The 62,541-nt window shown below is 40.2% G+C and overlaps 1 protein-coding gene across 1 annotated transcript; it reads right to left on the reverse strand.

The window, feature by feature from the left end:
* Window positions 1-7,263: 7,263 nt before the first annotated feature.
* LOC122540706 (syndecan-1-like) lies at window positions 7,264-58,785 on the reverse strand. Its single transcript, XM_043676825.1, has 5 exons — window positions 58,557-58,785; window positions 18,565-18,670; window positions 14,926-15,383; window positions 12,083-12,293; window positions 7,264-10,289 (listed from the first exon to the last, which is right to left on the reverse strand). The coding sequence occupies exons 1-5, from the start codon at window positions 58,617-58,619 to the stop codon at window positions 10,120-10,122; spliced, it is 1,008 nt and encodes a 335-aa protein (XP_043532760.1). The 5' UTR covers window positions 58,620-58,785; the 3' UTR covers window positions 7,264-10,119.
* Window positions 58,786-62,541: the final 3,756 nt, after the last annotated feature.

A 62,541-nucleotide genomic window follows, 5' to 3' on the forward strand; every position in this document is an offset into this window, starting at 1 on the left:
CCAGGCTGCACTTGATCACAACAAAACACCAGGAAGTGGTATCATCAGGCACAAATCGCATCAGTCACAGTCTTAATGCATTTGTTGAGGGACAATCGAGAGATTACGGTGGGCACTAGGGATAGAGTAACCTCAAATTAGAGAGCCAAAAGATGGGATGTGACTAAGGACTGGTGAGTTGTGTGACTTGGCCCAGTTCAGTGTAGCAGTCACCTGATGGACACTGGGATAGAATGACTACCAACTCCTTCAGGACACAGGTCCTGCTCCAATAGTTGATACAGTTCAGCCACACTTGTCCTGAGACATCCTCAGCCTGAACTGACACACCAAAAAAATGGCATCAAGGTTGAAAGATTTGGACTCTCCTGTATATCCTGAAGGGACCCACAACTGCAAACTCTTCATGTGATGGAATGTGTTTGCCTTCGATGGCAGGTTGGCATTTGCCTAGAGCTGGTTGGCACGTTGGTTCAGCCTCCATATCCCTGCAACAACAGTAACAATAACCCTGTTGTGGCTGGATCCATCAGTCTCATTCACACTAAATCCATGCTGGAAACATTAGGAGCACAACAGGTTCATAGCATTGAGGACAAATAGGACCATAGGAATAGGAGCAGGCCATTCATCCCCTTGAGCCTGGTCCACCATTCTGAGATCATGGCTGATAGATGGCTGTACTGCCTTTGGCCCAACTCCCTTCATACCTTTGATGAACAAGACTATCTATTTTAAGTTTAGAATTAACAAGTGATCCAGTATCCTGTCATTTCTGGAAGAGAGTTTCAAACATCTATCAACCTTTGTGTGTAGCATTGCTTCCTAATATCTTTCCGGAATGATCTGACCCTAATTTTCAGACTCTGCCTCTTAGTTCTGGAATCCCCCATCAGTGGAAATAGTTTTATCTTTACCTGTCTTTTCCTGTTAATATTTTGAAGACTTTAATCAGATCACCACTTAATCTTCTAAAGAATGGACAAAACCAACCTAATTGGTGTAATCTCTCCATGTAACTTATGCCAATTGAGCATATTCCTCCATAGACTGAGAGATGGAGCATTTGGGAAGGAAGGCTATGTGTTGACTCATCTTGGCACTTTGACATTGGACCTCAATGAATGCGCCATCAGTCATGTGACAAATAGATAGCAATACCACAAACTGTTCTCCCTCTGCCCCACCAGGTCCTCGGACGCTGCCTGACCTGCTGTGCTTTTCCAGTGCCACACTTTTCCACTCTGATCTCCAGCATCTGTAGTCCTCACTTTCTCCCACAGCACCCATGTAAGACGCCTTTGTGACTTGTGTGGTATTTACATTTCAGGCAGAGAGGGAACCAGTTTCATCCCCCAGTGCACCCGAGATGGCTTTGTGTTAGCTGTGTGCATTGTGGCCTGGTGGTGCCTCTGTGATTCCTTCAGAGAAGTCTAACTGCATTACCAAAGGCGCACATTGACATTGCCCATGTCTGATACTTACACACTGTATGCCTTTCATGATGACATGATTGCAAATGATGTGAACATGCAATCTGCACATGCATGATGCATGGGCAGCACAGTGGCACAGCTGTCCCACAGCACCAGAGACCTGGGTACAACTCCCGCCTTGGGCGACTGTCTGTGTGGAGTTTGCACATTCTCCCCGTGTCTGCGTGGGTTTCCTCCAGTTTCCTCCCACAGTCCAAAGATGTGCAGGTTAGGTGAATTGGCCATGCTAAATTGCCCATGGTGTAGGGGAATGGGTTTAGGTGGATTGCTCTTCGGAGGGTCGGTGTGGACTTGTTGGGCCGAAGGACCTGTTTCCACATTGTAAGTAATCTAATCTAATTGCCCCATGAAGAATCCCCATTAATGGACTGTGCCTGTTTGACACTGCCCCAGTCCAGATGCGGCCCCAGGTATTTTCGATTTGCAGGCGATGTTTAGCTATTGGCAGGCCATTGAGAGAAATGCTGGACACAGCAAGCAACAGGCTAGGCCTGACTGTGATATTCTCAGCACTGTCCGCCCCCCCCCAATTGCCTTTAAACTCAGTGCTCATGAGTTAAGGGTGGACATGTGCTGTCTAGCATTGTGCAAGTCAACTCAACTGCCAGCAGTTTACACGACCACATTTCAAATGCCAAGGTGGAGTCAGCCTCCATCAAAACAAGGGGGAGTTGCTGCCAGTTAGAGTCCCAGTACAATCAGAGAAGGTTAACGTCAGCTAACAGCCCTGGGGCCTGTGTATGGCCAGTCATCCTGCTTGAGCTGGTCACGGTGTGGAATATATCTCAGTACGGTTTGGACATGAGCCTTGGTCAGCATTGGAGGTCAGTGGAATGCACATCTTGGGATGTATTGGGGGGGTTGCTATGGGGTAGATAGATGGAGGGAATCAATGTGGAACTAATTGACAGCAGAGGGTAAAGGATGGTAAAGAAGGGAAAGGTGATACATCAGGAGCAGGGTTGTAGGGCCTGGGAGAACATGGGACTCTCTGGGGGATAAGCATTCACCACTAACATTGGCCTTGGAAGTGGATCTGTGCAGATCCACTGCACAGTGAAAAAGCAAAACTGATGAGAGCTGAGTTTAAAGATGACATATTGAGAAAACTGAAAATCGGAAATAAAAACAGGAAGTGCAAGAGAAATTCAGCAGTTTTGGCAACATTTTGGAGAGAGTTGATGTGTTAAAGTTTAGAATCTGATATGACTCTCCTTCAGAACTGAAAGGTGCTGGACATTATTTTTAGACTTGGAAAATCAACGTTTCGGGCAAAAGCCCTTCATCAGGCTTTTGCCCGAAATGTCAATTTTCCTGCTCCTCGGATGCTGCCTGACCTGCTATGCTTTTCCAGCACCACTCTGATCTTGACTCTGATCTCCAGCATCTGCAGTCCTCACTTTCCCCTTATTTTTAGACTTATCATTGAAACAGAAGCCCAGTGTAAAAGACAAAAGGGACTGTTACTAGTGGAGGATATAAGATTCAAATGGGTGTATATTAAAGTGTGAAAGGGCAGGAATTGACCTTCCCTACTGAGTAAGGTGGCACGGTGGCTCAGTGGCTAGCGTTGCTGCCTCACAGTGCCAGGGACCCGAGTTTGATTCCAGCCTCGGGCTACAGTCTATGTAGAGTTTGCACATTCTCCCCGTGTCTGCGTGGGTTTCCTTCAGGTGTTCCGGTTTCCTCCCACATTCCAAAGATGTGCAGGTTAGGTGAATTGGCCATGCCAAATACCCCATAGTCTCCAGGGATGTGTGGGTTAGGTACATTAGTCAGGGGAAATGTAGAGTATTTAGGATAGGGTAATGGTCTGGGCGGGATACTCTTCAAAGGGTCAGTGTGGATTTGTTGGACCAAATAGCCTATTTCACACTGTATGGATTCTAGGAGTGCAAAGTAAAGAAGACAAGGCTGGATGGGTTGTGGTGGGTGGAGCGGGAGAGAATGTAAGAGAAATAGAGGACAGACATCATGCAGTTGAGTTCTGAAGTTATTAGATTCAATATCGAGGCTGTATGTTCTTCAGCAGATTACAATTTTGACCTGATTTCATATGTTTATGTCAGAAATTTTAAAAAGCTATTATCAATCATTTGTACCAGGCTTTTCAGTCGAGCACCTGTTCCTGAATTCCAACATTCTGGCGGCTAGAGATCTGATAAATAGAATTCTGATAAATAATTAAAATGAACATACAAACAAGGAACACATTAGGCCACTCAGACCTTCCATTCGAATAGATCGCGGCTAATGGTGATTTAACCTCGACTCTACATTCCTGCATCTCCTTTGGCATCAAGAATCTGCCTACACCCCCAGGATGATGACAAGCTGCCCACTCCAGTTTACTTGTTGAACATATCATATGGTGACAGTTCCAACTGCAATGGGATGAATACCAGCCACAGTAAAAGGAGGCCTGGTAATTGTCACTGAAGACCCTCCATTGTAGATGGGCCAAAAAAAAGTCAACCTAGTTCCTTCCTGCCCCAGACTTAATCTAATCTGCACTCATCCTGCCAAGCTCAATCCCCTCCCTGCCTGCCAACACATGCCTAGAGCAGGAAAAAGAAAACCCATTCAATGTAAGAACAACTTTGTGTGGAGCCGCAGGACATGGGGAGATACTAAATGAGTATTTTGCATCAGTGTTTACTGTGGAGAAAGACATGGAAGATATAGAACATGGGGAAATAGATGGTGACATCTTGAAAAATATCCATATTACAGAGGAGGAAAGGTTGGATGTCTTGAAACACATAAAGGTGCCTGAACATTCACACCAGTCAGTTTCATATCAGTTTCTATCCTACTGTTTTTAGAATACTGAATGAACTCACAAACTCTTAACATTTGCCTGTAACTGAATTTTCACCTTTGCCGCTGTTTGTCTATTATTTACTATCTATGCTACTTAACTCTGTGATCTGCCTGTATTGCTCGCAAGACAAAGCTTTTCACTGTGCCTCAGTACACGTGACAATAAATTCAATTCAATTCCATTCAATTCAATTCAATTCAGCTGGATAAGTCCCTTGGACCTGATCAAGTGTATCCTAAAATTCTTGGGAAGCTAGGGAAGTGATTACTAAACCCCTTGCTGAGATATTTGCATCAGCAATACTCACAGGTGAGGGCCCAGAAGACTGGAGGTTGGCTAACGTGGAACCATTACTTAAGTAAGGTAGTAAGGGCAAACTATAAACTGGTGAGCCTGATGTCAGTGGTGGGCAAGTTGTTGGAGGGAATCCTGATGGATAGGATTTACATGTATTTGGAAATGCAAGGACTGATTAGGGATAGTCAACATGGCTTTGTGTGTGGGAAATCATGTGTCACAAACTTGATTGAGATCTTTGAAGAAGTAACAAAGAGGATTGATGAGGGTAGAGGGTGGATGTGATCTATATGGACTTCACTAAGGTGTTGAACTAGGGAGATTGGTTAGCAAGGTTAGATCTCATGGAATACAAGGAGAGCTAGCCATTTGGATACAGAACTGGCTCAAAGGTAGAAGACAGAGGGTGGTGGTGAGAGTTGTTTTTCAGACTGGAGGCCTGTGACCAGTGGAGTGCCATAAGGATTGGAGCTGGGTCCTCTACTTTTTTCCATTTATATAAATGGTTTGAATGTGAGCATAGGAGGTATAGTTAGCAGGTTTGCAGATGACACCAAAATTGGAGGTGTAGTGGGCAGCGAAGAAGGTTACCTCAGATTACAACAGGATCTTGATCAGATGGGCCAATGAGCTGAGGCATGGCAGATGGAGTTTAATTTAGATAATTAATCTTAGTAGAATTTATACACTTAATGGTAAGGTCCTAGGGAGTGTTGCTGAACAAAGAGACCTTGAAGTGCAGGCTCGTAGCTCCTTGAAAGTAGAGTCGCAGGTAGATAGGATAGTGAAGAAGGTGTTTGGTACACTTTCCTTTATTAGTCAGAGCATTGACTTTGGAATTGGGAGGTCATGTTGTGGGTGTACAGGCGCTGTAGGCCACTGTTGGAATATTGTGTACAAAATTATGAGAGGTGTGAATAGAATGGATAGTTGGAGTCTTTTTCCGAGAGCAGAAATGTTAACTACTAGGGCATTGAAATGCCTGATCTAAAAAGATATAAACTCCAATTCGTCAACTGATACAATGGGTTCACCTATCGCATCTTTAGACCCAACAATTTTAGCAGGACTATGCTCTTCTGTTTCTACCACATCTACTTAAGTTGCAATTTTTATAAGACTTTGGAGTGCAGATTCATAGCTCCTTGAAAGTGGAGTCGCAGGTAGATAAGATAATGAAGAAGGTGTTTGGTATGCTTTCCTTTATTGGTCAGAGTATTGAGTACAGGAGTTGGGAGGTCATGTTGTGGCTGTACAGGTCATTGGTTAGGCCACTGTTGGAATTTTGTGTACAATTCTGGTCCCCTTCCTATCGGAAAGATGTTGTGAAATTTGAAAGGGTTCAGAAAAGATTTCCAAGGATGTTGTCAGGGTTGGAGGATTTGAGCTATAGGAAGAGGTTGAATAGGCTAGGGCTATTTTCCCTGGAGCATCAGAGGCTGAGGGGTGACCTTATAGAGGTTTATAAAATCATGAGGAGCGTGGATAGGATAAATAGACAAAGTCTTTTCCCTGGGGTCGAGGAGTCCAGAACTAGAGGGCATAGGTTTAGGGTGAGAGGGGAATGATATAAAAGAGACCAAAGGGGCAGGTTTTTCACTCAGAGGGTGGTACATGTCTGGAATGAGCTGTCAGAGAAAGTGGTGGAGACTGGTGTAATTGCAACATTTAAGAGGCATTTGGATGGGTATGTGAATAGGAAGGGATTGGAAGGATATGGGCCTGGAGCTGGCAGGTTGGGTTGGGATATCTGGTCGATATGGATAAATTGGACCAAAGGGTATGTTTCCGTGCTGTATATCTCTATGACTCTATAAATAGGGAGTGTGTGTGTGTATATTTGCATCAATGAAAGGAACAGCTTCAAACAGGATTGCTGAGAGTTCAAGATATGATCCCACTTTTAGTTGAGCTTTCATGTGGTAAGCAAATTATTCAGATATTCAGCTACATGCAGCTTGACCTAGTTATCACATTGTGTTGCAAGTGTGTTTGAAAATTAAACTCTTCGTGTTTTGAGTGCTTTGTTGAGAAACTAAAGTCAACAATTACTTGAGAATTAGAATGACTTGTTTGATATGTTATACAGATTGTCAGAAAAAAATGGAATAAATCATTGCAATCGCTCAATGTGAGGCGTTAGGTAAAATATGCGGGACGAACAACCATGTCAAGGATATTAATACTTCACTGCACAATCTCTAAAGCTTAATTAAAAGATGGGCAACAGCAGGAAAAACAGTTCACAGTTTATATCATGTGCCTGATGGCTCTGATATTGCACAAAGGATTTTTTGGATTGCAGTTTTGCACATACTGCATTTTAATGTGGAAGTCTCCAAGACAGTATGGGTCTGATTGCTTCACTTAAACTCTTGCTGTATCTCAGATTACAGGAAACAACTGTACAGATATATACTTCTGTATTTGGTTAAGTCACTTGTTGTGTCTTACCTCTGTGCATTTAACCAGTAAAATAAATCTTGCTAAGCAATCTAAACCTACTTAGTCTGATAGTTTATTTTGCACTTTTTTGGAAACTACAACTGAAAATCCTGAAATATATGTACCCAACCTTAAAGGAGCTCTCAAATAACTTAATTTTCAGGTTTAAGTTAAATGTTTTCATAAATTATTGACAATGAATTGTTTCTGTGTTCTTTTATTGTCTGATACATATCGAAACAACACAGTTAATAAATAGAAAGCATGAACGAAAGGTCAGAATAAAGTTCAACAGTCATGATAAGAGTCACAAAGTCACAAACACCATTTAACCAAATCCTTTGACATCTAGCCAGTTTGCTAGTCATAAATGATTCTAAACAAAGATTAATGACTAGTTCTATCATACAAAAATAATTATATTTGGTTTATTCTTTGTTAACTTTAGAAAATGCAGATCTTCAACTGCTGAGTCATGAAATTGCAATTACAGTTCAACTTTACAAAATTCCATTTACCCAACTCTTCTAAATGGCAGTGATTCAAAAACAGTGAGAGGCATATACAGTTGTCTCCTTTATACACCCATTTGTTCGTAAGTTTAAAACAGCGTTAAGTTGTTACATTGTTAGAAATATAAATCAGGAATGCAGAAATGTACAGGAGGAACTGCGCAGCAGCTGAGAAAGAACCATATCACCGACTGCTAGTTCAAATCCCAGCTCTTTTTCTTTTACACAATTTGTATAAAAGGTGCAAGACATTTCACTTGGCTGTATTTGACTGTATAGCTGGTGACTGTATTTCATATGTGGACCTTATAGTGTCTCAACATAGTGTTTTGGATAGATTAAATGGAGTAATTGCGTTATGCTTGCAGGGGAAAAACAGAGGTATGCCTGAAAATGATCAATTTCAATTATTTAAATTAAATGATCAACACCACTGAATACTCGTCTGTGCAAAAAAAAGAATTGGTGTGGATGAACACTGAACATTACTGAGGGCAGGATGGTTGAGATGGTGAGATTTCCTGCCACATCACCTGTCATTTCATGGAGCTTGTATTCCCACCAATACTGGCTGCCCCAAAGCATCATGGTAATTGGGTAAAGGTGAGATGTCATTAACCTAGGGAACAAGGCCCACCCCGAGAAAGCTGACGGCCCAATCCAATTGCCCAAACAGTCTCGGCACTGCCAGTTCCAAATAGTGGCCACTTTTGGGACTACAGGCAGTCCCTGAGGAAGATGAGCTAATGGAAGAGACCTCAAGTACATCCAGGGCTTGGTTGGCAGAATCCACTTGGGATGGGGGAGAGAGGTGACAGTAGGAGGGTGGGGGTGAGGATTGTAAAACCAATGAAGATGATTCAGGGCAATGATCTTGAGGATTGTTTATCCAATAGACATTGGACCCCCAAAGAAGTTTTCCCCATCCTTACCCTACAACAGCTGCCTTGCCATCCACTTGGCAAGGACCTCCTCTGCTGTCGGTGGGATAGCAGCAAAGACAAGATGAGCCACTTAACCAGCCATTCATCAGGTCCGGGTGCAGGCGGGTTGCCTGGCAACTCCTTTGCCGCCTGGGAAATGGGAGCCAGGTCAGGACAGACAAGTAGGCAGCAGCCAAATCACACTTTACTTTGTTTGAGCCCCCAACAACCATATATAAACCCTGTCAGTGTAAGACCATTATACTCCCAACCTCTCTCCCCAACACACCACCCGCACACCCCACCCCCTCATTTAATTTCAGAGGCCCAGCTCTTTAAAAGAAGGATTTAGACACTCCAATGACTTGCTACAGTATAAAAGCATATCGACTGCAGGAATTAACTGAAAGTTTCAGGACCAAAAGTATATTTAACTCACAAAGCAACATTCAACTACTACTTCCAGCCTCCGCTGCCCCCACACTTTGATCAATTAAACAACAGTAAAATGCGGGTTATCTGGCACCCTAGGGGAATGGTTGGTGCCATTTCATATAAAATGTTAGTTAATGGGGTGCAACGTTATTCCAGGTTCAGGGCAAAGTGCTGAGTTGTCTTTGAAGAGTTGAGAGGAGACAGCAGATGAAGGGTGGCTGTTACGGGACTGCCACAGCAGTACCTCATAGTGGAATCACTACAACTGACAGCATGACTTTCAGACCAGCTATTATAAAGAAATCAGTTTCACCATCGGTTACTCCAAATGGTGAATAACTAAAACAGACGCAAAACATTAATCATTTCAATGTAAAGATGAAGAACGATTTTTTCAGGTTTACAATCCATTGTTGTTGTTAATATGTATAAACTGGACATTGGTTAGCTTTTAAAACATGGAGCTGTCAGAAATTATGGTGAATGGAAGGGAAGAGTGCCAGATAACACAAAGTTTACTGCATTTAGAATGGACTACATTTTACCAATTAGCCCTTCAATTCCAATTGAACTGAAGGAATGCCTGAACTTAGTTAACCTCTTTAAAAATTTAAATGCATCTTTTTCTATGAACTGCAACACACAACTAAAAACAATGCATGACCAAGTTCACTAGGAATCTCTAATGTAAACCTATCTCAATAGGTACATAGGGTCAACTTCCATACAACTTGAAATCACAATAGTACAAGAACCCATGTCATTTTTACCCCTCTCATTTGGCTGATACTTTTACAATAATGACATTTACAAGATTTAGGCAGTTTGTGGCTTTACAATATTGTACTGTGCATTCCCAGCTGGGTTTCTTTTCTTAAGTGTTTTTTTTAAAGCCAAGCTATTTTACCCCACCATTTCAAAAGGCAGCTGTATTCTACAACTTAAAAATTGCAGTGAAAATTTAACCAAGTCTCCTCACCCATTAAGCCAAATGGCAAGACATCTCATTGCAGGACAAACGTGCTACCTCTGTCTGTATCAGAACTGTCAAAAATACAATCATTGTGGCATGGCAATAGAGGCTAGACTGGCGTTTTTTTTTCAGATTCACTTTCTAATCCAGGCAAGAGAAAAAAAAGTGTTCATTTTGCATAAAAGATTGATAGATAACATTTTTAGAAATACATTTATGCATAGAACTCCTCTTGCTTTTGTGGTTTCTGGTAGCCTCCATTTGGTAGTTGCTTGGATTCATCCAACGTATAACTTCCTTCATCCTTTTTCTTCATTCGATACACGAGCACCGCAACAAGTAGAACAGCGAGTACAAGTCCCACAAATCCTGAAGCAACAGTTGCTGGAATATGAAATGAAACAAAATCAAATGTTAGAAAAAAACATAAAATATGCACACCTGAGAGGTTTCTATCGGAAGAAGATAGTTTGCAAATCCCAAATCCCTCCGAACTTGCAAAGACACAATCACTTCCCCCAAAAGGAAACACAATGAGATCATGTTTCAACAACTATACATGTATTTTAGTGCATACTAAATACCAATAGATGTACCACTGGACAGTCAATGTTCCCAATGTTTCTTATTTGACTGGTCCTCAGAATCTGTTTCATCAGGAAGAAACCAGGCAGGCAGAAAACCAATAACCACACAAACAATTTAGTGTGGGAATTGGGATTAGAATGCTTGAAAGTACTGATAACAGGACGGTTCATCTTAATGCAAATGGGGAGTCCATCTGAAAAAGCAAATAAAAAGGGACCACATGCCAACATGTTCTTGTCCCTTTAAATATTTCCACGTGTTTTAACATATCAATTTTCTTTAAAGGCTGCATAAGACTAGAAGGAGGCACAAATTACCCATGAAAGGAAAAGGAAATTCAGCCTGATCAAAGAAACCTGGACAGATATAGCAGTAGAAATCAGCCATGTTGGGATTTACCGATATGCATAGGTGTCATCTTATGAAAAGGTCAACTGAAAGCTCTGGAGTTGCAATGTGCCCTCTCCTGGTACTCACTCCTGCTGCTATTTCCTTTGGCATCCTTTTCTTTCACACAGTCCTGAGGGCTAAATCATCATTTAATGCCCACCCCTAATTGCTGCTGCATCTCCATCGTTGGTGCCCCCAGTAGCTGATCCATTCTCCCTCTGCATCTCTCGTCTTGGGCTTTGCTGTCCAGGAGAACTGAATGAATGAATCTCAGGAATAATTTAATCCCACTCTCCACTTTACCGGTTGCTGTCTTTGTAGGAGATATTACCCAACGTGACCCAGGCCTTCCTGATCCCACCTATGTCAGTTTGTCCCTTCCTCTTTCACTGTGAGGTAAGCACCACTATTGGCTGACCCACCCCTACAATTTTTTTAAGCTGTCCATCAGATCATTTGATCTGCCCCTCATCTCAGTGATGGCCTTCCCTCCTCTTTTGGAAACATTTCCACACCAATGGAAGACAGCTCCTGAATAGCTGACTTCCCTCTTTGGATGGGAAGCTTCATCAGAATGCCACCATCTTTTGAATTTTTGGGAAACTGACAGTACACCTGACATTCAATTCTCAAGAAAACCAGCAAACTCGGTTGAATGAGACAATAATTGCCTCTTTAAACGTTTATCTGCCACTCTTTGTCCCTCTCGCCATCTCACTGCCTTCCTGCCCCCAACATAAAGCGGCCCATAGTTCCCAGCACAATCAAAATAGGGCCTCCCATTTCACTCCTTGCTGCAGTGAATTCCCTCCAGTGATACATATTGCATTTTTGGTACTATCACTCCTTTAAAAAGGGTCTGCTTAATTTACTTAATTGTTAGTTTCATAGAATGCAGTCTTTGGCAGAAATGCTTGCTAAACTAAGATTTGTGTTATACAGAAATGTTAGACATTCAATCAGCACACAAAATATATTGTGAAATCTGTGATTAAATGACAGGAACTAAGTAGGTTTGTCAGCAAAAGTTTGATGTTTGTCATGTGGAGTACTTGGCAGATTTGCTCAGATCAATACGTTACATCTGAAAATGCAAAAATATCTTTTCCCTTTACACGTACTAATGTATTTGCAGCAGTTTCTGTATGCGTGCATTGTGTGAGAAACAATGGCTGCACAAAAAAATGTAACATGCGTACCTGCCAATAATTCCCTTCGTTCCAGAAAGCTCCCAGATGCACTGGCTTCATGAGAGTATCTCTCCTGCGGTGGCTCAATAGATGTTTTTGAATCTGGAATGTGGTTTTGATTCAGAGCAGTTCTACTTTCTATTATATCTGTGAAGTATATATCACTCTCATTGATTGCATTGTTCAGTTGTAAATCATCAACCATCTCGTTCTTCACTTCCTAAAAGGAACCAGTCAAAAAGTTTAGGAATGATCAAAGTTTTATTAAATTCAAGTTATTGCAAATAGTACAGATACTTCAAAATAAAATATTCCACAAGGGCTTTTTAGTACGGTATTTATAATGTGTATCAATATTTACTGAAAGTGAAAATTATCTTCCTGATCTGCAATTTTTGGGTATAGGTAACGGTGTTTTTCAATGCATGTACCCCTATATCAACAAACAAAGAATCCCTTTATGTGAAAATTGTAAAACATTAAGTTTCAGCATAATTGTGTTTATTTATGATACAATTCAATCAAGATCTATGTAACTGATGCTAAAGTAAAGTGTCTGTGTTCTTTTGAGTTAGTTTTAAACACATCACACTCAAAACAGACACTTCCCATAAAATGGACCGTTACTCCAGGATGAATTTATCACTGCTAGGAATTTCCATTTACTGTTTGTTCACATGTTCGTGAAGATTTTAAAAATTAAACAGGATCTTTTGGGCACCAAATCACAAAGGTAAACAGTTTTAAAAAAAATTTAACTCAGGTATAGACGACTGGTTTCCAATTTAGCTAGAAACTAAATTTTATAAGAACAAAAGCGCAAGAGAATCTCAGCAGGTCTGGCAACATCTGCAGGGAGGAAAAATAGAGTTAATGTTTTGAGACCAGAATCAATCTTTTTCAGGGAAAATAATGGACTTTATGCTGTTGACAAAGGAGAAGGAGGACCAAGTGCAGCAGATGGTGAGGGTCAGCAGCAAAAAAGCCCATAACTTTCCAACCAGCGGCAGTTCTGAAGAAGTCATTCCAGACTCAAAATGTTAACTCTGCTTCTCTCTCCAAAGAAGCTGTCAGACCTGATCAAATTCTCCATCAATTTTTATTTCATTTTAGTTTATGGTTTTAATAGAAAATAACTCTAACTTAATAAAAATGCATTTTTATTAATTTAAAATTAGGTGCTCGATTAAATTATTAATGATTCAGTTGTTTCAAACTTTGGCAAGGTATCGCACTTAAATGTATAAAACCTTTTCTAAAGTACATTTAAAATTACAATTAAATCACGTTGTACTGATTCATGACAGGTTTTGTATCTATTTAATTGCAAATGACTGGGAGTTGATACTTGGAGGAAAAACATCTTTGCTAAAATGGGCCCAATTTGTGCACGAATCATTTAAAGCAGTAAAACTACCTGTTTTTGTAAATGTATATACTTATTAAAATTATTTTCTTGGGTTGTGACCATCACTGATAAGGCCAATATTTTGGCAGCACCTGTGAAGAGAAATCAGAGTTAATATTGTGGGTCCAGTGACCCTTCCTCACAACTATTCTGAGGAAAGGTCACCAGACCTGAAACAGTAACTCTGATTTCTCTTCACAGGTGCTGCCTGATGTGTTAAGCACTAATTTAGAACAGTTTTACTTTCTTTTAAATCTGTGAAGTATATATCAATCTCATTTGCATTGTTCTTTTGCATTTCATCAACTATCTCACTCTCCACTTAGATTAGATTTGATTAGATTCTCTACAGTGTGGAAACAGGCCCTTCGGCCCAACAAGTCCACAAGCTGGGCCTGTGGATTACTGGTTCATTGTATTACCATTGTGGCACATCCACCCCTGTAGACCAAAGTTGGATTTCACTTTGCAAATCCAATTGAAGAAGATTACTGAATGGATAAATTCACTTCGGGATATACAGGTGTGTCGCCCTGGGAGATGTTCAGCATGATTTCAGCAAGGGAGCAGTAAGACACTTCGGTTGGTCAGGGAAAAAAAAGCCGTTTGTCTTAATTAACGCATGCCAAAGAATGTACTTGTAGGCAGTATCAAATCTAATTTTGATACCTTCAACCACATGCTGACACACCAAGTGATTGTTTGGCTAATACACCAGAAATGGTAGGGAAGTCTAAAGGTAGACGGAATAGGTTTAGAATGATAGGAGAGAGATACAAAAGGGTCCACAGGGGAATGTTTTCACACAGATGGTGGTGAATGTCTGGAACAGGCTGCCGAGGGTAGTGGTGGACTTGAGTACAATTTTGTCATTTAAGAAATAAATTTGGACAGTTACGTGAATGGGATGGGTATGCAGGGATATGGACCAAATGCAGGCAAATGGGACTAGTTTAATTGAGAAAACTGGGCGGCTTGGACAAGTTGGGCTAAAGGGCCTGTTTCCATGGTGTAAACATACATGACTCTATGAGATCTAGCAACACTTAAGTTAGTACTTTGTGCGGAGGGAAAAATTAAAAACACTTCATATTTTACCTTGCCGGACAAAACCCAGTTAGGATCTTTTGACATCACAATGTTTGATGCAGTAATGGCCTTAAAAGTACATTTGAAACTTAGCCGATTTGCACTTTTTAATGCTTTCAGATTAAAAATTCAATTAAAATTTCAAAGAATTTAAGGAAAACCTATCAAGGCACTGAGTGCCTGATGTTTAATTTTTATAAAATAAGGATTGGTCTTGAAATTTCATTCTGTGATGATTAATATGTGAGTGGTCATTTTTATTTAATCTATTCCTTTAACAAAGCTGAACTTGCATGTATTGCTTGATCTGAGAACTAACTTCACAGTAAAAATTGGATTTTATTTTCAAACTCACCTTTTCAGATTGTTCAGAATTTTGACCCACCATGGTTGTCATTTCATTTACTGCAAACATCTTTGAGACAGCTAAGGATTCATCATCGACAGCAGTAACTGCATTCTCTGGTAACGTGGCATAAACAGTAGGCTTGGCACTGCTCACTTCAGTAACATCATGTTTGGATCCAACTCCACGTGCCAGAAAACTTTTAGTGTTGTTTTTAGGAACAAGATGAATATCAGTGGCTTGTGGAATCAAAGTTTCAGATTTACTACTCGTCACTGTGGCTCCAATAGTTGTATCAACCACTGGTAAGTCATGATGCACCAGTAAAATATTCACATCTGCTTCTGTGATCATATCACTTGTCATGGCTACTTGGCTTGATGAATGGAAATTACTTGAAGCTGTTGAAGGAAGTGTGCGATAAGTCGTTGTATGCTCCACATCAAAATTTCTCAGCATAAAGCCATCTACAGGGGAAAAAAATGGAACACTTAGAGGAACATCCATTTCTGTTGCAATATTCTAAACTCATATTCGATATTAAATTAGTGTCTCTGAAAGAATTTCACCTTCTATCAAGGCATTGCTATCATGCCAGAGTTGAAAAGCAATGAAAACAACGAGAAACTAACTCTTTGATCAAGTCAGGAAATCCTGCTCAATTATCATGTAGCTAAACATTTGTTCTATATAAATCAGCATTTGATACTCATATGAAGGTTATTGAAATGGGTACTGCTGAGTAGAGGTAACACTAAATCATAAATTCTGTGACCACTGGATTACATTGTCATCTAAACCTGTGCTGCAGCAAATCAACTTTGATGAACAATTCATGCACCAAAGCCATCCAGCGTGCATGGTAAAATATCATATGTTTCCCAGTGTTTAGACTTTTACTTGGACAAAATATTTCTGCAATTAACTGTATCACAAATAATGATTTAGTGACACTTTCAGGAGCCTAGTGCACTGAGAAGCTCTTATCTGTCATAAATGCTACAGGAATTGACTTGATGGGCCATTAAAGATGGATGATCTGCAACTATTTTGCTATCATATACATTAGCTCCTGTAACATAAGGATGAAATGAGAGTCATATGGTACTGAATCATTCAATGAACTTTCGTCACAGTGCCTGATATATACATGTATACATTGTAATAACAGATACTTGTATGTCTGGGTTATATCTAAGCCATTTGGATGTACTGTAGCATGTCATGCTGCAAGATGACAGAGCTCAGTAAGGTGGAGACTGATAACTATATATGATTATCGTGATGACATCATAATCATGACCCTAGCAATGCAAGTTGGCAAACTGGATCCAAACTTAGCTTGCAAATAGGAGGCAAAGATGGAGGTCCAATTTTGTGACTGGAAGCCTTTGACTAGTGGTGCTGGGATTCCTGTTGTTTGTTATCTACATTAATGACTTAGATGTGAATGTAAAAGGTACAATTAGTAAATTTGCAAATGACATGAAAATTAGTGTTGTTAATAGTGAGAATGAAAGTCTCAGGCTACAGTGTAATCAGCTGGTAAATTGGATACACCAATGGCAGATAGAATTTAATCCTGATATGTGTGAGGCAATGCATTTTGAGAGTCTAAAAAGGGAAGGACATACGCAATGAATGTTAGGTTCCTACGGAGCACTGAGGAACAAAGGGACCTTGGTGCACAAGTGCATAGATCCCTGAAGGTATCAGCACAGGTGGACAGGATGGGGAAGAAGGCATCTGGGATGCTTGCTTTCATTAACTGGGAGGGTGGGGGTGGGGCAGGGGTAGAATGTTGCAGCCACGAGGGCTAGTTACAACTTTGTAAAACATTGGTTAGGCCACCGATGGAACACTGTGTGTAGTTCAGGTTGCACGCTATCGGAAGGACATGGTTGCACTGGAGAGGGTGCACGGGATGTAGCCTCGGTTTGAACAGTCTCTGTTATGAAGAAAGACTTGATACACTGGGTTTGTTTCCTCTGGAGCACAGGAGGCTGTAGGGGGAATCTGGCTGAGATATACAAAATAATGAGAAGTAGAGACAAAGTAAATTGTGAGAATCTTTTCCCCCTAGCAGGAGTATTCAAGACCAGAGAGCATAAATTTTTAAGGTGACGAGTAAGTGGTTGGAAGGGGATCTGAGGAAAGAGCTTTTCACTCAGAGGGTGGTAGACTCTGGAACGTGCTATCTGAGAGGATCATGGAGGCAGGCACTCTTGTAGCATTTAAGAAGCATCCGGATAAGCACTTAAAATGGCAGGGCCAAGTTTAGGTAAATGAGATTAGTGTAGTTTACTGTTTGTTGGGCAGCATAGACATGTTGGGCCAAAGGGCCAGATTATGTGCTGCACGCCTGTATGACTCCACAATGTTTTGGAGATTTGACAACTCATTCTGATTTGGTGATTGGATACCTATCTGGTTCGGAGCATAAGTTACTCTTGACTGACAATTTGGTTGTTTTGGTTTTGGTTGCTGTTGCTCAGCATTATCATACAATCAGAGTCAAAAGTGTGGCACTGGAAAAGCATAGCAGGTCAGGCAGCATCCAAGAGCAGGAAAATCGGCAAAAGCCATTCATCAGGAATGAGGCTAAGGGGGTGGAGAGATAACGGGAGGGGTGGGGCTGGGGGAACCTAGCTGAGAGTGCGATAGGTGGATGGAGATAGGGAGAAGGTGATAGGTCAGACAGGAGTGTCATCAATGGAGTTTTGCTCCTCACTGAGAATGGGAATGAATGTTGTACATTGGTTTCTTTACAGGTTGCATCATGATCAGGGTAATGACATCACACAACCTGGGGTGATTACATACCTTAGAAATCTTTGTGGATGTCCAGGGATTTGTAACCAGGTGTCACAGAATGGGAAGATCCCACAAGAAGTTGGGAAATCCTTTTCTTGCAATTATTTGTTTTCTGTTTCTTTGTTATTGCTTACAAAACACTCACTAAATTTAGGGGTGGCAATAGTGGCTCGCCCTGCTGCCTTATAGCACCAGGGATGCGGGTTCGATTCCAGCCTTGGGAGATTGCCTGTGTGGAGTTTGCACATTCTCCCTGTGTCTGTGCAGATTTTGCCCAGGTGCTCTGGTTTCCTCCCACAGTCTAAAGATGTGCAGGTTAGGTGGATTGGCCATGCCAAATGATGTGCAGGCTAGGTGGATTAGACGTGGAAATACTGAGTTACTGGGATAGGTGGGATGCTCTTTAGAGGGATTAGATGGGCAGAATGGCCTGCTTCCACATCATAAGGATTCAATGACTCATAACAGCACATTTTTCTTGGTGTATCCCAAATATTGGAGGCTCAGTCAAAGAGGTATACAAACAGCACAATGCACATCAAAATAGTTGGCTGAACAGTACTCAATTTTCCCTACTTCCTAACAGAAATAGTTACATTTTGAAAAGGGTTTAAGTATTTGTGTTGCTTTAGAGATGGCGATGGGTAGAGGGCAAGAATGTGCAAACGGTGATAAAAACAATTCTTTATGGATTATAGCATCCAATCCTACATTGTGTCACTCCTGATCATTTTTAAAAAAAAATTGATTATGGCTGAACTTTATCTGCATCTAAATTTAAAACTTTAAGTCAAACATCCAGGGACATTATTTGAAACAAAAAAAATCACTTACCACCAGAACCAGAGCCAGAATAGATGTCATCATCTTCAGACTCTGTGCCAGATCCATCTATTTCATAGTCAACTAGACTTTCTGGCACCTTTGTTGAAGACATTGCCTATTTCAAAGAAGATTATATTAATATTGTAAAATTAAAAATAAAGGAATTTTTAATCTTCCCAATTGAACCTTAGTTTCACAGTGTTTACAATCTTTATACCTACACTCAGGCCTGGATGTAACAAAGGAAAAGTTGCCCAAAACAGCTTGTTATGTCTAATTTTTGATAATATTAAAGCATTATGCAGCAATGAATAAAGAGGGTTAAATCATTTTTGAATGGGAGATTGTTACCGAAAATCTCCATTTCAGTGAGATAAGGGACTTGAAGTGGTTAAATCTCTTTTTGTGGTTCTACATCGGAACAAGCCTAACTGAAATACAATAAGCTAATCTGTTCCACAGTACTTACCACAGCTCAGTTGCAGACATTAAATAAACCATTTCAGACAAAGTACTGGTAATTAAAATCATACTGACTAATCATGCAATATATGTGGTTTCACTTCAAAACTAGTATCTCTTCCTGTTTACTGAGTCATTTTCCCTTCTGCCTCCAAAACACACAAGATGCTACATTGGCTAATCACTTTTATGGGGTTTTTTTCAGGGAAAAAGGGAGGGAATAAAGTCTGATATTAGTTAGTTTTTAGTTTGATGTACAATTTTTCGGCGTAGATTCATCTGCTCTTACAAAAGAAGTGAGTAAGTATTTATAATAAGATCGCTGGGATTGGAAAGTGGACTAAGAGGCTAGGTCTGCCAAACGGCTACTAGTAGGAGGGAATGGACCAAACTTTATTTTTGCCATAAGATACAAGTATCAAGAGATTCCAAGTCAAATACAACCAGCCAGATGTTGTATGCAGCTTCAGACTGCTGCAGCATCTTCTTTTGTTGTAACACTCAGTACTGAAGAAGGGCTTATGCCCGAAACGTCGATTCTCCTGTTCCCTGGATGCTGCCTGACCTGCTGCGCTTTTCCAGCAACACATTTTCAGCTCTGATCTCCAGCATCTGCAGACCTCACTTTCTCCTGTAACACTCAGTATCCTTGTATTTTTCACTCCCTGCACAACATTTTAACCAATCATCCTTTAAGAAAGTTTTGAGAAAATGTTAAATTGTTTGCAATATGCTTACAAAACAGCCTTTAGCTTTAAAATTGTCTTTTATTTATTTTAGACTTAAAATAACTTTGGTAAAAACAATGACTGCAGATGCTGGGCTTTTGCCCGAAACGTCGATTTTGCCTGTCTTCGGATGCTGCCTGAATTGCTGTGCTCTTCCAGCACCACTGATCCTAAAATAACTTTGACCCACTTGTACAGAGAGCACTGTACACACAGTAAGCTACAGTGATGTACTCCGTCAGAATTCATCAGTGTATACAAGTATCTGGCTGCCAGTTTGAGTGTTTCATAATATTTTGGTGCCTTTACCTAAAGCTTCAGAACAAATCTCTTCAACTCTATTTAAAATAGCTTAATTCACAGGACACTTCTCTACTCTAATGTGTGACAAAAATTAAAATTGTCTGACTATAGTTTAAGAGGTTTCTATTTCTGCTAGAAAAATATTATTGGAATTAACATCTTGTTTATTGCTGTTACCTATTCACTTCCTAAATAATAGTAGAGATAGGAAACTAATGATCTTCGTCTCATCTAGATCATGTCCAATACTGTGTCTGGATGCCTTGTCACAAAACTGCAAACATACACATATTTTCTGCCGGGTATAGTGGCTGAGGTAACTTTGTGTATCAATGCCTAGAGACATTGAGGTCAACTAAAGCATCATTGTTATAGTTAACCCAACACAAGCAGATCCTGAACTTAGCAGTTTTCTAATCTGTGAAGCCCACTTCCAGAATCATAGAATCCCTACAGTGTGGAAGCAGGCCATTCAGCCCACAGAGTCCACACTGACCCTCTGAAGAGTATCACACCCTATAATCCACACAATACCAGGTCAAGGTCCAACAGGCTTATTTGGAAGCACTAGCTTTCAGAGGGGTTGTGAAAGGGTTAGGTGACAACCACCTGATGAAGGAGCAGTGCTTTGAAAGTTAGTGCCTCCAAATAAACCTGTTGGACTATAACCTGGTGTTGTGTGATTTGTAACTTTGTCCACCCCAGTCCAACACCGGCTCCTCCACATCAACCCTATAACCCTGCATTTCCCACAGCTAATCCACCTAGCCTGCCTATCACTGGACACTTTGAGGCAATTTAGCATGGCCAATCCACCTGACCTGCACATCTTTGGACTGTGGGAGGAAACCAGAGCACCCAGAGAAAACTATGCAGACATGGAGAGAATGTGCAAACTCCACCAGTCACCCATGGGTCCCTGATGCTATGAGGCATCAGTGTTAATCACTGTGCCACCCATTCCAGAAACAGAAGCTCAGATTAATAAATGTATTTAAAGCATCAACATCAATGTGATGATCAGATTGCAGGCAGTATTATAGGGACTTTGAAGCATCTTATTGCCATCTCATTTGCACATCTGCATTTTGCATGGCATAGATAAAGTATTGCACACAAATACTATCACGGAGAGGGAGTTATGAATATTTGGTAAAACCTTGCAATTATAAAGCAGCACACATATTTTGGCAGCACTAAATATCAAAAAAGTTTTATGCACTGGGTATTACATTCAGAGGGCAAGTCATCACAGACTAATACCAGGCAAGGCTTAGGCTGCTTTTGTTAAAAACAGAATTTAAAGAGTTAAAACTTTAAAACTAACTCTGAACATGGGGTTGCAGGATTTAAATTTTCTGTGCACTGTCAGTTCCCAAACATATTCATGTTAGTACAACACAAACCCAGTAAACTACTTTGCAGGTTTTATGAAGAAAAGACTTAAAATTGTTCAGCATCTTTTTAGAACATGGGAGGTCCCAAAATGCTTAGCAGCCAGTTAATTATTTTGAAACATTCTTGCTGTTTTAATGTAGGAAATCCAGTAACCAATGTTAACCACAAGGTCCTATGAACATTAAAGAGGCAATGTTCAGAAAATTAGCATTTTTAATGATGTTGGTTCTTCAGAAGACTCAACACGGAACCACAGAATTCCAAAATTGTGAAACGTATAAAAACTCCTGGAAGTTGATGTTGTAAGTCTATAGTAAAAGACTACAACCCAAATTCTCTGGAAAGGTTAAACTGAAATACATAGTGTTAATATATACCATTTAACAGTAAATAAACTTTGTACTTCAAACATTCTCTTTCTGCAAACACTATCAGAAACAGTTTAATGGTAAATACATTGTGCCAAGCAAGGAGTGGCAATGGACTTCAGACTAACAATTAAACGATACCTCAATAAGGCTTCAGAAAATTGGATCTGTGTAAAGGTTACTGATGTAAGGTCATACAGGAAAACTAGCAAAATGCAGCCAAAGATTAATTTATTTAATTGTGACCTACCTTTTGAAGAAACTATTTTCCTCCTACAAACCTCCATTTCTCTGTCTAGAACACAATAAAGGTATCTGATTTTTTAAATCATTCACAGGATGAGGGCATTGCTAGCTAGGTCAGAATTTATTGCCTATTGCTAATTGTTAAGAGTCAGCCACTTTACTGTGGATCTAGAGTCACATATAGACCAGACTAGGTAAGGATGGCAGTTCCCCTCCCTGATAGATATTAGTAAACCAGATGAGCTTTCCCTAACAATCTAGTCATAGTCATCATTATGTTCTTAGCTCCAGATGTGCATTGAATTCATATTCCACCACCTACCATGGGCAGGATTTGAATCCAGCTCTGCAGAATATCATCTCAGCCTCGGGACTAACAGCCGAGCAACAATACCATGAGGCCATCTCCTCAAGTGAAAATTAAGGCTACAATGCTGAAATGTTACCTCAAAGTCACAATGCCAATGATTGTGGAATCTCTTTTCAGAGTACGCAATCATTCTTTTAAAAGCCAGTTTGAGCGCCACTCTAAAATCAACATTTTAGCTTCTGGAATAAAATGACAGATAAAAATCTGACATATTCTTAAGGTAGCACTCAGCATCTTTAATTAGATTTCAAAATGTGACCACCAAATGGCTACAGAATTTAATAATCTAATCGCGGCTGATGGATTTGGAAACCAGAATATTGGAGTGCCTCATAATAAGTTACACAACATCAAAGTTTAAAAAGCCACATATTAATAATGAGATAATAACAAATTATTAATTTCTGTACAGAAAGGGAAGGAATTAATTTCTTACAAACATTTCTAGCACCATACTTTAGTACATAGAAGAATACAGCGCAGTACAGGCCCTTTGGCCCTCGATGTTGCGCCGATCCAAGCCCACCTAACCTATACTAACCCACTGCTCTTCTTCACCCTTAGTACACTTAACATACAAAATTTCTGCCTTCTACCTGCAGAAACAAGGACACATGTAAATTTGGATTATAAAACTCCCTCACATTAAAAACATCTTGCCAAAGTTAGCAGCCAATACAAACAAGTTGATTTTCAGTAATCCAAAGTTGAGTTCTAGAGATGAATGGACAATGCTTAAGGATACCTATTTATTCTAACACATGTTCCGTTATCAGCCCATCACAGAATTTCAATTATGTGTGTACAGCATTAATTTGTATTTATATAACAACCTTTAGTGTGACATAATATCCACTGTCACACAGTGTAAGCAAACAAAACTTACACGAAGCTACATAAGGAAATACTCGAGATCACAGGAGGTCAGACTGCATCCATGGAGAGAGAGCAAGCTAACGCTTAGAGTCTGGATGACTCAGAGCTCTGATGAAGAGTCATCTAGACTTCTGAACAGAATGGATAGAGGGGAACGAGTAGACATGTTGTATTTAGACTTCTATGGCAACAATAGACAAGGCACTGCACAAAACATTAAGTAATTAGATAAGAGCCCATGGTATTAGAGATAGTACAATGGCATGGATAGAGAATTGGCTAATGGGTAGGAGACAGTGAATGGGAAGAAGGGATTCTTTAGCAGGTTGGCAACTTGCAACCAGTGGCCTCCACAGGGATCAGTGCTGAGCCCACAACTGTTAACAATACATATTGATGACTTGGAGGAAGGAAGTGAATGTATTACAACAAATACATTAACCTGCAGATTCTCCTTCAGCTAACTTAATTATAACTCCTAACATTCAAATTGATTGACTGAAAACCATTCCCCGTTCATAAAGGTGTCTCAGTGATTAGTACTGCTGCCTTACAGCACCAGGGCCCCAGGTTCGAATCCAGCCTCGGGCGACTGTCTGTGTGGAGTTTGCACGTTCTCCCCGTGTCTGCGTGGGTTTCCTCTGGATGCTCTGGTCTCCTCCCACAGTCCAAAGATGTGCAGGTCAGGTGAATTGGCCATTGGCCATGCTAAAATGCCCATAGTGTTAGGTGCATTAGTCAGAGAGAGCAAGCTAACGCTTAGAGTCTGGATGACTCAGAGCTCTGATGAAGAGTCATCTAGACTTCTGAACAGAATGGATAGAGGGGAACGAGTAGACATGTTGTATTTAGACTTCTATGGCAACAATAGACAAGGCAGTGCACAAAACATTAAGTAATTAGATAAGAGCCCATGGTATTAGAGATAGTACAATGGCATGGATAGAGAATTGGCTAATGGGTAGGAGACAGTGAATGGTAAGAAGGGATTCTTTAGCAGGTTGGCAACTTGCAACCAGTGGCCTCCACAGGGATAAGTGCTGGGCCCACAACTGTTAACAATACATATTGATGACTTGGAGGAAGGAAGTGAATGCATTACAACAAATACATTAACCTGCAGATTCTCCTTCAGCTAACTAAATTATAGCTCCTAACATTCAAATTGATTGACTGAAAACCATTCCCCATTCATAAAGGTGTCTCAGTGATTAGTACTGCTGCCTTACAGCACCAGGGCCCCAGGTTCGAATCCAGCCTTGGGCGACTGTCTGTGTGGAGTTTGCACATTCTCCCCGTGTCTGCGTGGGTTTTCTCTGGATGCTCTGGTCTCCTCCCACCGTCCAAAGATGTGCAGGTCAGGTGAATTGGCCATGCTAAAATGCCCATAGTGTTAGGTGCATTAGTCAGGATAGGTTACTCTTCGGAGGGTCGGTATGGACTGGTTGAGCCCCACACTGTAGGGAATATAATCTAATCTCAAAACAAAAACAATTTTGAAGATTGCACAAAAACAGGTAGAAAGGCATTTGTAAAAAGGATTCAAACAGTTTATAGAGAGATGATGATAGATTATGTAAGTGGACAAGTAATTGTTAAGTGAAGTATGACATTGGAAAATGTTAAGTTGTTCATTTTGGAAAGGAGAACAAAAGAACAGCGTATTTATTTAAATGGAGAGAAGCTGCAGAAAGCTGCAACACAAAAACACAGAAAGCTAGTACACAGATGCAGCAGGAAATCAGGAAGGCGAATGGAATGTTGGCCTTTATTTCAAGGGGTTTGGAGTACAAGAGTAGGGAAGTCTTTCTACAACTGTACATGAGGCTGGAGAGATCACATCTGGAGTACAGTGAGCAGTTTTAGTCTCTTAATTATAGAACAACATCATTTTATTGGAAGCAGTTCAGGGAAGGTTTACTAGGATGATCCCTGGAATGGAGAAGTTGTCTTATGAGTAAAGGTTCAACAGGTTGGGACCTCCTCACTGGAATTTAGAAGATTGAACAGCAATCTCATTGAAACATATAGGATTCTTAAGGGCTTGACAGGGTAGATGTTGCGATATGGGTTCCTCTCCTGGGAGAGTCTAGACCATAGGGCATAATCTCAAAATAAAGGGATACCAATTTAAGGCTGTGATGAAGATGAATTTTTCATAGAATCCCTATTATGCAAATAGAGGTCATCCAGCCAATCAAGACTGCATCAACCATCTGAAGAGGGTTCACACACCCGCCAACCATCCTCATTACCAGCATTTCCCATGTCTCGTCCACATAACCTGCACAAGCGTGGATACTATGGGCCAATTTAGCATGAGCTGAAAATGTGTTGCTGGAAAAGCGCAGCAGGTCAGGCAGCATCCAAGGAGCAGGGGAATCGACGTTTCGGGCATAAGCCCTTCTTCAGGAATTTAGCATGGCCAATTTACCTAACCTGCACATCTTCAGTCTGTGGGAGGAAACCAGACTACCCAAAGGAAACTCACGCAGACACAGGGAGAATGTGCAAACTCCACACAGACACCCAAGGCTGGAATTGAACCCAGGTCCCTGGCGCTGTGAGGCAGCAATGCTAACCACTGAGCCACTGTGTCACCCCATATTCTCAGAAGGTTGTGAATCTTTGGAACTCCTTGCCACAGACAGCTATGGGGACAGAGTCCTTCTCTACATTTAAGACTGAGATGGATAGGTTCTTGATTAGTTGTGGAATGAAGGGTTACTGGGAGAGGACAGTGAAGTTGGCATGAGGAACGTTGGAACAGCCATGATCCCATTGAATGGCGGTGCAGGCTTGAGAGGCTGGATGGCCTATACTTGTTCCTATTTATCAGGGTCTTAAACTGTTCAGAGATGTAATGAATACCTCTGGAGCAAGTGGGACTTGAAATCAGGCCTCCTGGCCCAAAGACAGAGACACTACCACTGCACCACAAGATCATCTTATAACTGACACTAATCTCTCAATTTATAGTAATGCTTAATCAACTTATTCACAGGTGTTATTTCACACTGTGAGGGACTTGAACCCAGGCCACCTGGTCCAGAGAGTGGTGCACTATCATTTTACCACAAATGCCCTTATTAAATACAACAAGCTGAAATTATGAATAAATTAACGTTCTAGATATTTTTCATTAACTTGTAAGTGTTGTTATAACACATCTCTGGAGCAGGACAAACTTATACCAAGGCACCCTGGCTAAGAGGTGGGGACATTACCATTGTGTCAGAATGGCCCTTGTTAAATTATTTGATGCTTCAGCTTGTTGTAACTAAAATTCTCTGCTGAGTCCAAGTGCATACCTAATTATCAGTGGTAGACAATAAACTACTATTAAAGCTTAATGAGCAGAAGCATTTATACAAGAGGTCATCCATTGGATGCAAAGACTATCAGTAACCAGAGATGATGCGTCTGTCTCCAGTGTAACCTCATGCTAGACAGTTTGATTCTCCACATCATGACCATGACACATCATCAGATTAAATGAAGCTTAATACAATCTCCAACATTAAGTCTATCAGAATTATTACCCTCTACAGTTACAGTCAGGAAGGACCTAGCCTGGGATCAGGGTCATGAAAAGAAAGAAGGGCACATCCCAAGGCCATACTCCATCAAGGTTTGTTCAAGGCCTTTTTGAGAGAGAGAGAGAGAGAGAGAGAGAGACCTTATCCAGCAACCTCCTGTTTAAAATAAAAGAAGGTCCAACAGAATAGTGCTCACATGAGTCTCGAGTCCCAGCATGAGGTAAATAAAAGAGGAGGGATTGGAGAATTGTTGCGACCCCCTCAGCCAATGATTGCTCTTGTTCTGAATGTGGAGATGCCAGCGTTGCACTAGGGTGGACACTTCACCTGATGTAGGACCAGTGCTCCAAAAGCTTGTGATTTCAAATAAACCTTTTAGACTATAACCTGGTGTCGTGTGACTTCTGATAATGTAGACTGCCTTCTTTACATATTGGGAACACAACCACCTTCATGTTCCCCTCCAAACCACTCATCTTCCTGACTTGGAAATAAAGCACAATTCCTTCTCTGTTGCTGAGTCAAAATTCTGGAATTCCCTCCCTAATTGCATTGAACGCCTCATCTTTCACCTTGGGATCCTCCAACCAAAGGGATTAATGCAGATTTCACCAGTTTCCTCATTTCACTTCCCCCACCTTATCCCAGATCCAACCTTCCAACTCAGCATTGCCCTCATGACCTGCCTGACCTGCCTATCTTCCTTCCCATCTATCCACTCCACCCTTCTCTCCGATCTATCACCATTACCAAATTTAAACAAAAGCTACAATCTAAATTCACCTTCATGGATTAATCGCAGTTATTTGCAAGATCAACATGCTCAGCGAGCCACAAATTAAGTAAATGACATTCAGAGGGCAATAGATTCTACAATTCCCCAACTACCACAAAAAACAATAAAAATTGTGGCCAGCATAAAGCAGAAGTAAGTTACACTATAAAAGATAAAAAGTACATAAGCATTTGAAATATAAATTCAGGGTTTAAATTAGTTAGTCAATGTTAGTAAGAGATGGACAGTAGACAAATGAAGGCTTGTGCCGTTACGTTAGAACTTCTGTTCACTGACATGCTGCATTTTAAAAAATTTATTCATAGAATGTAAATGTGAACAAAAACCAACCATATTGCTCTGGGTCTGGAGTCACATTAGGCCAGAACAGGTAAGGACAACAGATTTCCTTCCCTAAATGCCATTAACGAAGCAGAGGAGTCTTTTCAACAATGAACACCTGGTCACCACGGGGCAAAATTTAATTCCAGGCTTTTTATTATTGAATTCAAATTTCATCATCTGCCATTGTGGGATTCAAATCTATTCAAATCTCCAGAAAAATGAGCCTGAGGTTCTGGATTAACAGTCCAGTAACACTACCACTAAACTGACACCACCTACTAATGGCACAATAGAAGTATGCTATTATTTCCTGGATTACCAGGTTACTGCATTATTGAAGGCTTGGAATTGTTTCAATAATTGTGAACTACAAGCACAAATTAAAAAGCAGCGAAATGTTTTGCAGAAAAGTTATGCGATCCAACCAAACGACAATTTACACCTTAGTCCCTATTTTTCACTGCTCTGCTATATTTATCGCAAAGTTCAGGTTTTAGAAATTCTGTTGAATAAATTATACATGATTTGAACCTCCTATTTGCTAGGTAAAGAAACAGGAAGATATACTTCAGTTTCTGGAATTTTTAGTTGATTCAAGTTGATATTATTGAAACAAAAACCATTAAAGCTTCATAAAACAGTTGGTTTTAAAGCATTTTGCAAATTATTCAAATGTAACTCCAGCTCCCCTAAGGTATTACCAAAGTAGAGTCAATGAATATCAAAACTTAAGCATGCTCAGTTGCCATCTAAAATAGAGTTACATGCTTTATTGTCAAACTGATCAACTACATTACAACTTAGTTCCATTACAAATTCACAACCTGTCACGCTCATATACAGTGATTAGTAACTAGTGAAATGAATGTTTTGCTGTTTGTTCAAGATGGTTGTTGGGAAGAATACCATTTGGTGCCTATCCCTAACTGTCCTTAAAAGGTGATGTTAGGTACTTATAGAATCACTGCGGTCCATCTGGTCTAGTTGTAGTCTGCAGCACCGTTAGTTAGGGAGCTTTAGATCATTAACCCAATGACAATGAAGGAACAGTGATATAGTTAGAAGTCAGGCTAGTGTGCAGCTCAGAGGGGAAACTGAGAAACTAGGAGCAGACCATTCAACAATTTGAATATGCTCTACAATTCAGTAGGAGCATGGATGATTCTCTACCTCAATGCTATATTCCCACTTTCACTCCATACTTCTTGATGACTTTAAAATCTTTTTCTTGAATATATTCACTGACTTGGCCTCCACTGTCTTCTGTAGTACAGTATTCAACAGGCTCATTATCTTTTCATTACCTTTCCTACCTCAGTCCTAAATGGTCTGCCCCATACCTTGAGACAGTGACTCCTCGTTCTGGACATCCCCAGCCAGGGTAAACATCCTCCCTACATCTAGTTTGTCTAGCCCGTAACTTTTATATGTTTCAATCAGGTCCGCTCTCATCATTCCAAGTTCTACTGAATGCAGGTTCAGTCAAACCAGCCTCTCCTCATGGAGTACTCCTGATTTCCCTGGTATCAGCATAGTGAATCTCTGCTGCACTCCCTCAACGGCAAGTAGAGTCCACTGGCATTACCACCGCACCAACATAATGTTGTCTGGGGTGATGATACATCCCAATCCCTTTGTTGCCCATTGCTTCTCAAATTCTCTATCATTGCCAGGGCACACCTGAGCATGGACATAACTGCAAAAGAGGAGCTGAGAGTAAGGCACTATGACTCCCTCCACTGCTGGCTGCCTGCACCTACTAATGTCGAATAGTACGGCAGGTCAGGCAGCATCCAAGCAGCAGAAATGTTGACGTTTCAGGCATAAGCTCTTCATCACTTCCCCTCCCAACACCACCACTTCCTGTCTTTATCTTTTCTAACTCCTTTTTCTAGCTACCATCAGTTTGAAGATGCCTGACCTGTTGGGCTTATCCAGTGCCACACCTTTCAACTCTAACTCTCCAGCATCTGCAGTCCTCACTTTCTCCTGGACCTGCTCGTGGTCATTTTATCCAACATTTCTCCTTTATATAGGTAATTCCCACTATCCGAAACCTTTCGTATGCCAAAAATGACATAAAGCGAAGGTGCGTGATTTATAACGGAAAATGTATCGCCATTTTCCATAAAAGCAGAAATCCTCTTCGAATTCACAAAAAAAGATATTAATGTAGCTTTTTTGTAACAGCAAAATTGTGTAAAGCAAATGTTCGAAAAACTGGGGATACTTGTGTACTGAACCAAAGGGCATTTTCAGTTAGCAATAGTGATGGATAAATCACACTTGAATTTAATGAACAGAGGCACTTGTCTTGCATGAGAAGATATACTTCAATGTAGCTGCCTACCACTTCAACACACCATGTATTCCCTGGCCAACATCACTGTCTCGGGCTTGCTGCAGTGCTCCAGTGAAACTCAATGCAAGCTGGAAGAACAGCATCTCATTTTCTGCTTGGAGACCTTACAGCCTTTAGGATTCAATATTGAGTTCAATAATTTTAGAACCTGAACAACTCCTTCCATGTCCTTTCCACCCCCAAAATCCAGGCCCTAGGCGCCTTTCAGCACAGCCAACCCATTTTCACCTACTTGTGATGTCCATTATCAGCTTCTTATTTTTTTTTCTCTGGTTTACTGTCATCCTTTCCCTTGTCTCCTGAACTGTCATTCTCTCTCTCTCTAGGGTTCCATCTCCAACTATCTCTCATTCTTACCCAGCACTTCCCCTCCCACTACCACCACTTCCTTCACTTTATCTTTTCTACCACCTTTTCCTAGCTACCATCAGTTTGAAGGAGGGTTACTGGACTCAAAATGTTACTGGACTCTGCTTTCTCTGTATTGATGCTGCTAGACCTGCCAACTTTCTCCAGCAACTTCTGTTTTCATTATAGTTAATTGCATGATAGCAATAGCTACAGGTTCTATTGCTTGAACTTTTGAAGCTGTTTCCACCTAAGTAATATCAATTTAATATTAATTTATTCAATTTTTTTAGCCATTTGTATAGTTTATTCAGTAATGTACTCTGCAATCCAAGATGGGCGCCAGAAAATGGCAACATTATCTACATTTCACACTACCTGGATACAAGTGACAATATTAAATAAATCTGATTGTTTCGGCACAATTACAAAAGATTATGAAAAACAAATGACATATCCACTGGACCTCACAGTATACTCCTTCTTCTCCATTCAAAACTTGTAGCATCATCAGATTGGGTAGCATTTAAGGCAGCCTCAACACTAACTCTTTTGGAACCAATACATTATACAACACCCACTTACCACCCTATCAATCTACCAACCTCCCCAATAACTATGTGACCCAGTCATTGCTGTTTCCTGAAGATTTGGCCTTTGGTCTTTTGCACTAACTCTGCTAATCCCAACTGATTCGCAGATAATATGCAGAAATTTAAATTTAATATCTCATTTGTCCACGCCTGAGCAATTAATTGAGCCATGTTTTCACAAGATTTAAAGTCGGTGAGTACAGTCTGACCACAAGGTCAATAGTACTTGAAAGAGAATATACCTGCAACATAATGTCACTTTGCACAATTGTTCTGGCTGATTACTTTCATTGGTATTTGTGGTGTCAACTAATGTGCCACTAATATTCAACCATTTTCATGTTAGGACTGGAATGGATGCTGAAATCATGAACCGCTTGCTATGGCATAAGCGAGTTGCTGAAGAAGGAGACTGGAGTCAGTCAGTAGAAGGAATCAAAGACAACAGTTTTGATCTTCTCAATAGTTTAGCTGCAGCATGTTAAGATCCATCCATTACTGTCAGCCAAGCTGCCTGATGGATTACAGATGAGGAGAATTTCTTATGTGAGGTTTCATAATCTGGAATGAATTGCCTGAAAGGGTGGTCAACTTCCATAGCAACTTTCAAAAGGAAATTAAATATATACTTAAAAGTGAAAATATTAACAAAGCTCTTGGGAACTAATTGGACAGTTTTTTCAAAGAGTGAATGGAAGCAGAATGGGCCAACTGAGCTCCTTCTGCGTTGTATTATTTTAGGAAGTGGTCTGATATTCAGTGACCAATACTGCAAAGAAACCCACAGATATTAGTTTATGCCATATGTTTCAACTGATACACAAAAAACCAATTCTCAGTTTTCATTTTGTCTAAGCTAGTTAATAAATAAATCATCTGAATAATCTCTGATATTTTATACCAGTACAAACATCCATCCTTGTGTAGCTGTTTCTACACTTTCACCCAATTGTCAGCATATGTGAAATTTGTCATCTAATTTCATCTTGAATTCACTACCTAAATTCATACTATGTTTTAGTCAATAAAGCGTGGAGCTGGAAAAAGCACAGTAGGTCAAGCAAAATCTGAGGAGCAGGAGAGTCAACGTTTCAGCAGGACCCTTCAACAGGACTGGGTGGTCGAAGAGCTTCAGAGTGGAGGGGATGACCAGGGGTTTGCAGTGGGAGGCAGACTCACTGAGATATTTGCAGAAGGAGGAGGAAAACTCCTTCAAGGTGGGCATCCTCGAAGGATCCTGCCCAAAACATTGACTCTCCTGTTCCTCAGATGCTGCTTGACTTGCTGTGCTTTTTCCAGATCCACACTCTATTCACTCTGACCTTTCAGCATCTACAGTCCTCATTCAGTTTCTCACTGACTTTAGCAGCCATTATTTTGATCAAGCCTTTGGTCACAGCTCTTAATCTTTCTTCCTCTAGCTCTGTGTCTGTTTTCCTTACATTTCCAATGGACCTTAGGATGCTTCTTAGTTGTATACCTTCTATAGGAAGATGCATTATTGACGGCACTTGGTCTGCTCAGTTAGGCTACATAGATCCACTGGGGGCTCCAGCTTTCAGTTGGAAGAAATAGTATAGAAGGTATGGAGGCATATGCACAACATTTTGTATCCCTTTTGTAACGTACAAGAACAGTGGGGAAATGGAATGATTTATAGTAGACTATTAATATTCAACTTCAATCATATGGTTTTAATAGCTGAGACCTTCATGAACTAAAATGATCTTTAAAGAGGACAAATACTGGCCTAAAATGGCAGCTGTGATCGTTTGGCCACAAACTGAGCCAAGTTCTGGGGGCCCAAGTGAAACAAACAAAACAAACTACACTAATATTATCATGATATCTAGAAAGTGAAACCAGCCAACCGGGTTAGCATAAAAAAAAACATGCATCCCCTGTTTAATCCACACTGTATGATACATTGCACACATTGGACATCAAAGAGTTATCCATGACTGTCTGTTTGGAAGGTCAATAGAACACACTTAAGAATACACAAAAGGATTCACTGCAACAGCTGCTTTGAGCAGTGAGGGAGAGTGAAAAAGAAATATGAGTTGGTAACATAAGAACCCAGGAAATAGGAGCAGGAGTAGGCCATCTGGTCCCTTGAGCCTACTCTGCCATTCAATAAGATCCTGGCTGATTGTTTCATGGATTCAGCTCCACCTACCCACCCACTCACCATAACCCTTCATTCCGTTACTGTTCAGCAATCTATCTATCTTGGCATTAAAAAAATTAATGAGGAAGCCTCAGCTGCTTCACTGGGCAGGGAATTCCACAGATTCACAATCCTTTGGGTGAAGAGGTTTCCTCCTCAACTCAGTCCTAAATCTGCTCCCCCTTATTGACGCTATCGACACCCCAGTTCGCGCTTCAACCCCTAGTGGATACAACCTCCCTGCTTCAATTTTATCTATTCCTTTCATAATTTTATATGTTTTTATAAGATCCTCCTCATTCTTCTAAATTCTAATGAGTACAGTCCCAGTCTACTCAATCTGTCCTCATAAATCAACCTTCTCAACTCTGCAATCAACCTAGTGAACCTCCTCTGCACCCCCTCCAGTGCCGGTACATCCTTGCTGAAGTAAGGAGACCAAAACCGCACACAGTACTCCAGTACACAGTACTGTGTAGGGTGCTGGTGTGGCCTCACCAGCACCCTACACAGCTGCAACATAACCTCCCTGTTTTTAAATTCCATCCCTCTAACAATGAAGGACAATATTCCATTTGCCTTCATAATTACCTGCTGCATCTGCAAGCCAACGTTTTTTGATTCATGCATAAGGATGCCCAGGTCCCTCTGCACAGCAGCGTGCTGTGATTTTTCACCATTTAAATAATGATAAACTTTGAAATGTAATTGCTTTTAACATCCTGTCAGTATTAGACACCTCCCCCACTTTAAACTTACTGCCCACATTGGCTCTCTTTTTCGGGATAATTAGTAATAAACTTGCCCGTTCTTTCACTCAAGGAAATCTTATAATTTGGCTCATTTGTTTGATTTAGTTAATGACCATTTAATTGAAATGTGTTGGTTCCAAGCTAGAAATGAAATCAAAATATTTACGCTGACTGAGAGGGGTGTAAAATAAGGGGTTGACCACCCACATTTACCTGGCCATAACAATGCTCACTCCTATGTGTAATCCTATCTCACCGTGGAATGAAGTCACATTCAACTACAACTGAGCAGTAGCTGTTCCAAAAATGACCCAGCTGTTAACATGGTTATATGCATTATGATTGGATATCAGTTTCTTTCATTCCATCCCTCCTCACCCTGTTCCAGTGCATATTATAAAGTTTCCTTGGAATTAATCCAGGACAGAGTGCCAATCTAATATGGAAGGCAAGGAAGAAATCTCAGCAAGGAAATTTATGTCACTGATGATGGGGCATAGTTAGAACACACTAAATAAGTCTAGGCTTGTCGCATTTAGCACTCCTTTGAAAGCGTCAGCTTGCTCTAGATTCTCAAACTTGTATCCAAAAAAAGCTTTGAAGCACGAACTCAGACTTTGAAACAATATAATTCTGTAGCAGAAACTGCATTAGTTCAACATCTGGTTCTTCAATACTCTACATCAGTAGCTCTCAACCTTTCACATCTTACATGCCACTGATGGTTTTGTTGAAAAGCCCTGGTCCCACTCTGATTAAAATATAACTCCACTTTTACCAAGGAATTTATTTTACATTTACATTCATTTTAGCATTGTATTAATGATTAATGGGAAGTTTTAAGAGTCTTAAAAATTATAATTATCTTTCTACAAATAAGTTTTATTGTAAAATATAAAGAAAAGATTCAGTTATTAGTGAGAAGCCTGTGCTTGCAGTTCTTAGGCAAGCACGTCAATTCTTGGGGTCCCACCTGGGTGATGACCTTTATAACCCGCACAGGGCGACATTGTGGTTCAGTGGTTAGCACTGCTGCCTCACAGCACCAGGGACCTGGGTTTGATTCCAGTCTTGAGTGACTGTCTGTGTGAAGTTTGCACATTCTCCCTCAGTTGCATGAGCTTCCACCGGGTCCTCTGATTTCCTCCCACAGTCCAAAGATGTGCATGTTAGGTGGATTAGTCATGGGAAATGTAGGGTCTGAGTGGGATGCTCTTTGGAAGATAGGTGTGATCTCAATGGGTCAAACGGCTTGCTTCCACATTGTAGGAACTTTATTCATCCCTCTGTTTGAAAAACACTGCTCTAAGCAGGCAAATTACAGATCCATGTGATACAAACCAACCATGTGAGTTGTTTTTAAAAATTGTTTCGGCAAATGGACATTGCTAGCAAGACCAGCATTTATCGCTATCCTTAATTACCCAGAGGGCAGATAAGAATCAACCACATTTCTGTCGATCTGGAGTCATGTGTAGGCCAGACCAGGTATGGATTAATGTTTACATCCTTAAAGGACAATAGTAAACCCAACGGATTTTCTGACAATGAACAATGGTTTCATGTTCATCAGTGGACTTGTATTTCCATATTTTTCTGGAATTCAAATTCCACCATCAGCCATGAACATTACCTGGGTCTCTAGATAAAGAGCCTAGCAATAACAACACTAGACCATCGTCTCCACTTATCAAAAAGTTTCAAATGTACCCTCCCATTCACATTATACTTCCTTTTCTTTCAAGTTAATCATGCAACTTCACAGTCCTCTCATTAAACCAGTGCCACTCAGTGGTAAGTTCTTTTTGTCAGGGGAGGATCAATGTTAAAAAGATTCTGTGAGACCAGCCATGTTAGCTTTCTTCTTACTGAGCAGATGTCTGCTTGAAAACTACCAAAATAAACTTAGAAGAATTCAGGAGGAAAATGCAAAATTGTCAGCCAGTGTCATGGTTATCCAAGTATAACATGTACTTTCAAAAAGTGAATTTACTGCTTAAGTTAACCAGTAGTTTACAAATTATTTAATTTAGATACCTGAGCAACAGAACATAATCAAGGAATTTCATGGAGATTTACTACATTTAATACCAAACCCCTTACGTTCCTGGCCTTGCCCACTCTAATTTTTTATCATCCAGGTCCCTCAAACTCTCAGGTTCTCTGGTTTGCCATCTTACCATTGCCTTCAGCCATTGGGCTCTTGATTCTGGAATTCCCTTCCCTAATTTTTCCACCCTTTTAAAACTCACCACTTTAATTTATTTCTCCTTATTTTCCCACGGCTGAATATCCATCTTTTGTTCATGGTGCAATAACCTGGGATATTTCACTATGTAAAAGGCACCACATAATTACAGGTTGTTGTTGTTGAATGTTACACTCTAATTAAAACATTAGTCTGCCATTCTCAAATTAAAGAGTATTTTAAATTATGTAGAATTTACAGCACAGAAATAGTTTGTCTATTGTAACAGGTCTGTCACAGTGTTTATGTCCAACACAAGACTCCTCCTAGCATTTTAGTTCACCTCACAATATTAACATATTATTTTATTCTATTCTATTCTCTCTCATATGTTTATCTATTGCTTGCCTTTAATTTTGAAATAAAAGAAAGGTCCAAGGCTGGATTTCTACAGCAAGCAACCAATCTCCTGATTCCTCAAAGTTTCTCCACCTTCTACAAGTCAGGGGTGTGACAGAATACTCTGCTCGTCTATGACAGAGTGCTACTCTAACAATGATCAAGAAGCTCTAAATTATCCAGAATAAAATGGTCGGCTTGATTGGCACCTTTAATGTTCACTCCCTCCATTGTCTATAGAATGCATTGTTCCTAAACTCAGATAAACTTATTGCCATAGTTGATCCTTTTCAATCGAATATAGTTCTCTGCTTTTGTTGCCTTACATTTTGAGTTGATGAGGTGGGATTGTAATTAGAAGTTATCATGAACTAAATTACGCTGATATAGGGAAGCCCATTGCAATGACAGCTTATACATTTGTAAGAGAGATGACCCAGAACTTCACTGATGACTATTTGCTAAAATAATTGGGGACCATGTGCTCTCCAAAGTGTTTTAGGATGATTTTTGAAATTGTCAAGTCCAGTAGCTTCATGGTCATATTGTTGTGTAAGTCAGTTAGTACCCAAAAGAGTTAACAGATATTGTGAGTTGAATTGGTCTGTTAGCTTAATTGGTCTGGTTTGCAATGTAAGATAAGGCCAACAGTGTGGGTTCAATTCTCACTTTGCCTGAGGATAATATGAAGAACTCTGCTGCTCAAACACTCTACTTGACAGAGAAATGTGGTGACCATCAGGCATCTCTCTTTAATGGTCCAGTAGGATTATGGTGACTTTATATTTAACCTATCAGATATAAAGGACTGTCCATGTGCATAGCTAACCAGAACTGTTGCTGTTCAGATGTCTCCAAGTTTTAATGTTCCATAGCAGTACTGTGTACTTACTCTTAAATTGAGCCTGATGTCTTGTGAGACCACCTCAGGTGTAATGCAACTAGCTATTAATTAGCATGTAATAAAATAATTCTGTTCATCAAGACTGAGTCTATCTTCTGTTGAGATTGTGGCACTGGAAAAGCACATCAGGCCAGGCAGCATCCAAGGAGCAGAATAATCGACGTTTCTGGTGTAAGCCCTTCATCTGCCCAACAAACAGTCTCTTGATTCCTGATGAAGGGCTTATACCCGAAACGTCGATTCTCCTGCTCCTCGGCTGCTGCCTGACCTGCTATGCTTTTCCAGTGCCACACTCTCAACAGAAGGTAGACTCAGTCTTGATGAACAGAATTATTTTATTACATGCTAATTAATAGCTAGTTGCATTACACCTGAGGTGGTCTCACAAGACATCAGGCTCAATTTAAGAGTAAGTACACAGTACTGCTATGGAACATTAAAACTTGGAGACATCTGAACAGCAACAGTTCTGGTTAGCTATGCACTAATAAAATAATTCTGTTCATCAAGACTGAGTCTACCTTCTGTTGAGAGTGTGGCACTGGAAAAGCATAGCAGGTCAGGCAGCAGCCGAGGAGCAGGAGAATCGACGTTTCGGGTATAAGCCCTTCATCAGGAATCAAGAGATTGTTTGTTGGGCAGATGAAGGGCTTACACCAGAAGTGTCGATTATCCTGCTCCTTGGATGCTGCCTGGCCTGCTGTGCTTTTCCAGCATCACACTCTCGACTCTGATCTCCAGCATCTGCCGTACTCACTTTCTCCTGAGTCTATCTTCTGCTGAAGACCTTGTGAGCTCATTCTTTCTCATTTGGTTTTGGTAGCTCAGACTAAACCCAGAAGGACTGGTAAATCAATCAAAGGCATCCCAAATAGTTCTGACCAATGACCACAGCACCATATGATGGTGACAGCAGTGGTCATCTGAAGATTTCATTCAGCCATATCATTTCAGGATATAACCCTAGTTACGTTTTCCATTGCAAAGATTCAAGAAAGAATTATGCTGCATGTATACATGATTACAGTTTACCACAGAAATTCAGGGCATGCAGCTACAAGTGTATAAGGCTCTACAAACAGTTACCTGATCCTCCTGTAAATGCATTGCATTTGTACCCTAAATGCACCTGCCCTTAGTACAAAACTGCACCTACATTCACAAGCCAGGGCCTGTCGCAATATCTTCTGTTGTTCAGGATGCCTAGCAACATTAGTAATATGTAAATCTCACTGCTGACTAACATTTTGATCGTCAAACAACTAAGGATTGTTGTTACAGTACTTAATAACCTGCAATGATCCATTTCTGTTTCACAATAACACTCCAGCTGCCACCACCCAATGGTTCAAAAACCCATGTTTTGACTCGCTAAAGCTTGAATATACTTGAATCACTTCCTGTCCGTACATCTGTCATTGAGACCAGGGTTCTTAACTCTATGAAAGCTTAACATTTATAAGACCTAAACACTGCATTTTTTCTGAATTACTATTCAAAGGAAAACAGGGATTCAAGTTAATCATCACAAAAAAGGCTGGGTACAGTAGCTTATGGAAAAATACTGTACATTTCTAGTGCCCTACAGAGATGGAAATGTGTCTCTAGAATATCCTATTTTCCATTCGGGACCCTGCAGCCCTCAGTATAATCATAAAATCGCTACAGAGTGGAAGCAGGCCATTAGCCCATACCACTCCTCCAAAGAGCATCCTACCCAGACATACTCCCTTACCCTATCCCTGTGACCCCACACCCTGTACATCTTTGGACAGTGGGAGGAAACCCACACAGACACAGGGAGAACGTACAAACTCCATACGGTCGCCGAGGCTGGAATCAAACCCAGGTCCCTGGTGTTGCAAAGCAGCAGTTCTAACCATTGAGCCACTGTGCCAGCCCAGTTCAATAATTTGAGAGCCTGAACACTTTCTTCCATGTCTTTTACTCACCTCCACACTCCAGATCCTTTCAGCACAACCAACCCATTTTCACCCACTCACGGTCCCCGTTATCAGCTTTTCTTTCCCACAGGCTGACAATCATCCTTCCTTTTGACTGCCTAACCATCATTCCCTCTCTCTCTGGACTCAATCTCCACCTATCTGCTTACCTTTTCACCCACTGCCCCTCCCCAACCCCTGTATTCAGCTTACATGGCACCTTATCCTGGCTACTATCAATTCTGACCAAGGGTTAACTGGATCTAAAACTTTAATTCTGCTTTCTTCCTGCAGATGCTGTCAGACCTGTTGAGGTCCTCTAGCAAATTTTGTTTTTGTTTCAGACTTCCAGCACCTGCAGTTTTTTACTTTAATATAATCTGCCCTACATACCTGCTCTGTACCACACGTGACTCCAGACCCACAGTGAAGGGGTTGACTTTCAACTGCCCTCTGAAATGCCCCAGCAATCCCCTCAGTTCAAGGGCAGTTGGGGATGGTCTACAGACCTTCCAGTGGCACCCATGTCCAATGAAAGAATAAAAATAACGTCAAAGCAGAACCAAGGTTTTTTTTAAAGAAAGGAAAGGATAGTTGTTTGAAAAGGCGAATCATTTGCACGCATCATTAGATTAGGTAGCCCAAATGCAGCAAGTAACCGCTTAAATGTTTGTTGAGTTAAATGGCTCCTTTCAGTTCATCAGCTTTTCACAAATGGATTAAAATGACTTTTTCCATTGCAACATGCAACTAAAATGATACATTAAAGTGATGTTTTGCCAACACAACTGCTTCAGGTGCTGCCATTTCAAAAGGTCAATAGCTTTGGATGAACATTAATTCCTTGTGATGGCACTTGCATGCTTTACAATCCAATATCAAATTACAAAATGTAAAATCTATTCAGTAACTAAACAATGTGTTTTGGTTTTAATAAAGGTTGCCTTAACTAAGATATTTTTAGAATGGGAATTCACTGCTGGGTGCAGTTGAAATAATCCTAAAATTATGAGAGAGACAAGATGATTTAAGGTATGACTCAGAATGTAACCTTTAATGATTGTTTGACAAAGAAACACTTTCTTGCACTGTTCACATTTCTCTTTGGTCAGCTGCCTTACATGGAAACATAACTCAAAGCATGTTTAAACAGAACAACCAATTCAAACTGTTGGAAATCTACACTGCAGCCCCATATTTTGTGATAATACCTAACTCAGCAAGCCGCTTGTGTCTGCAAGTCAAAATGTCATGAAAACCACCTGGGTACATGATAGTACATGAAAAAAAATCCTGGCACAAATCAAGTGGAAATCATTGTGAATATATGATGTCCAAAGAAAGTGCCAAATCTATGTCATTTTCCTTCATCATGCCCCACATTATGCATGAAAACTGAAGTCAAAATCAATCAAATTATCAATTATACAACAGGTCCAGAAATGTTTGCAACTTTCAATGTAAGTTCAACAATTTTAGAGCTTTAACATTGCCCCCCCCCCCCCCCCCACCCCGCCCCCCCACCCCGACCCCACCAACCCCACCCAGTTCTTTTACCTCAAGCTCCACACACCAGGTCTTGTCATCATATGGGCTGCTACCACAGCATAGAATATAGAACAATAGAGCGCAGAACAGGCCCTTCGACCCTCAATGTTGTGCCGATCTGTGAACTAATCTAAGCCCATCCCCCTACACTATCCCATAGTCATCCATATGCTAATCCAAGGCCTCTTTAAATGCCCCTAATGTGGCTGAGTTAACTACGTTGGCAGGCAGGACATTCCACGCCTTTACCACTCTCTGAGTGAAGAACCTGCCTCTGACATCTGTCTTAAATCTATCACCCCTTAATTTGCAGTTATGCCCCTTTGTACAAGCAGACATCATCATCCTAGGAATTAACTCATGGTCAGCCACTAATGGTCCCCATTAGCAGCTATTCATTCTCCCAGGCTGCCCAACTGTTTATCTCTCTCTTTGGGCTCTATCTCCACCAGTTGTGTCTTCTCTCACCTCCTCTCCACCCTATCTTCTGCATAAGTACGACCTTCCCCGAGCTACTATCAGTTCTGAAGAATAGTCACTGGATCCAAAATGTTAACTCTGCTTTCTCTGCACAGATGATGCCTGACCTGTAGAGTTTTTCCAGCAATTTCTGTTTTTGTTACAGAAAATGTAATGCTTTTTTTCATCTTGCATGCAAGTCACTGACATTGTCATGATACAAACCTATAGGAAATATATTTAAGTTTCTGAATATGGGCACCACAGACCAGAAATATGAATTTGATTCCTTTAACCCATTCAAACCTGGCACAAATTCAGGAATGTTTTGGAAGATGCAATGTGGGTTGAAGGTCAGCTTGCCTAAATTTGCTAAGTGGCAGATGACTTCACTGGAAATTCTGAGTCCACAGAATTAAGCATAATGATCAGGTAAATCTAGGCATGGTGTAAGAACATGCCTAAGTGATGTTCACCTGAATTTTCCCAAACTTTTCACAGAATTTAGGTCTAATATCATCTGTTGTTGCAGAGTTTCTTTGGGCTCAATAGCTTTAAGCCAAAGGTTGGATGGATGAGGTCTTTCCTTTGGATGGATGAGGTTTGCCTCTTCACTGACAGAATCTAATGTCTTCAAGCCAAACTGAAGTCCTGGTTAATAGAGGAGATACAAATATCCTTTCATCAGTGGAATTTGCTACCCCAATGTGTGGTGGATGCTGGGACAGACAGTAAATTTAAGGTGGAATTAGACAGATTTTTAATTGGTAATGGGTTGAAGGGATATGGAGAGAAGGCAGGACAATGGGGGCACATATCAGCCATGATGGAATGGCGGAGCAGACTTGATGGGCTGAATGGCCTAATGCTGCTCATATACCTTATGAACTTATGCTGGATGAGAGCCAGCTAGAGGAGAAAGTGAGGTCTGCAGATGCTGGAGATCAGAGCTGGAAATGTGTTACTGGAAAAGCGCAGCAGGTCAGGCAGCATCCAGGGAACAGGAGAATCGACGTTTCGGGCATAAGCCCTTCTTCAGGAATGAGGAAAGTTTGTCCAGCAGGCTAAGATACAAGGTAGGGAGGAGGGACTTGGGGGAGGGGCGTCGGAAATGTGATAGGTGGAAAGAGGTCAAGGTGAGGGTGATAGGTCAGACTGGGGTGGGGGCGGAGAGGTCGGGAAGAAGATTGCAGGTTAGGAAGGCGAACCTGCAATCTTCTTCCCGACCTCTCCGCCCCCACCCCAGTCTGACCTATCACCCTCACCTTGACCTCTTTCCACCTATCACATTTCTGACGCCCCTCCCCCAAGTCCCTCCTCCCTACCTTTTATCTTAGCCTGCTGGACAAACTTTCCTCATTCCTGAAGAAGGGCTTATGCCCGAAACGTCGATTCTCCTGTTCCCTGGATGCTGCCTGAGAGCCAGCTAGAGTCATACAGCTTGATTGAGCAGAGCATTGGGAGGTTTCCCAAAGGAAAGACCTCATCTATCCACCCTTTGGCTTAAAGCTATGAGAAAACAGCCCAGTTCCTAACTGATTCCTGGGAGAGCAGGTCTGATATATCAGGAGAGATTGAGTCTGTTAGGATTGGATTCAGAGGGATTTATAAGAAAGTGGGAGATCTCAAAGAAACCTACAAAATTCAGGCAGGATTAAACAGGTTAGCTAGAGGAAGGATGTTCTCAATTGTGGGGGAGTCCAGAACCAAGTGTTAAGGATAAAGGGTAAATTTTTTAGGACTGAGATGAGGAGGCATTTCTTCACCCAGAGAGTGGTGAGCCTGTGGAATTCACTACCACAGAAAGTAGTCGAAGCCAAAATATTCTGTGTTTTCAAGAAGGAGGTAGATATAGCCCTTATGGCTAACGGAATCTAGGGATATGAGGGGAGAGTGGGATTAGGGCATTAAGCTTAATGATCATCCAAAATCATATTGAATGACAGAGCAGACTCGAGAGACCAAATTGCCTATTCCTGCTCCCAACTACTATGTTTCTATGTTTCAATCCCAGTGTCAGCCTTCACTCTCTAGGTTCTGCTTGACTGGAGGCTCAATATTTATCATTGTTCAGGAATACTTCAAATTTGCTTGAAATGGTTCCTAGCTTCCTCTATCATGTGGGTTATCTTGGAACCATGTAAACATAGCAGATGCCAAATGATTGCCCTTAAAGATAATCGCTTATCGCTTGCTCAACTGAGAAGTTTACATTTGAACCCCCATGCAGGCAGGTGAACAGCACAAAGTTACATGATATGGGAGTACACTGTGACCATCCACCCTGCAAGGGAATTAAATGGACTAAATGCAATTCCTGCTAATTCCAAAAAAAATTTAGAATGTGTCTCCTAGAATAATCACATTTGCTGAACCCAGACATAAAACTGATATCTAAGGATCTGCCACCTAAATAAAAAAAGTGATTAATTTTCAACTCCAAGTGAATGAAAGAAAACTAAAATGGCCACACATCATTAAACCTGCCCAACAAAATACCAGCCTTTTCTGCTTTTACACTTGAGAAAACTGATCCAATCAAGATCACATTTTTTACTTTCAAAAATCACTATAGCAGTTATGAATGCAATAATACAATCAAATATATTGATAGATTTAGGATTTTACTCTGATACATATGTGACACAGGATGGGCTAAATAGTGCCAGATAGGGGAGTTGCATATAAAGTTGATGAGATGCATTCAGGGATATTGAGGAAATTAAGGGTGAAAACTGCAGAAGCCCAGATTGTGATCTTAAACTATTCCTCAGAAACTGTTGTGGAGCCAGAATCTTGAGGTATTACATTGATTCCGTATGTGTTCGAAAAACGTTTTAAGAATAGGTCCAACAAATACAATCTTAGTGTTGGGAAAGCTTCGATAGCAATAAACTGGGACAAAATTAACAGTCACTGTATAAATATAAATGAATTAAGGAAAAACAACATAGGTACGTTAACAGCAAATCATGTTTGACTAACTTGATTGTTTTTGATGAGATAACAGATGATAGTGGGGGTGATGTGGTGGACATGGACTTCCAATAGACATTTGAGACAAAGCAATCTAACAGATCTTTCAGAAAAGTTCAGCTCCACGGAATAAAGTGAAGAAAAGCAGCACAGATAGGAAGTTGCCTAAATAACAGGAAGCAGGGACTGGTTGCATTGTTTTTCAGATTGTGGGAAGGGATACACTGGGGCTCATTATTAGGACACCTGCATTTCTTGATATATAATTAAGAACTTAGAATTAGGCATGACAGACAGAATTACAAAAATTGGAGGTGACACAAAACTTGGAAAGATTATGAATTGTAACAAGGGTCGTGATTAACTTCATGAGTATATAGATAGGCCGATGGAATATATGCAACCATGAAACTTCATGCAGGAAAGTACGAAGTGGTACGTTTTGGTAGAAATTACAAAGAAGGGAATATAAAATTAAGATTACGATTCTGAAGGGAGTTCACGAACAGATGGATTCGTGGAAATATCATTGAAGGTGGTTGGACAGGTTGAGAAAGCAGCTACTAAGACATACAGATTCCTAAGCTTCATAAATAGAGTCAAGGAGTACAAAACTAAAATTAGTGAGAGGGTGCAGAAAAGATTTACGGTTCTAGGGTGAGAACTTCAGTTATGTGAATAAACTGGAGCTGTTTACCTTAGAAAAGAGGAGATTTGATAAAGTTATCCAAAATCAGAAGTATTCCAGTCAGAGTAGACAGGGATAAGCTGTTCCCACCGACAATGTGGTGAAAACAAATTCAACTGTGATTTTCAAAAGGGAATTAGATAATTACCCGAAGAGGAGAGATTTACTAGGCTACAGGGAAAAGGTTTGGCAGGGAGAGAAAGACAAGCTGAACTATTCTTTAATAAATCCAGGATAGATACAATTACCAAAGGCTTCCTCTGTGTTGCAAACAGATTTGAACTTTATAACTATAAAATTAAAACTGTATTGTCAGCTTATGTCTCATAAATGATTGCCTTCATCTATTGGAATAGTGCAAAATGTATTAATTATGTATTTGCTATTGCTTTCCCATAGCCAAAATTCTTGATTTTCTAAAAGTCCAAAAATTATGACCAAGGTTCACAAGTCAAAAGTGCATATATAAGCACATGCTTTTAATAAATCTGAACATTGTACATCTTAAATACTTTATTATAGTCTTTCGTTGAGATAAAGGGAAAAAGCTTAGCAATCAGTTAGCTGTTAAGAGTTTGTGCTCGAGCCAGAGATTGGTAATTGCAAAATTACAAAAATGTGCACATTTCCTTCTAGGAAGGGAATCACAACATCAGGGTTTCACTTCAGCACTGTTGAATTATTGATGTCGCATTTTAATATAAATTGTATTATTCAACAGTTCAAATTATCTGTATTAGGAGCCTTTGAGGCAACATGTAGGGCCCCTCTTGTGCTGCAGTAGTAGTGTCCCTCCCCAAGATTGAGAGACCCAGATTTAAGTCCCTTCTACTCCAGAGGTGTCGAATAATATCGCTGAACAGGTTAATTAGAAAAATAAGTTAAATTAAAAAAATTGAGGCAACACAGCTGTTCTGTGAATCTGCAGTATAAAGATATTAGGTGGATTGGTCATGGTAAATCACATGTAGTGTCCAGGGATGTGCAGGTTAGGTGGATTGGCCAGGGTAAATCTCCTGTAGTGTCCAAGGATGTGCAGGCTAGGTGGGTTATCCATGGGAAGTGCAGGGTTACAGGGATAGGGTAGGGGTGTGGGACTGGGTGAGATGCTCTTTGGAGGGTTGATGTGGACTTGATGGATTGAATGGCCCGTTTACACACTGTAGGGATTCTATGATTCTATGTTACCCTTCAATCACTTCTGAATACAAAAAGCATTTAATTAAGTGCTCTTCAACTGTTCATAATAAAATGTGAACAAAGGATAATTGTGTTTCACTTACTGGGACTGATTTTAGGTTTTAAGTTTGAGTATCTGCCTTTATTCATACATATAATCTTTCAGCTCATTTAAGTTGAACTGATTCCATTAGACTGACATGCTTAAATCACGTAAGATCAAACATTTTGTTTCAAATCACAGGTGGCTTCCTTATAGAAGTGAAAAGTATTGGGTGGAATTTTCTGTTCTTGATCAGTGGGGCAGCAGCGAGACAGTTGGCAAAATATGACAGAATGAAAACATTGAATTCTCAATGCCGAGAAACTGTTTTCCAATTTTTTTGTTTTGAGTTTTACACAGTGACTTCAGAATCCCATTATTAGTGTACTTTAATGCATTGCTTTCCATCATTAGCCCAACTCATAACTTCCATATCTCACTTCTAATTCTCCAGTTCTTTCCCAAGAAACTAGGTGGAACCTTTCCCATCATGATAGTCAGTGCAATTAATTGGCAGCAGCTCATCTTGTTCCTCCAGGCATTCACCCAACTTCATCTTCATCTCTGCATGTTCCATGGATACCAACCTGCTGAATGTATTGTGATCCCAGTAACAATTCGATATGTATTATTGGCGAATAATGTAATTAAGCAGTGTGTATCAAAACTCCTGGAACTATTCCTTCTTCACCCATCTATCCAGCAACCTTCACACATCACTTCCTCCTTCTCCTGTCCACATATACAAACACCTCAAAGTAGAGAAGGGAAGTTGGCTCAAGAGAGCAATTAATTAATAAGCAATTATTCACCACATTTCTACAGTGATGAGGTTTCTTGCATTTTATTCCTCCTCAAAAATCACTTCATCGCCTAGAGTTCACAACTGTATTTTTTTGAAACCGCCCACTATAAAGCTTAATTTTAATTCAATCATTTCTAATTGTTAAAGTTGCACTTGTTTTACAGTCAGGTGGAGTTTAATTTAGAAACTGCTGGTCTGAGTACAAAGTTAAAAATCACACAACATCAGGTTATAGTCCAACAGGTTTAATTGGAAACACTAGCTTTCGAAGCGCCACTCTATCAGATGGTTGCGGAGCAGCGCTCTGAAAGCTAGTGCTTCCAAATAAAACTGTTGGACTATAGCCTGGTGTTGCATGATTTTTAACTTTGTACACCCCAGTGCAACACCAGCACCTCCAAATCTGCTTGGTCTGCTTGCTCTTGCTTGGAGGAGAAAGTGAGGACTGCAGATGCTGGAGATCAGAGCTGAAAATGTGTTGCTGGAAAAGCGCAGCAGGTCAGGCAGCATCCAAGGAACAGGAGAATCGACATTTCGGGCATAAGCTGGATGCTGCCTGACCTGCTGCGCTTTTCCAGCAACACATTTTCAGCTCTTGCTCTTGCTTGGTCCAGTCTTGTTAAATAAAAGGAAATCCCAACATCTTCTATAAGGACATCAGTACTGAAGGATGGTTAACAAAAAAGTGGAATTGAGACCCAGCCAGATTTTGCAGGCTCAAAGAGCAGAATGACCTGTTCCTTCACCTCGGTCCAATGCTCTTATCTTCAAAAATGAGGATAAAGATAAGGTCAAGAAAAAGAACTGCAAAAAAACAACCTGCGAAATGATTGCTGTCAAAATGATCTTGCCTCTACAGTAGCCAATGTATGCAAGAAGCAAACTGACTCAGGGTTGATGCAGCCACTTTAGAACAGGAGACAAATTCTGTGTCATACAATCTCATACTCCACAACTACCTGATGAAGGAGCAGCGCTCTGAAAGCTAATGCTTCCAAATAAACCTGTTGATTATAACCTGGCGTTGTGTGATTTTTAACTTGATATAAAGAAGAAGTCTTAAAAGCATTTTTAAAAATTAACTTAGGCAATGTAGTACAATATGCCTCGCTTTTACAATACTAAATACTCTACTATGAAAGAATATAATTCATGATACTGAAGGTTTGCACACAGTTCATTGATTTTGAGTCAGCACCATCTTTTGGGATATGATTGACCTCGAGTATCATGGACCTGAAGAACAAAGAAAAGAGCCAGGGCTTGCCATCTAATCATAACAAAGCCGGGGCTACCTGAAAAGTGAAAGTGAATGCCCCCATTTGTAGGGAACATCTGAGTTGTGATTCTTACCATAACTGAATTGCTTACAAACTCTTACCAAGGTTTAGACATGAGAAATGAGTTCTAGGGAGCGATGTTGGTAGAACTAAATGTTGAAAAAGTAAAAGGGGACAAAACAAAACTGAAAAACTGTATTTAGTGCAAGAAGATCATTTCTAAATGCTGGCAATATAGATTGATCTAAAAATTTCCTCAAAGTCAGACAAGTAAGTTGAGAAAGACTTAAAACAGAAAGTGTTGGATAAAATCAACAGATGTGGCAGCATCTGTGGAAAACATAACAGAGTTAACATTGACCTGGTTCCAAAGAAGTTTTGTTGGGCTCATTAACTCTCTTTTACACTGTTTCTCTCTCCATAGATGCTGCCAGTCCTGTTGAGTTTCCACAACACTTTTGGTTTTTATTTCAAATCATTAGCATAAAATAAAACAAACGTAATCAGTATAGGCCCACAGGGTCTGTTTCCATGTTGTACATCTCTATGACTCTAAGTGCATCTCTGCAGACCTGGAGGAGAACTGCCCACTGCAGCATGGTTTTCCCTTTCTCTGATGTCAGTTTAAACTTGCAGTCACTAACGGCAATATTTCTGATAAGCAGCAACTGTGATAGCAGAAAAAAACTGGCAAAGATTGAATCACATTGAGTATTCAATCAGCTTCCCCTGCCCATTTATCATTTCCGAGCTGAAAATGTGTTGCTGGAAAAGCGCAGCAGGTCAGGCAGCATCCAGGGAACAGGAGAATCGACGTTTCGGGCATAAGCCCTTCTTCAGGATTCCTGAAGAAGGGCTTATGCCCGAAACGTCGATTCTCCTGTTTCCTGGATGCTGCCTGACCTGCTGCGCTTTTCCAGCAACACTTTTTCAGCTCTGATCTCCAGCATCTGCAGACCTCACTTTCTCCTCATTTATCATTTCCACCAGCACAACACTGAACCTGACATTCCACAAATAAATAATTAGCTTCTCGTGATCAGTGAGAGTTGTTAGCAGTAATTATTAACTTAATATGCTTTTAAGAGCTCAGTCACATTTCAATCAACAAGATGTAATCTTTTCAAGGGTTTTTTTTTGCAGTGAGATTATTAGTGTAAAAATGAAAGTTCTTGTCAGATCATAAGATTTTCCAATTTTTTTCAGCCTTGGGGTGTTTCAATAAAATATTCTCTGGAGAAGTGTAGAATCACTAACAGCAGCTTCTGGAGTTCTACATTATATTTCACACATGTTCAGTTTCAGTCAACATACCAGCTAACATTGACAGGTTTGCCATCATTACCACTGCAATTTCCATGCCATTATATACATGAAGTTAACATTTACCCTTGAACAAGGAGATATTGATGGTTCACAACTAATAAATCAATCTAAATCACACATTCTCAATGTTGGTTAAGAAAACCCATCCCTTGCTCTAATTCAAAGTTGCTAGGTGCTAAAACCCTTATATTTTATATCTAAAGCAATCAGGACACTGTTTAAATATCACTATTTTACAGTGAAAAATATCACTATTTTTCTTTCCTCCTATTCCACTTTGATAAAATTCCATCATCATTCCTTTCCAAGCTGGCATCAATGATTTTTTTTCTGGCCACCTCACACAGGCAACTGAATTAATAGGCATTTCTAATCAACCAGTTCATAGATGTTATGACACACTTCTGAAACAGGTGGGCCTTGAACCCTGGCCTCCCGGATTAGAGTTTGGAACACTACCACCATCTTTGCTTCTAACTGGATTACAGTGTCACTATATTACTCCTGATTTATAACAATGACCAATGAAAATAATCTCACAGACACAAGTGAGATGATACTAATTTTAGTTTGGTTGCTTTTAATAATCACTATTCATAAAGAACTAAAGTCATTACATATCGAAGACATTGAGCATAGGAGTTGGGATTAGATTACTTATAATGTGGAAACAGTCCCTTCGGCCCAACAAGTCCATACTGACCCTCCAAAGAGCAACCCACCCAGACCCATTCCCCTACATTTACCCCTTCACCTAACACTATGGGCAATGTAGCATGGCCAATTCACCTAAACTGCACATTTTTGGACTGTGGGAGGAAACCTGAGCACCCGGAGAAAACCCACGCAGACACGGGGAGAATGTGCAAACTCCACGCAGACAGTTGCCTGAGGCGGGAACCCGGGTCTCTGGTGCTGTGATGCAGCAGTGCTAACCACTGTGCCACCGTGCCACCCATGTTATGTTGCAGCTATAGAGGACATTGGTGAAGCCACTTTTACAATACTGCATACAATTCTAGTATCCCTACCACAGGAAGAATGTTGTGAAAATTGAAAGGGTGCAGAAAAGATTTACAAGGATGTTGCTGGGACTGGAGGGTTTGTGCTACAAGGAGAGACTGAATAGGCTGGGACTTCTTTCTCTGGAGAGTCAGAGGCTGGTATAAAATCACGAGGGGCAGGGATTGGGTGATTAGCCAATGTCTTTTTCCCATAGTGAGGGGAGTCCAAAACAAGAGGTGAGAGGGGGAAAGACTTAAAAAGGACCTAAGAAATAACATTTTCACGTAGAGGGCGGTGCTTGTATGGAATAAGCTTCCAGAGGAAGTGGTGGAGGTGGCTACATTTACAATATTTACAAGGCATCTAGATGGGTATATGAAGGATTTAGAGGGATATGGGCCAAATGCTGTCAACTGGAACTAGGTCAGATTGAGATAACTGGTTGGCATGGACAAGTTGTACCGAAGGTCTACTTTCCATGCTGCATGACTTGGTGACTGCATGACATTTCTAAAATAAAATCACAGCAGACAAAAAAATACAAACTATCATAACTTCAAGATATAAGAAGTACCTGTGAGGGAATATAACAGAAAATCATGAGAGTTCATTAATACTGGGAAATTTCCTTGCAAACACTGCATAGAACAAACATAGTCCAATACAGCAAGCAGAAAGAAGGAATAGATAGGAACTAATGTATTTTGTTAAAGTGGTAAACTTGCAAAATCTGAGCTGCAGGGCCTACTGTCAGCACTTAGGGATAATATTCTTCTGTTGCTGAAAACATTTGACAGTTCACAATGTTCTGGTTCAATTATGTACACACTTAAGACACTAATATATATTGCTACAGATAAAAAACAGCATTTTAAGATTGTTTTTTGGATCAGCAGCTGTTTGCACACGTTAGCCCAAAACTAATTGCTCAAAATGTGCTCAGTTCCTAGAAAATATGAATAAACAATTTAACAGTCAGTTAAAGTTACACTGAATCCTGCCCAAATTTTAGATGCTGCTCTGCAGCTTTTAAACATAAACAGCCCTTTCAAATTAAAGTGACAATGATCCAACTCGATCGTTACGTTTAAAGATGCTACACAGTCTGTGGTAATTAGTGGTTCTCAGTCAATCGGGAATCTTTTCTGATCAATTTTGAAGACTGTACTGAAGATTTGGATTTCACATCAATAATATGCTGAGATTTTGCTTGGCTGAGTATTTTTAGAAATGGGGTATGGAAAGGAAATGGTTTCACCTACAATTATTCGCTCTCTTGAAATAAATTGGATGGACTCCATGAAAATATGAATTCTACCCAGGTTGAGCAAACAACAAGATTACGTAAATATTTCTACAGTTTCATTCTTTAATATGAGTGTGATTGATAACACAGCTGCTCAAATGTAGAAGGCTTAATGCAAGCTGCTGAAGAAAATACTAAAATGTTTAAATTGTTCTATCTGGAATTATATTGATTAACACTCTCAGGTTTTCTCATACGAAGAACATCCATCTGTTGTATGGAATTCTGCATGCAAAGGCAAACTTGCAGATATGAGTAACAATAGAAAAGTAAGGTTCTTGAGAGTGTTGAGTTGACTCAAGTATGATAAAATTCTCAATGGAAAATTAAGTTGAAATGAATCCTGTGTGGTCCATTCAGTGTGCCATTGCCTGACACAACCAAGTCTAAGGAACTTCAGACATTGGATTGTTGACCAGCTAACCTGTTCATTGATAATACTTGGAATGACCTGGTCAACACAGCTCAGAGCTAATCACAGAGCATTGGATAGCTTTTACAATTCGATATCACAATGAGTGAACTAGTTCTGAACAAGTAATGGCAATGAATTCAGTAATGAATAGTTCAGTAATGAATAATTTGTAAGTTTTTTTTAACTGGGTGAATTCTAACTTTACTCTCACTCATTATTGTGTGGCCCCAACCCTTAGCTTTTGAAGTTATGGACTTTAAGTAATTTGGGAATGGCTAAATACTCAATGTTAGGCCAAACAGAAAACGTCTTGTGTAAATTTCTCGGCAACTTGACTTGGAGGCCCTTAAAGAATGGCTTGTGCCAAAAACCTCGTTGGTCATCTTGATTAATTGGGTCAATAGGCTGAGGAGTGGCAGGTGGAGTTTAAGTTGGATACACATGAGATATTGCATTTTGGTAAAAGAAAGTAAGGGCAGGACTTTTACAGTTAATGGTAGGACTCTGGGTAATGTTGTTGAACAGAGAGACCTAGGAGTTCAGATTCATAATTCTTTGAAAGTTCCATCAGAGGTAGACAGGGTGCTTAAGAAGGTATTGAGCACGCTTGCCTTCATTGCTCACACCATTGAGTATAGGAGTTGGGATGTCATGTTGAAGTTGTACAGGATGTTGGTGAGGCCTCTTATGGAGGTTTGTGTGCAGTTCTGAATGCCCTGTTATAGGAAGGATATTATTAAACTGGAGAAGGTTCATAAAAGGCTTACCTCGATGTTTTTGAGAATGGAGGGTTGGAATTATAAAAATAGATTGAATAGGCTGGAACGTTTTTCACGGGAATGTAGGAGGTTGAGATGACTTTATAGAGGTTTATAAAATCATGAGGGGCATAGAGGTGGATACAGTTGGTGAGTTTAAAACTAAGGGGCACATTTTTAAGTGAGAGGAGAAAGGTTTAAAAAGGACCTGAGGGGCCACTTATTCACAAAGGAGAGTAGTTCATATATGGAATGAGCTGCCAGGAAAAGTGGTAGATACAGGTACCATTACAACATGTAAAAGGTATTTAGACAGTACATGAACAGGAAAGATTTAGAGGGAATTGGACCAGGTTTAGTTTGGGAAACTTAGCTGGCTTGAAGTCGGACCAATGTCTGTTTATGTGCTGTTTGACACTAAAACTTGAGTTATTAAATTGTTTTTTTTCCCCCTCTATTCATTCACAGAATGAGGACATTACTGGCTAGGTCAGCATTCAGGTATTGCCCATTCTTAATTTCCCAAGGGCATTGAATCATATTGCTGTGGGTCTGGAGTCACATGATGGCAGTTTCCTTCCCTTAAGGGCATAAATGAACCAGATGGGTTTTTCCCGCATCATTAGACTCTTAATTCCAGATTTTTATTGAATTCAAATGCCACCATCTGCTGCGGCAGGATTCAATCCTGGGTTCACAGAAGATTACCTGAAGCTCTGGCCTAATGTCCAACAACAACACCACTAGGCCATCACCTCCCCTATTTGTGACCTTAACAACAAGTAGCAAACAACTCATAGTACTGTTAATATTGTTAAAAGCCCAGAGTCTGAAATTAAGTTGAACTGGTTGTTAATCTAAGTCGTTTGATTTGATCTCCTTTCAAGCAAGGTGCTCTGCAAGGCCTGTAAGTTTGGAAAACCCCATTCTGAGGACACTTCATCCCCTTAAATACATTTTGCCAGCTTTAATAGAAAGTTTGATAAAACATGGAACTTTTATATGAAAGCCAAGAGAAAAGAAAATAATTCAGAACCATAGTAAAATGTCCTTCCAGATCATGGCTAATATGTCCCTTCCCTAAAACTTGTATTTAAACTGTCAACGGGGTATACAAAGCATAAATGGCCACATATTATTGACATATTCAAATAGAGTATGCCAGTGAAGATTAGTGATTCTGAGACAAGTTTAGATTAATCTAATTTGGTTTTCTTTTAATCAAATTTACTTTTTCTTTTCACCATTCTTAAGTCAACCAATCAGGATTTTCATTTTGCTTATAGCAATAAACCAAATACTTTCTTGATTGGAGAATAGTTTTTATGTGGATTAAGCACCACACCCTTAAAAAAGATTGACGTATGAAAGAATAAAAGTTGCTGTCAGCCATCACGAACAAGAAACAGTTTGAAAGATCAGCATTCACCTAAATTGCTTCACTTATCAATGCTGCTGAATAAATGAGCAGATTCAACTGTTCAAGACCGAGTTGAATGTGCATGAATTTGTTTTTCACTTGTGAGAAAGATTTACTAGAAAAGCCGATTAATACTCTCAGCCTACAATAATCTACATTAGCAGATGAAAGAGCATTAGGAGCAATTTGGAATTAGCTTAGTTTTCTGATTAAATAGATGCCAAATCTCACTGAAAATAATTAGCACCAGGAAGTACTGGGGTTCAAAGTAATTGAAAAAATATGTTTCTTTCCCATCAAAAAACATACAGACACCCAACCACCCACCCACACCTGGCTTCAAAATTATGACAACATGTTGATCATTATCACAAGGCTTGCCACCTAGTGGTAGATTTACAAAAGCATTTGTTATTTTCCCACAGATACTCAGAGTCAGAATCACATAAGTGACTCCAATGAGATTATTGCTTCTCCTCTCTTTAAACATGCATAATGTAAAATTGATTCAAACCACCTATATGTTTCAATTTCTTCCCCCCAAGTCAGCAACCTTAAACTTTTTAGAATTGGATTAAATGATGTGTTTGAAAATAACAATTGCAAATTGGTCAATAACATTAGCATGTAAATATAACACCACTGCAGCAAAATATTACAAGAGTGATAATCTGAAAAATAAAGTAAGCAGAGACCTATCAACTGAAGTGAACTGTTGTTAGGCTCTGAGTTTGTTACAGTATTTAGACTTTTATAAGAAAGACAGAAATGCTCCATAATTAATTTAGTGGACCGAATGATCTGTTTCCATACTATGCAGCTCTATGACTCAATGACAACTTTCTAGTTCATATTCCCAAGTTTAGTAAGCACCAGATGCCAAGTGTGTGATTATACTACAGATCTATAGCTGGTGCAGCACAATTTATGGAGCTGAGTGCAGTCTTAGATGGAATTCACACTGTAAAATTAGTGGTAATTTGTTTCACATTGCTGTGACAGCTCCAAGTGTATTCAGAATCATTTTACTTCAAAGTTGTTGCTATAAAAATGTGGAACATGCTTGATATATTTTATAAACTAAATGATATCGCACATTTTAATTGGAAAAATGAAAACTTTATCTACAAAAAGTCATTTTAATGTATTTTCAATAGCTCAACACTATATTTGGAACTAGACAGATGACTTGTAATGTCTTATTCATGTCAGTACTTTAGTATGTTCCCTGTGGAACTGACTGGGGACAACTTCAATCCTTCAGAACAGGTAGTTCTACTTCCTTACATTTCCAGATTTCAAGGTTAAAACATTGTTGCCACAACAGGTACTGTCCAACAAACTCTCATGCAGATTCATTTAAACACTCAACATTCAAAAAGGAAGGACACCAAGATACCACACAAACAGGAGCATTAAATTCTGGACAGTCCATAACCGATTATTTGGTTTAAGAATACTCCACAGTGTGACAAAGGAGAAAACACCACCTAACCATTCTATCAGCCACCTTTGACATTGAACAGCATTTCACGTCCTTTCCCTCATGCTTTTCCTTCGGGATTTCTGAAATATATCCACTCGGTATTGATCCACTATAATCTATGGCCAGCTCAAGTTAATAATTAAGCCAATTAACTGAATTTAGGTTGTTCATTTTCAATGATAGTCCTTGCACAGAACATAAAATACGAAAACAAGGGATATTAATGAATAGTCCGAGATAGCGAGAAATGTTTCAAACTACAGAACCCAATCCTATAACATAAGTACATATTTTAGTAACCTCCCATATCCTATCCAATAATATCAATTTGGATGGTTTAGCTAATTTAATATAATACTTAGAAACAGTAATCTGAGGATAAAATATTTGGCAGGTCCTCAAAACAAATTAAAACATTCTGTACAGTAAGACACGTCTGAACGTTCTATACATTGAAAGGTTAGGACACGTATACTCTCATTACAGGTATATGATCTCATAAAATAATAGTCTGGCTTTTTCCAGAACTTGCAATGCTCCTGCATGTGCAGGCAGGGCTGGGCAGTGTGTGCTACCCAAACATAGCTGTACAAAGTGTCAGAGCCTGAGAGGTCAATGACATTCAAAACCAAACACTCTGCCTCTGTGCACACCACCAGCACCACATTCTCAAGCCAGTCAATGTGGCATTGCAGGATTCAGCTCTGTTTTAACCATTAGAATCTCTTGCTTCTCTGGCCCCCTCCAGGTGCAGCCTTCAGACCAGGTATTCCAGCATTTCCTATTTCCCAGCTCTTTCTCCTTCCCACCAAGTGGCTAAAACTTATGGCTGATCGCTCCTCCTCCTCCTCCTCCTCACACTTTCTCTGCTCAGTCTGGCAAACTAAATTCTGCTTTCTATATGCAACCCTAGCCCATGTATAGCCCCTATATGTACAGTGGTATATATGAACATATATGTACAGTGGCGTTCACATTGGTGGAGTAAACTAGAATGTATAGTGGGTGGTTAATTGATACCTGCACACTCCACACCCACATTGATCTGGCAACTTAGAGCAGCTGAAAAGGGATAATACATTGTTAGCATTTTGAAATCCGAAAACACTTCAATAAATGCTGCTTGGATTCAGAGGTCTTTTGAAAGAATGCAGATAGTGCTAATTTCCTTCAACTTAACTCTTGAAGCTTATTGATGAGATGTCTTGTTGAATTCGCCTTTGAAAATGATGATCTCGTCAGAGTACAATATATAGTTAAACACTTTAATAAAGTACATAGTTAAACACTTTAATATCATTTATATTCTTGTAATCACATTCCCGCATTTCTGACAGAACTGTCTGACACTACAGTAACATTGTGAATTCTTAAACTGTTAGCAAATAGAAACAAGTTGAAATTCTTTTATTTGTTCCTATTTAGACAGCACAGCTTTCAATGTCAATTGTCTAACTGACACCTCAGCAGAGTCCCACTCAGATTAAGATTTGAATCATATCCCAGGTAAAATCTCCACTTATGTCTCACATAGGCTATAAGGCGTATGCTTTCACCGAATGTGGAGTTTAGAGTTGCCCAAAGTGATGTAGATCAGTGTAGCCCAACAAGTGAATATTGATATGGCAGCAGGAAACCCAATTAAAATGGAATCACTTATGAGATGGAATCTGGGATTTATCATTCTGATAATTGAGCATGTTCTTTCCATCTTTAACACCAAATCAACTCCTGCCTCACTGAATTCACAAGTCTGTCTTTACCGCGTGTGTCTGCGGTTGTAGGTGGTGGTTGTTTCGAGTTGCGTTCTATGCACAGTATTCCTTGGGCTGTGTGCCTCTGTTTGGGGGTCTGCTCTGGCTGACTGTATGTTTCTGTTGTTGTATAAAATAAGCTGTCGAGCGCACTCTTTCGAACCATACTGTGATATCCAGGTAACTTTAGCCAACTGCAGCTCCGCGATCCTCAGACAGAGCTGAGAGAACAGGCTCAGGCACAATGCTTTACAGACTCGAAGTGAACTGAGCACGGAACCTAATCCTCTTTTATCTCGTGAAAGCCTACTCAAATAAACATTCCTTTTGGCGAGTTAAATACTATCATCCACCATTTTTACAATCGATCTAGAGGGAAAAGTATTCAAGTATGTACTCTATGTTTCTATCCTATGCGAGTGTAATCACTTTCGATTTTAATGACATTTTTTCTACAAGTGCCTGAATACAGAATTTCACTTACCAAGAGGGCAAAAGGCAATCCCATCGCCAAAAGAAACATCAGACTGAAACTTGGCATCTTCATTTTGCCTTATCTTTTACTCCCCGCAAATGAAAGCCTCTTTGACAATTTGTGAAGCCGCCTCTAACTGAGTGAATCTCACAGAACTCCCGACTAATGTAGTTCCCAGCTTCTAGCGTCACTGCCGAGCCAACACTTTACCGCCCACACCACACAGGAGACAAGTTCTGTACTGCTCTAGCCTCCAGCAAACCTGGCAGAGTGTATTAGTCACCTGGACGAGGAAGTTAAAATTGTTCATTCCTTTTGTGTTAAATTCTACCTAGCAATTTGCATTGCTTTAAACAAATAACAAAGTCATCTTTTGCATGTATACTGCTAGTGTTATCATTCAAATCTGCTTTAGCTTTTTGATTTGAATTTTGTTTTATTAGGAGCGCCTTAATTTTGGTTGTATCTTTCAGAAAAGTTATGCAGTTAACTCTGGTAAAGCCACGGTAACTTTGTGGAAATGAAGTTCAAAGACAACATTTGATTGTTGATCAGAGATAAGCAGTGTGGTGCCTTTTTTATTGCTATATTTAGCTGTAGACTCAGAAATCATATCACGGAATAAAAGAGAAGCAATGGCCTAGTGGTATTATCACTGGTTATAGACTCTCTCAAATATCTACACTGTATCACTCTAGGAACCTTGTATGTTCCTATAAAGTCGCCTCTCATTCTTCTACACATTAAGCCCAACCTACTCTCCTCATAAAGTGGGGGAACACTTCAGCGGACAAGGAAATTCAGCCTTGGATCTTCAGGTGACCATCCACCAAGGCAGACTTCGGGATACATAACAACGCAGAGTGGCCAAGCAGAGGCTGAAAGCCAAGGTACCCATGAGGATGGCCTCAACCGGGACCTTGGGTTCATGTCACGCTACAGGTATCCCCACTATAGTATACACTCTCTCAGACATGCCCATGGTCACACTCACACAGACCCTCTCATACACACACACACACACACACTCTCCCTCCCTGACACACAGACTCACACATATACGCTTTCCCTCTTCCTCACACACACAGTTAAGTCTATGGGGTAAATTTACATTTGTATTTGCAAATACATTCTATTTTGTTCAAAAAGCACACAATCTGTAGGCAGTCAGTCAATATAACATGTTATAAATTTATACTTTGGAAATAGAACCAGTCTGACTCAAGGTTGGATACAGACAGACTCTAACCTCACACCTTTAATGCATTGTCTGAGCTGAGATGTCATCTTTTTTATATAAACCCTTAAGTTTTCTTGGAACTATGATGAAAGAAATTCTGGGATTTACATATTAATCAATCGAAACTTGCAACCCATTTTAAGTGATCAAAGACATAACAGCAATCTAGATTTAAATCAACTAGGTAAAAACAATGACTGCAGATGCTGGAAACCAGATTCTGGATCAGTGGTGCTGGAAGAGCACAGCAGTTCAGGCAGCATCTGAGGTGCAGGAAAATCGACGTTTTGGGCAAAAGCCCTTCATCAGGAATACATGCAGAGAGCCTGAAGGGTGGAGAGGTAAGTGAGAGGAGGATGGGGGTGGGGAGAAAGTAGCATAGAGTACAATAGGTGAGTGGGGGAGGGGATGAAGGTGATAGGTCAGAGAGGAGGGTGGAGTGGATAGGTGGAAAAGAAGATAGGCAGGTATGACAAGTCATGGGGACAGTGCTGAGCTGGAAGTTTGGAACTGGGGTGAGGTGGGGGAAGGGGAAATGAGGAAACTGTTGAAGTCCACATTGATGCCTTGGGATTGAAGTGTTCCGAGGCGGAAGATGAGGCGTTCTTTCTCCAGACGTCTGGTGGTGAGGCCACCAGGGATATATTTCCCTCCTCACCCCTTTCTGCCTTCCACAAAGACCGTTCCCTCCGTGACTGCCTCCAGCTCAAGCACGCAAAGAAAAATTTATTTGATGCCAAAGGGGAAAATATGTTTAAATGTTTATGCTTAAATTTTAAACAAGAGCCAATGAAACCTAAGTAGATTTAATTTGTATTGAAAAAATAGAAAAAGATTGCTTGAGAAGAAATTATTGACCATGAATGAAACACATCAACACAACAATACTGCTGAGGCTATATATAAAATATAATCTCAAGTTTGTTGTTAATTAACAAACAGTGAAATTCAGAAGTGATCTTGGTGGAACATTTTTAGGAGAGGTCACAGCACAGAAACAGATAAGTTGAATAGTTTTAAGTGTGACTGTGCTGAAAGTCTGCAGTCGTGAGTAGATTGGGTTCTTTCTTGATTGTATGCTTTATTGAGATATGTCTCTTAATTAAACGTAAACATATAAGCATCGAGTATTAAGTTAATCTGGAGCAGTGTTTTGTAGAAGAATAAGGTGGTGCTATTTTCTGAGTCTGCAGACTGGAAGAAGCAAAAATGTCTCTTAGTAGAGTGATATGCTCTTCTAGTCAGAGTTTAGGGAGAGTTTACGTGTTGCTGAGGATTATATCTGCAATAAATGTCATCAGTTGCGAATCCAGTCAGATCAAATGGATCAGTTGCAGTAACAGAGGCTATGAGGAATATAAAAGAACAAGAGTGTGTGATGGATGGCAGTTATAGGAAGGGAGAAAAGTCACAGATACAGTCACATAGATGGGTTAACTCCAAGAAAGGTAAGAAAGGTGGGCACATAGTGCAGGGGTCTTCTGTGGCTACCGACATTTCAAACAAGTATGCTGTTTTGGAAAATGTAGGAAGTGATGGATTCATGGGGGAATGTTGCACAAACAGCCAAGTTTCTGGTATCGAGACTGGCTTCAATGCAATGAGGGATTCGTCGGGTTCCGAGAAATCAATTGTGTTAGGGAACTCACTAGTCAGGGGCACAGACAGATATTTCTGTGGCCAGCAGTGAAAAATCAGAATGGTGTGTTGCTTTCCTGGTGTCAGGACCAAGGATGTCTCAGAGAGGGTGCAGAATGTTCTCGAGGGGGAGAGGAGCCAGCAAGAGGCTATTGTCTACATTGGAACCAACAACATAGGAGGGGAAAAGGTTGACATGCTGAAAGGGGAATGAAGGTAGTTAGGCAGGAATTTAAAAGGAGACCTTGAAAGTAGTAATATCTGTATTACTTCTTGTGCTACGAGCTAGTGAGGGTAGGAAGAGGAGGATACAGCAGATGAATACATGGCTGAAGAAGGATTCATATTTTTGGATCATTGGACTCTCTTCTGGGGTAGAAGTGACCTGTACAAGAAGGACATTTGCACCTGAATTGGAAGGGGACTAATATACTGGCAGGGAGCTTTGTTGAGATGCTCAGGAGGATTTAAACTATTAAGGTGGGGGGAGGGGAACCAGGGACATCAATCTGAGACTGGTACAGTTGAGAAAAGAAGTGAGTCAAACAATCAGGGCAGGCAGGGACAAAGCAGAAAACAAGGTAGGACTAATAAATTAAACTGCACTTATTTCAATGCAAGAGGCCTAACAGGGAAGGCAGATGATCTCAGGGTATATTTAGGAACATGGGACTGGGATATCATAGCGATTACAGAAACATGGCTCAGGATGGATATGACTGGCAGCTTAATGTTCCAGGATACAAATGCTGCAGGAAGGATAGAAAGGGAGGCAAGAGAGGAGGGGTAGTGGGTGGGGGCATAGAATTTTTGATAAAGGATAGCATTACAGCTGTGCTGAGGGAAGATATTCCCGGAAATACATCCAGGGAAGTTATTTGGGTGGAACTGAGAAATAAGAAAGGGATGATCACCTTATTAGGATTGTATTATAGACCCCCCAATAGTCAGAGGGAAATTGAGAAACAAACTTGTAAGGAGATCTCAGCTATCTGTAAGAATAATAGGGTAGTTATGGTAGGGGATTTTAACTTTCCAAACATAGACTGGGACTGCCATAGTGTTAAAGGTTTAGATGGAGAGGAATTTCTTAAGTGCATACAAGACAATTTTCTG

Source organism: Chiloscyllium plagiosum, chromosome 3, assembly GCF_004010195.1.
Source record: "Chiloscyllium plagiosum isolate BGI_BamShark_2017 chromosome 3, ASM401019v2, whole genome shotgun sequence".
NCBI classification, from domain to species: Eukaryota; Metazoa; Chordata; class Chondrichthyes; order Orectolobiformes; family Hemiscylliidae; genus Chiloscyllium; species Chiloscyllium plagiosum.

Bases quoted from the DNA above. Each gene is read 5' to 3' on its own strand.
- LOC122540706 (XM_043676825.1), bottom strand. From the start codon at position 58,619: ATGAAGATGCCAAGTTTCAGTCTGATGTTTCTTTTGGCGATGGGATTG. The intron at 18,671-58,556 runs GTAAGTGAAATT...TCTTTGAAATAG, and splicing joins GATTGCCTTTTGCCCTCTTG to GCAATGTCTTCAACAAAGGT. The intron at 12,294-14,925 runs GTGAGTTTGAAA...GGTTCCTTTTAG, and splicing joins ATTCTGAACAATCTGAAAAG to GAAGTGAAGAACGAGATGGT.